The sequence below is a fragment of the Coloeus monedula genome, assembly GCF_965178545.1.
Source record: "Coloeus monedula genome assembly, chromosome: 7".
Taxonomy (NCBI): domain Eukaryota; kingdom Metazoa; phylum Chordata; class Aves; order Passeriformes; family Corvidae; genus Coloeus; species Coloeus monedula.
The window spans coordinates 15,068,799-15,140,887 of record NC_138787.1 but is presented as its reverse complement, the minus strand read 5'-3'; positions in this window follow the sequence as shown (position 1 = coordinate 15,140,887).

Here is a 72,089-nt window from a genome sequence, read left to right as displayed (position 1 = left end):
TTGCAAATCTGATGAGTATTGCAATAAACCTAGATCCTTTGGAGGGCACCAAGGCAGACACCATGACACTACATAAGGGAGTCCAACACCACTTTGTTTTACAAATCTGTGTTGACTGTCAAATAGTGTTGGAAGGCTGGATAATAAATTCAATTAAAACTATTCATTGATGAGGCTGTATTTGCTTTTAACTAATAAATTTATTTTCATTGCTATTTTAATGACTAGAATTTGATCAAAAATTCACATAATTGAAATGACAGAAAAATACTTAGAACAATCAACACTGTTTAAATCACACCTGATCATTAAAGTTTGCAATTGTTCAAATCTTCCCTCGTCTGATTTATGGAAGGGGTTTCTAATACCTTATGGAAGTGTCCTAATTGTCATGCTGTAAGATAACCATAAAGTGGATCTTCAGTCACTCCTTTGCTAACTACTGAAGCAATCACAAAGCTGAGCTTGAAAATAGTTATTTAACCCAGTGGCTGAGACATTAGCATAGGAACCATAAGGTGGAATTTGTTTCTATCCCAGGACACACTTAATTTAAGTGGTAAAATACAAAAATAAGACACCATGAGGCCAAGCCCAAAATACCTTCTGATCCAGTAATTAGGTAATTTTATATCAGGTCAGATCATCTGAACTAAGTCATTTTGTTCAATTGAATAAATGGAATAGATCTAACTTTTTTTTTGGGTAAGCTTTCAAATAAACAGAAAAAGATAAATATACACATGAAGTCTTGCATAAGAATGATGCGGGATGCCAGCCAAAAATGAATCATCTGAATATTGTACTTAAAGGGAGTAAAGTACTGCTTTGGACATATAACAAGGGAAGATTAGGTAGATGTAGATGTACCTCTATGCTGGTCCTGGGGGGATGAACACTGGAACAAGTGTATCCAACATACATAATTCAAGGAAGATTTTGAAAACTGGCTATACAACTGGAGAGAAAAGCCATGAATATAAGGGACTGAATGCCTTAGAGTAAAATTTCTAGAGATATATTTATATGTAGATAAATAGATAGATAGATAGATAGATAGATAGATATAAAATAGAGAAGTCTGCAGTGTCTAAGTAAGGGGCAAAAACTCAAAAGGAGATATATTTCCATCTAGCATAGTTATGGAAGTGGATGAATCAAGCTTAAATCAGAAGAAAGAGTACTAGAGCTGTCTTTTTTAAAAAAATAATTAAGCATTAAAATGATTTACAAAAATTACTGGAGAATCTTTATTGCTGATAATTTTACCCTTTTTTATCCCCTAGAAGATATTATTTGGATTTGAAGTAGAGATTCATTCTGAATAACTATATGTATTCGATTAGCATGAAGTCAAGACAGGTAAATAAAGTTATCCCTTCTGTTTGTAAAACCCATTAATGCATAAATTAAACCAAACTATTTGCTTATAAATAAATTTCTATACAATCATTTAACCGTTCCTCACTGTCATTTGTCTGCTTTGTTCAGTTGTAAATTTCTACATTAAAGAGGATCTGAAGGAATTGATTATTGCTCTTGGAGCCGTGAAAAAGTCTCTAAAGCCGTTTGTCATTTTTTAAAATTACTGCACACTGTGAAATTGTAACATTCAGATTCCTTCTGCAATATATCATCTGATAATGAAGTACTTCACCATGTATATGGCAAATGTACATGTAATGTACATGTAATGTATATGTATATGTATATGTAATGTTAAAACATTAACAATAGTGTACTATTTCTCAATCGGTCTTCACACAGAGCAGCACCAGCCTTGAGAGATATGTAGTGTCTTTCCCAGCAGCTGGGCTAAAGCTTCTGCAGAACTACATGGTAGAGCTTTAAAATTAAACTATTCATATTAAAAAAATGTTATTTTGCAAACTGATTCAACAACTGTTGTATATACCACACTTACTCAGACTTTTGGTTACATGCCCTTAAAGAGAAAAATTTATGCATATGTCCAGATTGCTAACTATCTTGCTTCTAACTTCTTACAAACATGACTTTTTTTATGTAAACACAATCTGATTATCATTCCATGTACTGCAGACATCCTAATGTTCTCCTTTTCATTGGTAGAAGAATCAAAGTAAAAATAAGTCCGTGTTCAATCCAAATCAGTGTTGGATAAAATGTTCATTTACCTTGCATTAACTGATGCTGTGAAACCCTAAGTGTCAAAAATTTTCAACCCTAAGAGACAATGTTTTCTTATGTGCAGTTTCCTCAATTTCATTAGACTTATAATGACCAATGGGCACAGTTATTTGCAGAATCACATCTTTATTTAAGTAAAGAAACACCATCAAAGGATAATCAGGAAAAAATATGACTATAAAGAAATCAAACCCCTTTACCAAACCAGTTTGGAAGTTTCTATAAGAGCTTATTTGGCAATCTCTGAAGGCCACTTCACATAGAAGCTTCAGACATTTGTGCTGCAGCCTACAAAATACCACATTAATGGAACTGTACAGGACCTACACAACATCTTGGGACAGTGATGATAGCAGTCCAGTTAATCTAGTCCCTCTGTATTCTGTGAATATTCACTATACAAAATAAGGAGAGTTTGACATATGAATACCTCCCCTCCTCTTGTTTTAAACCAGCCCTTGCAGAACAGCAGGTGTGCTTGTAGACATCTAAACATGAAGACTTTGCAATATATGTAATCCACACTGTTTCTCTAATAGTTTGTATTTCACTTAATTTCATAAGACACTTCTCTAGAGTGTCTTCAGCATGGTTAATTCATTTTGCTTTCATTTCTGAATTTAATCACAGCTTCTTTACCAGCAGAATAGATACAAATTTGCAATTGGTGTGTTAGCTCATGCTAAGTTTAGCTGGAGTCACATTCCATCTTTAAGTGAGAGGTGGTAACTCCTGGCTTTATTGCCCATGTGAGCAGGTCCTCCAGTGTCAAGTCAAACATTAGTTTCAACCTCCTTTGGCAAGTATTTTAACTAATTTATTTGACTGCACTATAACGAAGGAGAACTTACTGCAACTGAGCTTCCTCTGGGAGATTTTTCCTAACAGCAAAGACACAGCAACCACCATGTGGTCTTCCCAATATTTTGACTAGAAAATTGGTTCTACCTTTTTGCTTTTACTCAGTACTGCAGCCCTGAGCTATTTTCTCCATCTGGTAGGTGAGATTTAATACATACATAATGTGTGATATAAGGTATGGTTAGACATTACTATGGTCTTCAGGTCACAATAATCTGTCATGCAGTAGGAATGTAATGAAGTTGAGAGACAAACTGAAACAGCCTGCTAAATTCACCTATTGATAATAGTCACAGAGGCAGGTCTTTCCACTGCTATTTCAGATGATACATAGGAAACAAATCACAGTGGGTGGAAAGCAAAATGATGCCAACACCACTCTCCTGAAGAGGAGATGCAGACTCCTCTTCAGTCTGCATCTGGTAAGTCTTGGCCCATAAAATGATCTTGACACCGTGGACATCCAACCAGACTGTATTCCTGCCAAAGAAAGCTGGCCAGAACTACCAATCAGTCTAAGAAATGTCTGCCAAGGAAGTCCCTCCACAGTTCAGGAGAGCAGCAGGAGAGCGTGTTTGAGTGTGAAATTTCCCGGAACAATGGACTTCATCAAGATGAATATAAAGCATGGATTGAGGAAATCAGCTAACTAGTGACGGCTGCGGTTATATCAGCAGCCACGTAAAACCAGCCACTGCCTACTCATGTCAGTGTTCTCCCTTCACTGCAAGTCCTCCACCCACCAAGATCTCAAATCTTCTGGTAAGAGGAGTGATTCCTGCTGGTGAGAAAATTCACTCCTCACTCTTCTACAAGGAGGAGTCAGTGCAAGATAGTGGTCAAAATGATCTTCTGCCTGAGGCATGTGATCCGTTCCCACTTGGTGCTGTTCACCCTTGGTCCCTGCTGGCACTGCCAGACACAATCCTCAAGCCATGAAGTAATCAGTAGCACAGCAAGCAGTCTATCTCCTACTAAAGGCCCACAAGAGATAAATAAATATGCAGACAAATGGTGTCAGGCAAAGAGAATGGAAATATATAGAGCCACTACCACAGAGACCAAATAATGAAGCAAATTTACAGAGCATTGCCAAGATGAGGAAGTACAGAAAATGCCAAAAGCACAGAAAGATAATGAGACCAGAGCTCTGAGGGGTTTTTAAAATAAAATAATATGGCAGAGCACATTGTTGGAGACTAGTTTTTTCAAGAAGTAGATATTTACAGTGGGAGAGGGATGATGGGCCACTATTTCGGTTTTATGCACAATAATAAAAGAGTGATAGGAAAGTGCAAACAAACTCTGCTTAAAATTATGAAATCTTGAAGCTTAAAGTTAGAGGAAAAGGAAGGAAAAAGGATGGAGCAGAAGAAATACAGTCTGAATGGGAATTAAACAAGAAAAGCTGAGGCATAAAATGAACAAAACTAACATGGACTCGCATAGGCAAGGCCTGATGAAATTCACTGTTACATAATTAAGGAATTAGCTGAATGTTGCTCTCAGCCATTAGTTAGAGCTTCACAAACTAACAGGGAGAGTGTATTAGAGGACTGAGGAAAGGCACATCTTTGGGGAGGTAGAGAAGTATGTGGGAAATCTATCTGTCCCTTTATCTGTGATCCACTGCAAGAAAAAAATCTCACAGCTAATAAATTCATTTATAAGAGCATACATGTTTAAAATGTAATAAAATACATCCAAAATGAATTTGCCCAAAGCGAATCATATCAAAATGCTTTTATTTTCTTCTTTGCTAGACTAACTGGTCTAATGTGTAAGGAGGAAGTGCTTATGTAATATATTGACTTTAATAAAGTCTTTCCTGCTGTCCTAATGAGACACTCTCATAAAGAAAGAAAGGAAATACAACTTGATGAAATTACCTAGAGATAAGGATATGCCTCTGGTTAAATAAATAATTAATAATGGCTCACTGCCTAAGAAGAAGCTGGGTATCGTAAGACACCAGCTCAGATCCATTGCATATTCTCTCAAATATAGAAATAAAGCTCCGTGGTAAGAGATTGTGGAAGTCACCAGAATGGATAAAGTTGCCAGTACGTAGGAGGTTAGGTAAATGTTTCATTTGGAGTAACGCTCCTCATCACACAACATAACATTTAATATAGACAATTGAAAAATGTTATGGAAAGAAGATGGAGGCAATTGATGAGACAGCAGCAATGCAGAAAACAATGCAGAAAGTATAATGAGAATGATATCATGAGTAAGAATAGATGATAGCACAAAAATGCAAGACTTAGGTGATTTTAGAAAGAGTTGTGTATACAATAAGACATACCATTTTCCCAATATCTATGCCCTAAATAATTTGTTGCTAGAATAATCCATCTATTTGGAGGAATCACAGCTTGAAGAAAGCTGTAGATATACCACAGACTGAAAAGGAAACAAAAAGGAAATTTAAGAAACACCACCTGAAGGACAATATTCATAGAATAGAATCATAGAGTATCCTAAATTGAAAGTACCCATGAGGGTCATTGAGTCCAACTCCTGGCCGCGCACAGGACAACTACAAAAATCACATCATCTGCCTGAGAGCATTGTCCAAATTCTTGTTGAACTCTGTCAGGATTGGTGTTGTGACCGCTTCCCTGGTGAGCCTGTTCCAGGGCCCAAACACCATCTGGGTGAAGAACCTTTTTCTAATACCCAGCCTAAACCTCCCCTGACACAACTTCAGGCCATTCCCTCAAGTCCTGTCACTGGGCATCACAGAGAAGAGATGAGTGTCTGCCTCTCCTCTTCCCCTCACGAGGAAGTTGTGACTGCAATGAGGTCTCCCCTCAGTCTCCTCTTCTCCAGGCTGGACAGACCAAGTGACCTTGGCCACTGCTCATATGGCTTCCCCTCAAGGCCTTTCCCCCTCCTCATGGCCCTCCTTTGGACACTCCCTAACACCTTTATGTCTTTCCTATATCATGGCACCCAAAACTGCCCCCAGGACTCGAGGTGAGGCCGCCCCAGTGCAGAGCAGAGGGGACAATCCCCTCCTTTGCCCGGCCGGTGATGCTGTGCCTGATGCCCCTCAGGACACGCTTGGCCCTCCTGGCTGCCGGGGCACTGCTGGCTCATGTTCACCATTGATCAGGACCCCCAGGTCCCTTTCCATAGTGCTGCTCTCCAGCCTCTCACTTCCCAATCTGTCCCTACACCCAGGGCTGTCCTGTCCCTGGCGCAGACTATTGAAGAACTGGATTATTTTTCTCAAGCATAGAGATGACTGAAAGCAGAGAGGTGCACATGGGAAAAGTTCTTATTAAGAAGTTGATGAGAAACTATTCCTTCATACACTGAGGAAACAAACATTTCAAACTGGGCACGTTTTTAAGCATATCTCACTGTAGTGCACAGACAGTGAGAGATTATGCAGAGAAGCTGAGTCAGGAGGCGGAAGCAGTCTCTAGTAGGATAGAGTTTAGCCTGTGCCAAGACAGACTTCAAGATTCCTAAGGAAACCTTTGTATAGTCTGGTTTTACATCAGGTACTAGAATCATTAAAGCTGTTTTTCACATTCCAAGATGATGGAATGTAAAAAGGGAGACCTGGCAACACAACAGCACATTTTAATTCAGGCCCTGAAGGGGCAATCATTCTGGCTAGATCAGTCTTGTTGAAAATAGTTTAAAATCTATATGCATTTTTATGGGAACTCAGTAATTTTTTTCTGCTCAAAACAACACCAAAATACTGTTAATTATTTGGAAACAACATCCCATTAATTGAGGTATAATATTAGTTTAATTTTAATTTTTAGGAAACAAGTTATAGCACTGGAATCCTTTCTCCACCATTAAGGAAGACACTAATTTGGTTCACAACAACATTGTAAAAATTTCTTGTAATCATCCATTATCAATAGGAAAGATTACTGCAATACATTAGTTGTAGATACAAAAATGCTGCTAGCAAGGATTTTCTTGCTATTTTCTAAGTCCGTGAGAGACTTTTCTCTCTCACAGAAGAGGTAGCAGGGAATGTAAACAACCAAGCCACCTGCAACCTTGAAAAGTCTTGTTTATGGTATAGTAGAAAAATATTTTGACAATGAATGTTTTAGGATTTCAGCCAGTCACCCCAAGAGGTGGCTGATCCTTTGTCCAATTAGACTATGAAGAAAAAAGTCTATAAAAGAGTTTGTAAAATAATTAAATAAATCAATCTTGCTGCACAATTCCTGCCTGCTGGATCTTCTCTCCTCCTCCTCCCTATGGCTGTGGGACACGGTGATATACCCTAGGGCCCAGGCCTGTGGTAATAATTAGTTTTACACCACTGCATTTTACATATTTTACATAAAACAAAAGTTCCAGTCTGTGTCTATGCAAAGCCACAAGAAAACACAACTAGTTTACAAATGAGGTGTTAACAGGACCTGTTCTGGTGGTGAAAGGTAGATTTTCTAAAGTTAGGGGATTAATAATTTTAAAAAGATGAGCTCAGCACAAAATGTTTCTCAGTTGATGCCACAAGGAAATCAAACTAATTTTCTCAAAAAGTACAAACATTTACATATAAAGTCTATACCAATCACCCCGACATGGCACAAGGAACATTCTATAAGGTCTGAACATTGACTGAAAACTTTTGAGCTCCAGCAAGCAGAATGGCAGTACTCAAGAACAGTCTCATTGAATCAAATAATCATTTAGGTTAGAAAAGACCTTTAAGATCATTAAGTCAAATTGTAAACCTAACACTGCCAAGTCCCACTACACCATGTCCCTAAGTGCCACTTAATTTCAGATCCAGGCTTAATTGCTGTGTTGGGCAGTGTTTCAAATACTAGATGAAGGTCTGGATGACAGCCATCTGTCATCATTTCTAGTGATCAAGAAATTGCTTTATCTAATTTTTGCAAACTGAAAAAAAACCACAACCCCACCAGAATCCACTTAATGAATGGATTTTTCAGATCCCTTAAAGTATCTTGAAAATCAGACATTTCTGACAAGGAGAAATATTACAAAGCTCACTCACGCCAATTGAAAAATGACTCAACAACTGATCTTGTAGTGCCTCTTGAATTCATCATTAACTCTAGAAAAGTTTGCTTGGGAATAGTACAAAACAGCACACCAGCAGTGTCCTAAACACACCATCAGGCCAACATTAAATATTCAATATATTTCAACAGTGTTACTATCTGTAGCCTACCTACAGATAACATGGAATGATTGCCACAATTAATGATTTTGTGTATTAAGAGATGAGTAAGAATATAAAACTGCAAATGACCATTTTCTCATTAATTTCATTGTCAGCTCACCACTTGCTTATCTTTACATTTTCACATTACTTATTATATTCTGTTACTCATTCTCTTCTTCTTTTAATTTTCCTTTATTTTTCTCTTTTCCTTTTTTCTCACCTCTTTTTTTTGGCTTCACGTTATTTGTATAAAGTTTCTCATCATTCTCCCTTTCTCAATTCCAAAAACTCCTACTCAACTTCTCAGTGTTACTCTGCCACTAAAGCCACTGATTTTTGCATTGGTTTTTATATTTACATATTCACCACAATCATCATCAAGTTTAATTCTGATGCTGACATCCTATATTTAAAATTTTGACTTTTCATCTGCAGCTCTGGGAGTGTCTACAAGGTCCATCTAGAGTGAAAGGGCCAGACAACAGCAGCTGTCAAAACAGAAGCATGAGTGTAAACAGCATGTGAGGATGGGATACACAAATCTCTCTGGAAGGGTGCTTTCACAAAACTCTTTACATTAAAGAGAAAATAAACATCAGCCACACTAAATATTATGAATTATGTAGAGATTTCTGACTTGAAAAAAAAATATATAGATGAAGTACAGAAATTTGAAGCAGCAGGAAGAGACCTTGGAGTGGAAACAGCAACACTCAAAACCTGTTTTGACACTCACAGAAGTTACCCTGCAGTCATCACAAGCCCAGCGTCGGTGCAAGCTTGTGGGGCACCTCAGTGGTTCCCGAGGCAGCAGTGGGCACGCACAGCACTGAAGAAACCATGTCTCCATTGCAAGGTTTGTGGAGGTAAGGAAATGAGATTTTTTGGACTTAACATCCTTATGTCACACCCCATCTTCTGACTTGTCACCTTTCCTGTATCATTTTCCATGTCCTTTCCCACCCACGATCACCAGCCATTTTTTCAGCCTTTCCAAAAACCAGGTCTCTTCCCCTCCCACTACCAGTATGCAGTAATCACATCCTTTTAAAGCCAGCAAGGCTTGACTGCTCTTCCAATTCTAGCTATGAAATAATCTTCGCCTTCAGCATCAACTACATGCCTGGCTTTTCCTATCCTTAGTCACTGAGCATCCATCCACAGCCATCCCCCCAGTTATCCTCGCCTTCTGATGAAATTACTTATATATTTACCTTTTTCTGAATCTATTATCAAAGTGTTCTAACAGTCTCTGTCAGTACAGGCCTTAGTATAAAAGGGTCTCTATCTGGACTGAGAGACTAAATGATAACATAGTACAAAATCTAGTAATAATCAATGTTGGATTTACTCATTATAGCAAAGCATAATCTTCAAGATTCATAAATTGAGGGTCTGATTTTTCATAACAGTAAAATGATTTATAAATATCCATGCTCAGAATGCACCTATTACAGTAATTTACTGTGGATATAATTTTTACAAATAATGATGAATAAATCATATTTCCATGATTTTCAATTTCTTTGCTTGCTCTTTTTGCAATCATCCAGTATTCTTGACTTACATCTCTAGTATTATAGTCATAATTTCAAAGTTTAAAGATGAAGCAATGGAAGGCAGTTCTTCTTCTACATTTCCTTGCACAGGTCTTGCAAAATAAAAATTTTCTTAAGTCTCCACAAAAGAAAACATTATGCCTTGCAGACACACACAGGGAAGCTGAAAATGAGATAAGCTTGATGCCAGAAGAAAATCTACATTTGTCTGGTTACTTTTACATTGGACAGGCTAATCTTACACTGAGATCACAAGATACAAATGAGAAATAAATACATAAATGAAACACTGGAATTTTATTAAAGTGTAAGTACAAATTGAAGTACACTGGTTAAAACGTTAATTAAGGCTAACATCACTGAACTTCTTGTATTAGTTAAGTATTTATTTCTAAATGATCCAGTATTAATCATTAAGTCTTTTCTATTTTCCCCTTTTTCCTGCTGAATTTCAGGTTTCCGTTCTCTGAATAAAAACAGATTGCCAAAAAAGAATATTAAATCAAGTGGTACTATTTTAAATGCAGTGCTGCAATGGCCAACTAAGTTCTTCTAAGAGAACATAATAATAAATTCATTTTTGCACACTAGTAGCTGAATTCAGAAAATTACAGGTTTATGCCAAGGCAGCCTATGCAGTTGTCTATAAAATTGATCTAAATTCATATTTTTAAAACAACTTTACAACCATTCTTGAGTGAATAACTCAGAAAATTATAACCGAAAAACAGTTTCAAATCTTTTCATAAACTGCTTCTCAGTGTCTAATTTGGTTTTGTTAATTTTCTTCATGATTTGTCATTATTGTCTCATGGGTAGCATAGCCATGTCAAAAATTTAGAAATAATTAAAATATAAAATCTTTTTCATGTCTTACCAAATCCTGTTTTCACCTTCATATTAATTTAAAAAGTAAGTCATACAGTTACCATTGTTAGGTGGGTAGACTGCTTCTGTCATTTTTTCTACTCTCCACCTTTTAATGTACATAAAAGGAGAAATTTTGAAAAATTAAAATGAATGTTTTCAAGTGCAGGCTTTTTTAATGGAAAATTAAGCATTTCAGAAATCAACATTTCCATAATATCCAGTAATAAACAGAATATTGGTTTGGATTGTTCCTTATTGTTCTCTCCTGCTTTGGAAACAATTTTTAATGACATTATCCAATAGGTCCTAAAGGGCAAGCAAAAATATTATAAACACAGAATGCGCTGAAATACTAAGTCTCTGAAAAGAAAAAATAAATAAATCTTTTAAATTTCATGTCTTCCTGACATACCCTGTTTTCATTCTCTTATTTCATGAAGATAATTTCCTAGGAGACTAGTAAAGACTGCTTAATGAGGATCTCAGCACTGTGACCAACTCCAGCACACGTGATTCTACTACGTGGGTGAATCAGGATTTCTTTTGCTTTGAATGCATTTGTGTGCACACGGGCAAACTGGGAACCCAGAAAGTCATCCTAGTCTGGCTTTTAAACCAATGGTTACAAGATCCCTGTGATCTGCCCAGGCCTGCTAGAGAATATTCAGCCTGGTTTGACAAAAGTAGTTTTTTAAAACCTGTATAAAGGAAGTCCACTTCACCTCTTCACTGCTGTGCCTCACTAACTCAGCCTCTCCTCCCTCCTCCACTAATTTCCACCTCAGATACAGAGGCAGGAGTCCTGTCTTCATCCCTGACCCCAGGGAGGTGCTTAGCCTGTGCATCCTTCTCAGCACCACAGAGACAAGTCAAAACCCTGCCTTTCACTTAAACATGCAAGGCAGGACATAGTGCCTTCGCTAACACCTGGACAAACTGCAGTTTTCATTACGGGCTCTCTTCCATGGATGGAAAGCACGCTCCCCTGAAACAAGACAGCTGCCATGTACTCTGGGAACTGCAGGTGCTTTGGGAAAGCAGAACAGGGTACTTTCACCAGGTGATTTAAACCTATGACTTTCCAGAAAAGGATAATGCAAGAGAGGAGTAAAAATTAATCTCACACCAAATTGAAGGCTGTGAAATAGGAGTGGCTCTAACCTTTTGCTACAGCTGCTTTTCCCACCAACTTGAAAATATAAAGCACTGCTACTCTCTGCAGTGCGCCAGTACTTCTCACCATATCCATTTACAGTGTTTCTTCTTCACTCATGGGCCTTGTCCCAAGGAAGTGAAGAACGCAGCATAACAGAGTTATTTTATGGCTTTTAGGTCTGACTAAACAGATTTTTGAGAGAAAAGTACAAAAAAATCGCCTCACCAGGGAAGAAATTTCATTCAGCCTCAGATCTAAATAGAATTACTTTTTTACACCGACCTCTTTCCCACTGGAATTTATAGGTCAGCTCTGCCATTTAAAAAAAAAATATTGACAGTTTAAATCAATACAACTATGTAATATTTTGAGGGATTTACCCATCACTGTAGCCATTAAAGCCACACAGGAAGAAACAGAAGGGAGCACATAGGCAGAAACTACATCACTAACAGGATGGCCATGGCTATGAACTATGTGTATGTTTGCAAAGCTGCAGCAAAGTTTGTCATTAGTGCAAGGGGCAAGGGGCAATCAAGAAACAGACTATGATTTCAGGGTCTACTTGTGGCGCTGCATTTTTATATTCTGGCCTTTCCTTAGACCATGAAGTAAAGGACAACTGTGTCTTCTCTTCTCCACCCACCTTCCTCCTACACCACAGGAATAAGCTGTCATTCATTAAATTAATATGCTACATTAATTTACAATTAAGCTATCAGTAGGAATAATTATATATAAGGTATATGCAACCATAATTGCAGTGCACAACTCAATATAAACCTCTCAAAGTTCCCTGTACATGTTTATTCCCTACACACAGTATAAAGATGATAATAATTTGGAGCCACTTGAAGGCTGCCACAAATAAAGGGAGAAACAGATTTTTTTTTTTTTTTACAAACTTCTAAGCAGCTAAAATCTGCTACTTTCTATGCTGCCCACAGGTACATAATTTTTTACTTGCTTATCAAGTTGCTTCTTTTTCATACGTTATTCTGATTTGGTGTCTTTCTACAGACACAAATTGAAAAGGTGCCAACAGCAGCTATACCCAGGCAAAACAAAAATATGCCTGGTCAGTACACACTATATTGATGCCAGAGCATAAAGAGAGCAAGATAAAACTCACAAATAGGAAAAAAATTGTTACCATAGTATGAGGATGTATCCCTCGTACTTGGTAAAACTCCTGAATATTTCAAGCATTCACGAGAAGAAAAGAATTTTTAAAAGGAAAGAAGGAGAAACCATTACACTGATGGTTATTTTTTGCTAGAAATTACATGTTAGTATATTTTTTCTAGAAGAAAAGAGTCTCTGGCAAAAAGTTAAAATGTCTAGGAGTCACAGAATATTTTATTATTATTTACTCTATCATTAAAACTCAAAAGTTATTGATATGGCTTGTTCTTATTCCACAAATAATAGCAATATAAACATTTTCTGGAAATCAGGTGTCTATAAACAATATTCTGTACAGTATATAATTACCTATGTGCTCTATGGTGGTGTAGAAATAGTGCTGGAATAGTTTCTGCCAGTTGATTACAGTAGGCAACAGCATTTCGTATTTAGAATCAATCTTAGCGTAAAACGAAATAACGAATCAGCTATATATGTTTTGAGGGACTAGACACCAAAGGACTGGACTGGGTCATTTTGTTAGTAAAGGGAATTCAAAGTTACAGAGAGATCCAGTCTAGTTAATTGCAGTTAATATAACATTCATATGTAAATGAACAAGATACTGGAACAACAGCAACAGTACAAGGAGCTCTTCTCATATGCAGGCACCACAGAGAAGGTGACGCCAGAGCTCCCCGAGGAGCAGGAAAACTACTGGTTTTCACCCTTATTCTTTCTCTGGCTTTGAGCCCCTATTTGCCTGTTCCTATTGCTCTAAGGGAAAACCCTTGATCCAAAGTTGCATGAAACCACAGAAAATGTGCAGAACAAAACGGAGGTATTTTGAAACTAATGCATTAATATTTTTTAAACACACTAAGAGCCTTAAATCAAAGCCATTACACAGCAAGGACAAATTCTTTGTTTTTATCCAGCTGTCATTGATCTGGAAATCTCAAAGCCCAAGGGTTTCTTGAACTAATTGCAGGCTTTTGTGGACCCTACCAAGGCAAAGACACCCAAAGAATTACTTGTCTTGTGACACTCTGTTCCTTTTGCTTCCATTTACAGACAAGACCAGGAAGACCAAAGTCATACAACCCAACCCATTCCCTAAAGACTGAAGCAGAGTGCAGAAAAATGTTAGCTTCAGTATAAGGTTTGATTGATGACCATGTAGATTCATATGTTAACAGAATTCATAGAAATCTGAGCACTAGAACACCTATTATGTCATCTAATCTATGCAGTTGACAGAGAAGGATTTGTTCCCTAAAGCATATTTTATATGGCTTTATTCAATCCAATTTTAAAGTAGGAGCCATGAGGCACCCATTGCTTTCTTTAAAAAAACTGAATTGTTTATTGTTTGAATTAACTTCACCATATCCAGTCACAGCAAATATGCTCAAGATGCTGTTCTTAATAAAAATATGGAATGTCCTCAGTAATTCGTGTTAGCATTAAAACAGCAAATAAATATCCAAGCTACACCTTCTATTGAAATATATCTTTGCATACAGCAGACTCTTCCTTTTATATTAATGAATGCAGGAATCTCTAAGTATTTGGCAGTCTTTTCTGGTGCAATTAAAAAATTTTATCCTAATTGATGTTCTTTAGTACTTCAGTAATCAGTTTAATGTGATTCGTAAGCTTGGCTTTTCTTTTACACAGTTATATTTCTGAATTAATTTAGTTATTTCAAAGCACTGCTGGGTAGCAAGTACCAAACATTACACTTAGTTCCCACTGTTTTTATATTTTTATTTCTTCATGAATTCAGAACTTGCAAAAAATTTGCAAATAAGTCAAAAATATCTTCTTGTCATTGCGTTTCCCATCTTGACACATAATACCTATGCCACTTTTACATAGAGTATTGGTAATACCAAAAATATTATTTAGAATAAAAACTTACATTTTTACATTACTGGAAAAGCAACTTAAGTAGAAGTACAGATCCACTGTAAATGCAAGTTTGCTATGTAGGAAGATACTTACAGGTACTTACTGAGTTCTAACATAACTCAGAAAGACATGTATTTTAAGAGTAACTATAATTAGTGTTAGGCTGTCATCAAAACATTGGTAAATATAAATATATATCAAACTTGGGAATTTTTTTTCTTTTTTTTCCAAGGAAAAAAATTAATAGACTGCTGATTCAGTTACCTTAATGTAAGATTTGTACCCAGTAAAACCGTTTCACCTACATGGACAAAAAAATCACAGGATTCAAAGGGCTGAGGCTAAATCTTCACAATTCTTGCATGAGAACATTTTTTCACCAGAGAAATATTTTCCAAAGTCGTAAAGAAAATGAACACACATTTAAAAAGCAGCTCTTTAACATAGGATAGCATCTGTATTTACTGCACATGATACAATCTTTATGACATATGGAGATTGTCTTTCTGTTTGAGCCGCCTAAAATATTATGCTGGTCTCGACCTTGGAAACGTTTCTTAAGCGTTTACTGTAGTATTACAGAGATATTTTGCCAGAAGAGTCACTGCAGAGCCATGGACTCTTTGGGGGCTTTCCATATTAGGGGTTTTCTTGCTCTGGATTAAGCATGCCAACAGTATTTAGTTGCCGTTCTGTATTTAGAACTGATTGGAAGGAATGGATTTTGCTAAGAAATGTTGAAACTTCTTGTATTTCATTGAGTTAAGTTCACTCCCACAAGGCAATTTAGGGAAACATCCGTTAAGAAAGCTGCTGCAAACTATCCAGTACTACACCAGCTACAGCAGATTTCTATAGCTCATTACCAAATGTCAAGAAATATGCATTTATTCACCCGCAATTCTAATGGCCCCAAAAGACTGTGAAGAATGTGCATTTCGAAATTTTTTTTTAATTGCAGCTTATAGGATAATTATCACAGATCCTTGGAAATAGTTACTGATGTTTAAACAAATATATTCAATTAAACTATTATCTTAAATAAAAATATATCACTTGAGGAAGATATCAAATGTCTCTTAATAGTCAGTTAAAATCTTTCTGTGAAAGAACTTTTTAGCTCTTCTTTACTGAAGTGCAAAATGTTTAATTTCATTTACGATATAAATTGCATAGCAAATACACACAGGACATTCAAATTTAAGGTTAACAGTTATGTCATTTCACTTCCATAGTAACCTTTTAGTGTCCAGATTCCCTTTCTGCCCTGCAACTGTAATATTACTGAAAGAGTTCTCCACATCCAAGATTAGTAGGACATAGTCCTGGCATGACTACCTGTCTGAACTTACTCTGGAACTGCAACGTCAACTGTTACTGGATTCCCATAATATATGACATCAGTAGTGGTGATTCAATAAATAACAATCCTGTATTTGCTCTGGGACCATTTATAATCTTGTATTTATTTGTCATATCAACACTGTGGTTTCAGTATCCTACCGACGTCACCCAGTAAGAGTTGGGGTTTTGTAAAATTGTCACCAGCCATAAACAGAAGTGTGAACTATTGCAGGTTTATTTAATCTTACAGCCACTGCATCCTTATTCATAACAGTTTGAGAAATATTATTTCCCACTCAAGGTCATTTGGCCTGAAGCTAGGACTTGACAAAGGGAAAAAAGAAGTCTCCTGTGGTTAAAAGCACAAGTAAACTAGATCTAATCCTGATCTGTAAAGGAATTTTACAATTGACTTTAAAATAGAAAATAATCAGAAAGATGTTTCAGAGATCAAATTAATATATAGAGGATGTTTTGAAGAACCACCTCACTAAAATTCCAACTTATTACTCTTTAAACTTGAGCCCTTACTATCAGAAGTGTCATACAGATCATTTAGACTTTGAGCACTTGTCTGCACATCCCAGCAAGCAGGCTACTTTACTCTGAAAGGTGTAACATTTCAAGTATTAAAACTCTGCCATCCAGACATAAGCAGCTAAACTAGCCAAGAACCATGTTCCACTTTTAAAGTTTTATAATTCCAGAATACACTGAGGGGCTTCAGAGCTGTAGGAAAACAGAACACACAAAAAAAAAGTTTTCAAAAACTGCTCTGCCTCTCTTCCATAATAAAGACAATCCCACACAAAACTTTAGAGAATGCAGAGGACAGAGAGGAGAAGAAAAATAACTTTTATAAAGTCTCAGTATAAGTGGAAAAAAATTATATTCTGACAACCAAAATCACCTAATATGTTACTAGGTTATGCAATATTAAACCCTTTATCTTCAACAATTTTTTGTGCGCTTGCACACAAACTTTAAGTCAACAAATAGGACTAAAGAGTAAAGTTCATAACATTTTCAGTTCAAAGTAATAATAGCATCACTTACCTAAATATTGGTCTTTGGAGATGCTTTTTCTTGATTGTAACACAATCATCCATTTAAAGGGGGGAAAAAGACTTCTTCCAGCAAATAACTCCAAAAAAACCCAGGGAGTAATTGGGAAACTTGTTCTTAGCTACTGTGCTGCAGAGAGCACACAGAATGGTATTTTGGTGCTGGGGGAAGCCTCCCTCCCTCTTTCTGACAGTGGAGCAGAAAAGGGCCATAGAGGCCACATAAGCCAGGCACAGCCGTGCGCTACCAAACCGGGCAGGCTGAGCAAAACCGGAGTCAAGTTGATCGAAGCGCAGAATTGCACTGGATTCCTTTCAACTGTGCAAGAAAAGGGGGGAGCTCTGCCAAGTGCTACCCAGGTAAAAATTTGTTAGATTATACCAGCCATGAGAGCACTTCTTACACATACTGGTCAAAGTCCTAAATGCAGAGTCACTCTCTCTCTCTCTCTCTCTAAAACACACTGTTCCGAGGCTCAACTTTTTTTTTCTTCAAAATAAAAGTTGTGCAGCTGTTTCAGCATTCCCATGTGAGTACCTTCAGAAAATTTGTTCTGGTAAAAAAACTGTATACAAATTAATGAAGACGGATGGATCTGGTCTGTAAGGCTGGCTCTACTTCAAGAGATTGTAATTATTTTACAATCTGGCTTTTATTCACTCTGGATGATGTGTGGATATAACTATGCAAATTAAAGCATTGCTCATAATTTTTAGCATACATAACCTAATAACCTAGAATTGGCTAAAGCAGAAAATGGTGTTTGCAGCTGGTAGGACAACAACTACATGAAACAAATCAAAGCTACATCAGTGAGGAAAACAAAAATGACCAAGTTCAGATAGTGTCAGTAGAAAACTGTTACTGTTTGCAAGATAAGATTTCAACATAGATCCAAACTGAAAATCTTGCTCTGACATCACGCTGACATAAATCAGGAGGAATTCAACCGCAGCGAACACAGGCTGTAAACAAAGCTATAAAGCAGAAGCGGCTGAGCGCGGCTCTCAGCGAACACAAGTCATGAGGGCTTCAGGTGAGACACAATTTCCCGCAGACGTCAGAGGGCCCATAGCAAACCTGGGCTGGCAGAGGTCTTGATGGGAAACATGGAACCCAGCCAGAGGAGCGGCAAACCAGCAGCAAGGCAGCACCATGGGTGCAGCTGCACACCCTGGAACCGTGTGCCCCCTTCCTGTCGAGGGAGGCAAGGTCCTGCCACAGGCTCTTCCCTACGTCCCAGCACTAGAGCTCCCTTGCAGCTTGATTCGTGCCGAGTACTCTGCGTGCACGGGCTGGAGTTCCTGATATGGGACAAGTAGGATCAGGATGGTTGGGATTCTCCTGCAATTGCATTAGTGGTTGGAGAGAGAGGAGAAGAGGGGCAGATTTGCACAGTTACGTGCACAACCCTGGCGTTATCAAAGTTTGAGGCAAGATAAGGAAGGTATGCCTTAGGCTGTATATGACCATGAAAGTTTACATTACATTATGCACAAATTATTATTCTGTTAACAATATTTTCATGGAATAACTCTATATAACAGCGAGATAACATATATTAATGTGTATTTTCACAAAGGAAAACCTAGGAGTTAAGTGGATTTTGAAACAAATAAAGTCTCTTCCTAGATGTAAATATATTGCTTTTACAACAGAGTGATGGTGTCAAGTTTTGTTAGCCTGAAAGGACCCAGGAAGTGATCCCCACACTGTATCAAACTATTTTCTTGACACAGCTCTTATACTTTTATACTCTTGATAGGAGTATCTAAAGAAAAAAATATCAGACTGTCATCACCAGTTATTTTGTGTAGTTCAGTTTCAATTTCCCCACTATTTCTATTCCCCTGAGAAGTAGAGAGAAATACACCTTCACCAGGAAAACAATTACCTGTATCAGATTGCAAGATCTGGAGGGATCTGAAGATCTTTCTTCAATAATATGTGGTGTTCAGAGTGTTGTCATATTTTTAAAGATCTTCTTCATCTAGTCATCATCTTATTCGTTCTTGTCTGCCAAGATTTACTATTTCCTTCATATAGTTTTCATGCTCTGGATTTCAGCATTTCAAAATAATTTGCTGCTTTTTGAAGTGTGCTCACTCACAGATAATATGCAAAGCTAAAACTTGCAATGAAACCTCCCTTTTCTTTCTGTTTCACATTATGTGCATATATTGCTATACTTCTGTTATTTAGAGGGATTTTCTGTAGCTCAGGGTAAAAATCTAAAAAGTTACAAGAAAGGAAAAAAAATCTCCAAATTCTCAATGAAAGCTATACCAAATATGTTTCTGCTGAACCCTCAAACCTTTTATCTAGCAGCTTTATTGGTCCTGAAAGTAGCAAACATCTTAAAAGTAAATTTTTCTGGGTCTACTCCAATGTAAGTTTTTGTTCATGGTACTTCCATTCAAGCATGGCTTGAAGAAGAAGTACTGTTTGGGGGAGCTGAAATTCCCACAGTGTATTTACTTTGACTACAAAGAATTCTGGAGGAAAGAAAATATTAATAATATTAATAGGAAATGTAACACAACTTCATGTTCATTGCATTGATTTTCATCTTCCAAAAAGCCTTTTTTGACCATTTTTTTCATTCAACACAGCAACTACCTACTGACTTCTTTATAATATTCAGAAATCATGTCTACGTGTTAAATAAGTATTTGCATAAATCCCTTGACAGAAGGCATTACAGAAAGATATGATAGATCAGCTAGACTCAGGTCTAAAGCCTGAGTCCCACTGGAAAAATAACGTGTATGAAGTTCACCAACATGGAACTCTTTGCAGATCACAGAATTGGAGCATGTTGAAGTAACATTACTCCAATATGTAGGCTATATGTACTCCAAATTGTATGCTATACTGGACCTGATACATGGAATGCACTGAAGAGGTGCACTTTAATTATAATGAGGAAGTGTAATTCCAATGAGCTTTTCCTTGAAAGCATTATTGTAATTTTAAAATGTCCGTTATAGACAAGCTTCATTGTATTTCTTACTTCAAGCTAATCTTTTTAGGATTAATTAGAATGGTAAAAAGATATTTAAATGATGCTCTAGAGATATCTTATTTAATTTTCCAACACTAGATGAAACTCAAGTAGAAAATATCTAAATTATTTTTTCTCCATTTGTTTTCCAATAATTGCTGTTATTGTTTGCCCATCACAACCAGTGACCACTGCTCTATATGATGCTAGTTATTTTAATTCATCTCTCATGCATATGTTAATGTGAACAAAGACTTTTTGAACCAAAACCTTGTAATACTTTACCACTCACAGAACCTGAGTTTTCCAAACTTCAATATCTATAACAACAGTTAAGTAATTTGATACTTAATACTATATCTCAGGGCAAAAGACTGCATATGAGGTAGAACCCAAAACATTCTATTCTGCTTGTTTTAATGCCACATATTTCTTATTGATCTGTAGCTCTTTGCCAGAAGTCTAGAAATGTAATTATTTCTCCTACTTTGATTTCAAAGCTGTGGGCAATTAAGATGGTAAATTTAAGAACCCATAATCTGTATGTGTCAGACACTTGATGCTTTCTACTTTCTAGCTAAAATACCTTCTGGCTGTGAAGATATGTGTAAGCATTGCTGGCTGGGGTTTTCTACTTCTGTAGAAAGACACATAAGTGGGAAGATCAACAGAAAGGGGAGACAAAGAAATTACAAAGGCGTCATCAACCACATACGTGAAAAAGAAATTACCTTTATAAAAAAGGTGGAATATCAGTGAGAAAAATAACTGGCAAACTGTATTGTAAGAGTGGTAATTCTGTTGAAGTAGAAAGATAATTTATCTAAGCAGCTTGCTGTCTCAAGGCCAGCACTACTCAATATTTTCTTCAATGGTTTGGATGGAGAAAGGAGAGATATTCTTATTCTAAAACAATATTAAGACAGTAATCTTTTCTGAATGTCCTTGGCAAACTCCAGAAATGCTCAGAAAAAAAAAATTTAAAAAGAGGATATAAAAAATACCAAGCTCTACATACACATGGGAATAATCTGCAGGACAAGGGGCCACTGGCTAGGCAGCATTTCTTCAGAAAATGCATGGGAAGCAGCAGTGAATCATACACTAAACAATCACAGTCTTAGGCAAAACAAGCGTAATTCTGGAAGGTAATAAAAGGAGTATTGTCCAGAAGAGCAACCTCCCACTCTCTGTGTTCCTAAGGCTCACCTGAAGCATTGATTTTTGCTTTGAGGCAACACTATTCAGCAGACACATACAGGACTAAACCTTGACAAAACAGAAATTTAGAAAACAACTCATGAGTAAAGACAGAAGGTCACACAATGTAGCCTAAGGAAAAGCAAACCTAATTAAAAATATTCCAGAACACAAATATAACTGTGTAATTTATGGAAACAGACTATTTTCCTTACCCCTGTGGTCAAGAAATAACAAACTGCAAAATAGCTCATAGGGTTGTAAGCTATGGTAATAAAGATTGAATGGTGAAAAAAATACTTTTTAAAGGAAAGTAATAAGGATATTAATTGCTGAGGGAATCTGTTCTTAGAAACACAGTGAGTAGCTTTCTAAGCATAGATTTTTAAAAGGCTATATAAGCAGGTTTCAGAAATCATTAGTCTTGCCTTGGATGAGAATATAGATTAAATAATCTCTAAATACATCATCAAACCTCATATTTCTAAAATTCTTTGGTAACCAACTGCTATTTTCAGCTTCTAACTGAACCTGCTGTTTAGTTTCAGATTTTAGTGTGCATTAAACCATTTACCAATCAGCTGTGGCACTTGGGCTTTTCAATCTTTCACCTATTTACCACTTAACCCAAATTTTGAGCTTTGGTCCTTCATTCAGGCAACAAAGTGTGACACTTAAAGCTTTAATCCCTAAAAACACCATAATTTCTGTTTTGCTTCCATAAGTAAGTATGGGGTCAGGGGCTTTCCTGAATTTTCCACAAGCAACAAGGAATAAGTGGAGAGCTAAGTTTTTTGCATCCATTTTCTGCACTAATGTAGTTCCAAAAAAAGACAGCATATTTCTACATGCTTCTCTTCTTACAGGTTTGAAACATAAAAATCTAAAGCAGAACTTATGAAAAGAATTCTTATTCTTCAGTACAATACTTTGCACCACTTTACTGTTTAGGAAACTTGTAACTAAATCCCTAAGTAAAGTATGAAGAGAAAACTTTTTTTAGTAGAAAGTACAACTAATCCCTAACAAGATTTTTATTCAGTTATTTCTAAGATTGTTGGAATAAATTCACTTGATAAAGGCTGTTCACAGACTAAGGATTCACACTTGGTGCATTAGAAACCAGAGTGGATTATGTGAAATCTATCTATACCATCAGTGTCACTTCAGCAAGGTCTTCCAAGGCTCTCTACAAGACTCTCTACTCTACAGAACAGCTTCCAGAGTCTTCCCTTCCCTCGTAATAAGAGGGCCAAACCTCACTGCACACCTTTTACCAGCTTCCAATCTCCATGCAGGGTCTCCGAATCTGTCTATACCAAGCTAATAAAATTGTCCAGATGTCTGATGTCCCCAGAAACAGGTTAAATGCTAAAGGAGATGCTGTGATTGCCTGCCATGCAAAGGGTAATTTTATCACAAGCATGTCATGCTTGATATAGAATACTACCTACCAGGACTGTGTTTGTGTAATGGTTTAAGAGCTCAGTTATAGTTACCCACATTCTTCATATTCTTTGGCACAATTCCTCCTGTTAAGGATCAGGCTGAGTGGTGTTTCACCCAACTGTTATACCAGGTTTGCATTAAGCTTACTGCACTCTGAGCAGTGTAGGACACTCACAACTGGTTTCTTCTTGTTGACGTCAACAAAACCCACTCTAAAACTTCACCTGATGACTTCTCCAAGCTTGAAAAACCAGACAGAACTGAAGAGAATTGTGACTCATTCAGACTGCAGATAGAAGAGTTGTCAAATGTCACTGGATCTATTGTAGTACATGTGCTAAAGCTCTATGAAAAGACTTGTGCAGGCCTTTAAGTTCTGCCTTCCCTTTTTACCTTTTCTAAGTAAAATAAATTCTAAATGAAATTCTAAAATAAAATTGTTTTACTCTCTCTTACTTTCCCTGTTTACATGCACACACAAACTGAGCAGAAGCTTACGTCAATGCCGTCATGCGGGAGATTAATTTCCCTGCTAAGATTTTCCTGCTCAGACTGGAACACAGGAACTTGGCTTAAGAAGCTTCCCAGTGCTTTGCTTGTGCTTTTATATTTTTCTATATCGTAAAAGTCCTAGTGAAACTCAAGCAAATAAGTAGAAATAACAAAAAAATTCAAATACCAATGTCTTAGGAGAACATTAATTTTCCTGATTAATAAAACTCTTCTCAAGAATGTGACCAGTGTCACAGCTGTATTTTATTGGATTCTACCTGGTACTATTAGGATTTTATACTCTGCATCTTCAGTGAAGGGAGAGAGGGGGATGAGAAGGAAAGCAAGGGAGGGGAAATGAGAAGAAAGAAATTCCTTTGGGATATATGATGCTAAACTAGCACTGAGATACACAAGTCAAAACATGGCATTCTTTGGTTCTGAGCCAGTGCAATATTATTATTGGCCACAGTTGATGGAATTTCAGTCTGTATCGGAAAACACAGTAATTGATGTGCCATGTGTTTTCTAAATGTATACACATAATGGCAACTGTACACTGACAACAGAGCAACTACTGACTAAGCATACTGTTGCTCTTTAGGGTGAAAGGGTAATAAAATCCCCAGAACTTAGTACAGATGGTCTGCATAAAATCAAGAAAAAGATAATTGCTAAACATTTTCAAGGGAATGGTTAAAATACATGCCAGTATCTGTTTGCTACAATACTTAAATATAAAAAAAAAAGTTTAGAAATTCAGAATTGTCCAGCAAAGAAAACATGACTAACTGTGCCCTATGTTAAGCATGGCTATTGGACAATGTCAAAATCATGACCAAAAGAATTTTTCTGCTAAATTGCAGTTCTGCATGGAAAATATATGAGCACTTAATAGGACAGAGGCTATGCTACAAGGAATTAGAAGATATATGGTAGACTGCATCAATTTTCTCTATATCCAGTAGTTCTCATCTGAATGTCTGGAACAAAGAGGCAAGAATCTATCATTAGCTACCTCTTCAACTACAGTTTTTTCTTTGTAAGTCACATTCAAATCTGTGTAGGTGGCAGAGTCTGAAAACTTAATTTTTTGATTTCTTTTTTCATTTTAGATTTTGAAAATATTTTGCACTGTCTTTCATCATGGTCTCCAAGATCACGTATTTCCTAGTTTTTTGATACTTACTTCATTATAATTGATTAAAATACCCTGGTCTATGCACAGTTATTGAGAGTTTCTGGTTTTCATCACTAGATTTCTGGCATCCAGTTTGACTGACACAGAAGCTATCTGGAAGTATAAACCCATACTCTTCCCTAGGGGATTAGCAGAATCTGGGACTTGTTGCAGTGTCTTTTCAATCAGCTACTTGTTCTTTGGTCACATGGCCATTGTGAAAAAAAAAAAAAAAAAGATGACACAGCAAAAACTCTACAGGTGATTATAAATCATCTTACAAAACTGTTTCATTGAAATAGCAACACTAATAACAGATCTTTGCTTTCTGATTGTGAAAAATTGCTTTTAAATTACAGTTTCCCCACAGATGTCTTGAAATCTGACATCCATCATTTTTAAGCCTTACAAATAGTGATAAATGAAATTCTGAGTTCAGCTCTATCCTCAGATATGTAACATGGCCATAGACAAAATATGTCTTGTGCGTGACTCAAAAGTTGATTCTTGTAAGACAATAACATTTGGATCATTCTTATCTTTCTATTATAAAGATATTCACAAAATGTAATGCATACAGTAATGATCCAAATTTTTTTTCTTCCTATCTGGATTCTATTACAGCCTTTGCAATACATAGTACTGTCTTTCTAAGATAAAAAGATTCACAAAAGCTTTTATTCTCCTTGTACTATATTACCTACATTATTTTTCTCCTTCTACCAGCTCACTATCTTCCCAGCACCCCACAGACTTCTTCTGAAGTCTATTTATTGTGAGGACATTCTTCTTAATGTGCCAAGTATATGTGTACTCATGACAGAAGACTAGCAGGAAGTTTATCTTTTCCAGCAAAACTTTACAGAGATTCAGAAGAAAACTTGTCCTGTTATTTGGCAACAGCACTTCCAGAGAGGAAAAACAGCAACCAAAGGAGAAATGTGGAATTTTATATATCAAATAGTTTTCTCTCTCCCCACCTGGTAAAGTTAATTCTTAAGATGACCAAATTATGTAAAACAAGGCCCTCCTGCTAATCTAGTAGTCTAGGCATGAGAAAACTCTGAAACTATTTCAAATGCACTGGTAATGATCCTCAAGAAGGGCTCACTAGTGTGTTCATGTACAGGACTCCTTGGGATAAATTTTGACTGTCAGTTAATCTACAGTGAATTTGTCAGTATATCACTTATTTAGTCAACAAATTTTAAAAATAGAAATGGTGCTTAAAAGTAGTTCAGTGCTCACACTTTTTATCAAGGGTCAAAAGTTTGTCAGAAATATAAAGCAAAAAGAACCTGACTAGAGAATGTGAAACACACCAAGTATTACAGTTTATAAACAATGACTCATGATTTCCTACAAAGAGTCTGCCTAGATTTTTTTCACTTTCCCCTCTTCATGGAAACACATCCTTTTTATTCATACATTTAAAATCCCATTTGAGAAAAATTAATTTCAAAACTTTACTAGAGCCACAAGCTAAAACAAAAATTCAATATGCATTCATTTTATACCATAATCTCTCTGAACTCAAGGCTGAGGCAGACTAATTTTGCTAGTTAAATTCTCCAAGATGTTTGAATGTGGGTACACTGTAGTTGGCTTCATTCTCCATGCAATTATCAATATGAATTTAGCATACATGTAACTGGCTATGCTCCCAGCCCCAGAGAATGAGCTGTTTTGATTATCTACTAAAACCAAAAAGTACTCATCAGGGCATTGCTCAACTCCTTATATATGGTCTGCGTCTACCTAGACCAAAGAATGAGTTACTATTTTTCATACTAAATCTTAAAATTGAACTAAAAGCAACAAAGAACAGAATTTTAGACATAATCTGTGCACTGATGTCCTTCATAGAACTTTCAAACTTCTTGTGAGTTACTCCTGAATGGTAGGTTAAACCCCAATATTCAGTAAGAAAAAGGTTTTCCAGTGTCTAAAAACATCTTGACAACAGCTGGAAAATAATTTTAATAAGATGTATATCAAAACTGATATACAAAACCGCTGTATAATATTGTATGTTATCTGAAGACTGGGTGTATTTCTCTCCTTTCAAATGGTGTCAATTTTCTAGCTCTTAGAATTTTATCATTCAGTTACACTCACCCCCTAGTGAAAGATGAAGTGATTTTCTTCACACTCTGTCTCAGCTTTTTCTCCTAAACCTATCAAAAAACATGCTAAGTTGTGTTATTTGTTCTGATTCTGAACTATGTTACATGGGTACCTTCTGACTGCAATCATATACCATCAACTGAGCATTTGAACCAAACCACTGAAACACAATTCAGATGAAAATCGTTAATGTTAAGATGCAAGATTCCTCTGCTGTGTCCCAGGAGCTTCAAGGTTCCCCTTAGTCAGCACACTGAAATATTGTGCATTTCCATGATTTTCTTTTTACAAATTCTCATGACAAAATAAAAAGTTGCCGTTGCACTGTGCAATACAGTGGTCATTTCAGCATTAATTTCTTCTTTAGCAAGTACATTTCACACCAGTATTTGTTTTCTTTCTTCTACCTATTAAATTTTGATATTAGTAATTAATTTTTATGAGTAATAAAATCAGATCTCCCCTAATATTTAACACTCTCCTGTTAATATAAAATACATATTCTCAACAGCTTTTGAATACCACTGCCATGAGCACAGTAAGTCTCCTTTGTTATACAGGTTATTGTCAAGCAGTAAAGTATAATGAGACTAAACTTGAAATTAATTATATAAATAGCCAAGCAGCAGATTTTTAATTAACTTGTTGCAGAATTGATAAATAAGCAGGGAGGTCCATATATTGATTAAAGTTATCTGCTACTATCCTGACAAGACAAGCTAGAACTGGAATTATTTTGCCCAAGATAACAACTTCCCATCCAGTCAAACAGTGTGAAACAGATACTACCACGTGTATCACAAACTGACGTTTTCGCTGAAGCCCAGTAGCTGTGCCATAGAGAATGTCAAGCACTCAGTGGCTCTGCTATTATCAGAATATTTTTTCCACTGCTCTTTTGAATCTTCAGACCAGACCACTTGGTACAAGAAGTAAACGTATGCATATAGAAAAAAACAATATAAGACATACTGGTGATGTAAGCAGGCCCAAGCAGTCGTGATGGCTGCAACTGAGCACACGTAACACCATCAATTCATGGAATAATCATGGAACTGTTGAGGTGGGAAAAGATCTTTAAATCATTGAGTCAACCTGTAAACTTAACACTTCCAGGTCCACTATTAAACAATGTCCATAAACACTACATCTTCATGTCGTTTAAGTTCCTCCAGGGATGGTGATTCCACCACTTCTCTGGGCAGCCTATTCAAAAGCTTGATAACCTTAAAAACTTTCAGTGAAGAAAGTTTTCCTAATATTCAATCTAAACCACCCCTCACACAACTTGAGGCCATTTCATCTCATCAAGTATTAGGCATGTTACTTGGGAGGAGAGACCAAAACCCACCTCACCACAACCTCCTTACAGGCAATTGTGAGAGTGATAAAGTCTCTCCTGAGCCTCCTTTTCTCCAGGCTAAACACCCCCATCTCCCTCAGCTTTTTGTCATCAGACTCATTTGCCAGACCCTTCACCAAGCTCCATTGCCCTTCTCTGGATTCGTTCCCACACCTCAATGTCTTCCTTGTAGTGAGGAGCCCTAAACTGAACTCAGTACTTGAGGTGCAACCGCACCCATGCTGGGTACAGGGGAACAATCACTGCCCTGGTCCTGCTGGCCACATTATTCCTGATGTGGGCAAGGATGCTACTGGCCTTCTCAGCCACCTGGGCACACACAAGCTCATGTTCATCTGCTGCCAACAAGCACCCCCAGGTCCTTTTCCACTGGGCAGCTTTCCAGCCACTCTACTCCCAGTCTGTAGCACTGCCTGGAGCTGTAATTGTAATTCATTAAGATTCATCACAGTTAAACAAAATTTGATTAATTCAGTGTTTCCCACCATGAGTTGCAGAAGTCCAATCTTGGACATCTTGAAAAACAGACCACCTTTCATTCACATTGGAGAGAAGTTATTATAACATCGGTCCCACTGATGGCAGTAGCATTCACTATGACTAACTCACTGTCAGTGTGATCCTCAAAGAGCAGAGGGAGCAATATTCATTCCATTTGTTTACCATGTGGTAAATCGTGCTCCCAACAAACAGACCTATCAAGTCATGATAGGTCTTGACCAATCAGGACATCAGCAGTAAAAAATAAAATGTGCAATTTGAGATAGACTTAGGAAGAAACTGTTTCTATTTCTTTAAAGAAACAGGTTTTGGGGGTCTTGAAGTAAAGCTATGGGAAGACACACTTTCCACTGAATTTAAACCTTTTCACGCCCAAGAGCCCTGAATTTGGGTATTAACTGTCAGATACACTTCCAGATATATTATCAAAGCTTACTGCAATTTTCCAAGGGAGGAATTACACTCTTTTAAGTAACAGCAATATCTGCCATGATGATAGTAAACATCTCTCCATACAGCCTGATGGCAGCACTAGTACAGCTCAGAAACCCAAATGTTAGAGAAGAGGCCTGAGCAGGGCACTTAGCACAGTATCTTCTCCAAGCCTTAGACTGAGATAACCAGGCATGGGTCAAACTAACCCTTTGGTGGCCAATGCTCCCCTGCCAGTGACCTGTGCCTCACTGCAAATGGTGCAGACTGAGCTTGCACCCTTTTTCCTGATACTACTCTTCAACTTCTTGAGGCCCATTGCTTGAACTTCTTGTGTTCAGTTAATTCTTGTGTTCAGATTGAGACAGGTGCTCCTATTCCACAGTTTTATTTGAAGTAACCCACAATATTTATTGCGAGGCCACTATAGCACATTAAATCTTTAAATTCAATGACACAATGATTCCGGTTTGATTCAGTGAAGTGACTTTACCCTAAAGAGACATATATATAAACAATAAAGGATTTAACAATGGTGTGCACTTAAGTAGCACGTAAAATGAAATGAGCTTTTTATAATTAATGACTGTATGACAGGCGCTAAAATATAATTGTTCATTTAGCAGCCTTCCTTAAAGAGTGAGGCACTTGTGAATCCAGCTTTTACCCTGATTCTATACAGCCAAGCATCTGTGCCCACATCACATTTGTCAGTAAATTCAGTCACAAATACAAATTTTTTTCACTTGAAGCAATACAATTTAATTATATCTTTATCCAGATTAGTTATTTGAATTCTTCCATTATACTCTTCGACCTTTAGGAAATTATTCTTTTAGTGATATGTTACAGACCAGCTCATATGCCACAGTAAAAAAAACATTTCACAAAAACATATAGCCTAAGGAAAATGTCATGGGCTACTCAGGTCAATTCTGCTAAGGCTGTTTGGTGCGATCATTTTTAGAAAAGAAAATACAGGGAAGACCAAGGAAATGCCAGGAACAGGTCTATATAAAACCATGTTGTTTTCTATTTCTGATAATATCTGTCTTTCATATCCCTGTGGAAATTATTGTTTTTGTGATTTGGATTTTTCTGGTTTAGGGAACCATATCTTCAGGGGGTGGTTCATGGGGCATTCAGTTACTGTGCTGTGCAGAAGCTCATGTTACATATCCATGGAGGAATAGTGATCTGGGATAATGATGAACTAGGCTTCCAAGTGGCTCAGGGTATCAAAAGCAAGAAACGTGACTGCAAGAAGGGAGCCACTGATAACTCACAGACCTGCAGCTTTTTGGAAACACCAGGAATTATTGCAGATTTAAATAATGCTTCATTGGTCTCTTCCAGCAACGGCTGCCAGCCATGAGGAAATAAGACAGAAAGTAGATTTAATTCTTAGAATAACTGGTTCTGAGGCACTTTACATCTCAGCATTTTTCTGTTAGATCAAGTAATGACACTAACTATGAAACTGTATTTGCAGATGCTGAAGAAAATTGCATTCCATCTAAAACTGAAAATTCTAAAACTGCAAACACATATTCTTGAAAAGAATAAGATGGGGAAGACCCAAACACTCATTAACACAAACATGCAGTCCGGCTCCCTGAAAACAAAAATAAAACCAAACAAAACACGATGATGATCTGGGACAAGTGTCCCAGAACAATATGACTGAAAGACTGTATTTGCTCTTCACAAATTTTATTTCCAAAAAAAGAACATTTTGTGTTTCAGTTTGGCATTGTAAACACTAAAAAGGGTACAAAACCTTTCAAGAACAGCACTGTGATAGACATGCAAAGCTCAAAATGGGATACAAAAACAGTGCTTTGCAACCAAGAGAAATAATGCAAGCCAAGACAATGATCAGCATTTGGAAAGAGACGCATGAACTGCAGAAGTCAGATCACTATGTCAGTTTTCACAAGTGCTAGCAGAGATCATATCTCCCAGCACGATATTTTATTAGTTTTCATAACAGCAGGACACTTCACTATTGTTCAAGTTTGTGATCACCTCCCAGATCCTTTTCTGTGGTATTGCAATGTCGCAAGTTTAACCCCATCATATGTTTGCACAGCTGATTACTATCGTATGAATGGGATAAAGGATTGGCAATTTTACTGCATTTTAGGACAAGTAAGTATCACTTTGAATTCTAACTTGTCTCTCCCTGTATTTGCAGGTTTTGCTATAAGTTAATATTATTCCAAATTAAAGAACAAAAATACAGCCATGTCAGAGGTCTTCAGAGCTGTGGAAACACCCTTGCATTTGTATTCTGACAAAAAACCTTTGATAATTCTCTGCAAAATATAATTTACAGCCAGTGTATGATTCTTAGAAAGTTGATCTGAGCCCTAAAAGCAATTATATGGATATGTTTCTCAAGAATCAGAGAAAAAAGGTGTGATGAAGCAAGCCACTGTATTCATTCAGTGACCACAGCTGGGGAAAAACTATGTCTGAAAGGAAAAGCCACCACACAGCAAAAAAATCACACTTACAATCTAGTTTCAACCAACTAGTATCAAAAGCATACCTTCAAATTTGCAAGAAAATATTCTTCTACTGGCAACTATTTTAAGGAATGATCCTTCCTTAGACTCTATCTAAATTGATGTTTACAACTATATTTTAAATATACATTGGATATTTCCCCAACTAAAAAGCTACCTTGGTAACTACACACATCATGAGTAGTGAGTACACTATCCTCACGGTTTTTGTTACAGAAATCTGAAGCTATGACATTGAAGTGACATCTGAATGCATACTAGGCAGCTTCAATTTTTACTTACAGAAATTTAGCTTGTTACTGCTAATACTGTGCAAAGCCTTGCACACTTATGCCATATTGATGGTGGAAGCTGATCACTTCATAGAACATCCTTTGTTAAGTGAAGTGAGTGGCATTTAAAGTAGATTAATGGCAAAAATAACCTGGTTATTTTTCCTTTTTATACAAGTGTAAACAGCGTGGACTCACAGGTAAGGCTCTGGGTTGTGACCCAAGAGTCCTGAGCTTTTTGTGAGTCCATTGACTGATATTGGACAGGTCACTTTCAACTGAGACTGCCTCAGTTCATCACTGAGAGCTGGTGAAATTTTTTCCCTTCAAAAGCTGTTTCACTTTATGGACTAAAAGTCCTTGCAAGCGCTAAGTATTCTTTCTACCTTTGTTTCTTTTCCTGTATCAAGCAAACTTTCATTTCAGTGACTTGGTAAAAACAACGGTTTCTTTTAAAACCCCTTTCCTATGCAGTCATATCTAGTAGTATCTTTTTTTGTCCCTGTTATATAGCAGGTGCCCTAGTTTCAAACAGATTTTGTTAATTTGTGGATATGTAATTTGCTACTTCTTACTAGCATTTGCCACACATTCAGTATGGTACAAGCTTTAAGGAACTGCTTTAAAGTGACAAAAAGTAAATATGTACTGGTTCTCAAGATTTCTGCCCTGTTACAAAACCATACTTACTATTTGAAATACTGCAGTGATTTCCTGCTGGTACTTTGCTCCAAGAATATCATGAGCTGTGCAGGTGGTTTCTGTCACACTGTCATTCATATTTTTGACAGATTTTGAGTCTGCATAATATTCCCTGATAAACTTCTTAATGTTATCTGTGCCAAGAAAGGAAAACTTACGTTCTGCCAGCTTGCTGACAAACCCTATTGATGATATCAGACACTTGCTCAGTCAGTAATGCAAATAAACCTTCAAATCACAGTGAGAAATACTAAAGAACCTTGAAAAATGCCAGTATACTTGACCAGTCTGACTCATTAAACCATAGGGATACATGTAATTTGTTGCATATACATAATCTTAATTTTAACTAAAAAACTTCTTTAGTCCAATCTGGAATTCAGCAAACCTACTTACCCATTTTCATCAACACAATGCAATCTTTCAAGTTAAGCAACATTATAATGCTAGAACAGCATCCCCTTAAGTTGCAGACACAAAACTAAAGCAGGTTGTCCTGTTTCTGCTTCTTAAAGGATTCTTCACTGGCATCTTTTACTGAGGGAAGAGTAAGGAGAAAGAGTACTGGTATTTCCCAAGTCAGCTTCATACAGGTTTCCTGAGGGAGTCAAAGATAACGGTTCTGTATTCTAAAGATTATGTTGTTCTGATTCTGAACTATGTTACATGGGTACCTTCTGACTGCAATCATATACCATCAACTGAGCATTTGAACCAAACCACTGAAACACAATTCAGATGAAAATCGTTAATGTTAAGATGCAAGATTCCTCTGTTGTGTCCCAGGAGCTTCAAGGTTCCCCTTAGTCAGCACACTGAAATATTGTGCATTTCCATGATTTACTTTTTACAAATTCTCATGGCAAAAATAAAAGGTTGCCATTACACTGTGCAATACAGTGGTCATTTTGACATTAATTTCTTTGACAAGTACGTCTCACAGCAGTATTTGGTGATGATATAAGTTGTTGGCACTCTTCCCACCTACCTAATTACTCTAATGTAAATCTAAAAGGAAATCTACATCCATATCCAGCCCTTTTTGATACCATTAAATTTTAAAAGGTAAACCCAAGATTCTAAATTGAATATCACAATACACAAATAAATATCCATTTATTTTCCTGATGTAAAAGTACTGAAATGTCTACACTTTTACACAGTTCTCTTAGACAATATATTCACTCATTCTAAAGCTGAAAGCTACTTTGAAATGCTGTTTTGTCCTAACGTAGCTAATCAGCAACTGGGCAGAGTGATAGGAGGAATGTAGATAATGTCAGCTGTGGCCATTCTACAGTTATTACTTCTGGAGATTTTTAGGTCTTTTCCCTCCCTTACTACTTCCACTGAAGTAATTTCCTCCTCCCTTTCCACCATTCTTAATATTTTTTTTGTTACACACCATTGGATTCCTCCATTTTTAGTAGCATTCCAGGATGAGTTATGTTTTGGGAAGGCTTTGATCCTAACACACAACAACACAAGGTTACTGGAGAGACCTTCAGCTAGAGTTGAATGCCAGAGGACTAGGGGAATAAAGGCAGCTCTTTGCACCAACTCCCCTGGTTACGAACAGAGCTTAGGCTGCATGCAAAAATAAATGCTGAAATACTTATTAATAGCATTTATTTGTTAGGTAAAGACTTTTCACTAACACAGCAATCATTCGTAACAATTTGGAAAAAATTTTCTGTACCGTAAAATTTTTAAACCATGTATTTTAAACATTTGTTTGCTGTGATACTACCCAAATTTCCCAGTGATAGATAAAGACATCAGTGTGTAGTTGCTATACAAACAGAACAAAAAAGCTCATTGCTACCCCAAAGATCTCACAACATATGTTAAGTGAGAAATGAGTACACTGATGTTACCAAGACTGATTTTTGTTTTAGACTTTCAGCAGTGACTGGGAAGAATGCATCCCACAGTGGTTTACTTATAGGCAGAATCAATTATGCTTTGAGTCATTTTCATAAGGTTCAAAATACAGAGAAATTACAACTATACCTTGTCAAAATAAGATCTTTGGTTACAGATAATTACCAGGGAGCATCTATAGGAGTGAAGCTACAAGTGATTTGCTTAAACTGTATTAAAAAAGTACATGCCCCAGTCTAGACAATGAATAAATGCCCAGATAAGAGGTGGAACTGGTTTCGAATTTGAGCAGTCAGCTTCCAACACCGATGAACAATAGCTAAAACAGTTAAAATACTTTCCTTTGTATAGCCAGCACCGTAAACCCAACATATTCCATCTTTACACAGTTGTGACACGTTTCTTGCAGGCCAAGCTAAAGGAAGGCAGCTCTGAGAGTCCTGGAGATCAGCATAATTTCCTGTTTAAAGCACACACCTGTGATGCTCCAATTTTTTTTTTAGTTGATTCAGTTGAAACAATAACTTTTGGAACTTACAGTAACATTTAGCACATCTTTAAAGGGTGCAAGTAGATAGAGATTGGTGACTGCAGTGATAATTACACTTGCCAGGAAGTGATGAATCATTTCATATACTTTTGCTGGTCTTATTTTAAAACTAAGAACTTGGCACTTTTCCTTTTTTCATTTTGGCATATGCCCAAAAAGCTGCAGCATTTTTTTCCAGACCAAGGGTTAAAACAGACACACAGAAAAATGAGACTCTGCTTAAACTGCCAGACTGTTAAACTCTCCACACTGGTATGGGGAGAAAACTGGGGAAAAAGCACTAGAAAAAAACTGCAGAACAAGAACTGTGAGGAGTTTTAAGCTATGAGATATGACGAAAGATCTGCAGAAACCCAGGTACATGTAAATGGACCTAAGAGGAGTAGAATGGGTAAGAAGACAACGAGTTGCATTTATTTCTTGTGACAAATGGATGCTTCAGTAAAATAATTAGTGTTATGTCCATTATCCAAGAAGACTCCTGTAATGGTGGAATTTATTGGCATCACATATTGAGGCAAGACTATCAAAAGTCTCTATAAAGTCCTCTGCTTAGTTTCCATCAAAGGTTCAGGTCTAGGCACTTAAACACCCTAATTACTTCCTAGAAATTCAAACTTCATTTCTCTATTTTTCCTGAGATTTCATTAACAACCATCAGTCACTCCTGAGCATAGTTTCTTATGTCCTGCACACAACTGTGCTCTTCACTGAGGTAGACCAAGAGAAGAATGTTTAGAAACTTTGACTTAGAACAGTTAAATGGAAGCAAAGGACCATTTTCTATTACATTCAATAAGTGCATTAATGGATACATAAAATCAGCACTATCTTTTAGAAAGGCATAAGATATAAGAAATACTTCCATCTCCATGCTTTTTTTGAAAGCCTTTGGGCACTGAGGATCACATGAACACTGAGAGATGCCATGGGAAAATTTGGTTTAAAAATTTTCACACTCATGTTCTGCAATTGCCACTGAAAAGAAGATCTCTAAGGGCTTAAAATAGCAGGCAGCATTGATTCATATTTTCATGCACTGGTCTAAGAGGAGATCAGAAATTTTAAGCATCTGCTCCTGACCCTGACACAAACACAACCCCCACTCCCCCCCTCCAAAATTATAATAAAAAATTTCCTTTAAAAGAGTCTGTTTGGAGTAGCAGCAAATGCTAAATAAAATGAGTACTGGCAGCCCATACATTCACATATGAATTCCCCAAACATCTTGCCTTTAAGTTCTGGTTTGGTTTTCTTTTCTGATTATCAGTATTCTGCATTTCATCACATATATCAGGCTTTGACTCCCAGGAAGAAGCACCATTTTCAGTGCAGCCTATCAGCTACACCAGCAGTCAGGAACATAAACAGCCCAGAGGATACCGCCCAGGAAACTCTTAAAATCTTTTTACATGCTGTATTGTAAATAATAATAACATGTGCTTTTACAAGAGCTTACTGATCATGCTGGTTTTGGTTTGTTTGGGGGGGGGTTTTGCTACATAATATCTTTCTGTGCTATTCTGCATTAACAATACCTATCTTAACTGTGGAAATGTTGAAGGGCATCAACAGTTTTGTCTAAAGTATCAATTTCATGCCGTAATTTTGTATTATTTTCCTGCTATTTATTATAGTTCTAACACTATTTCAATTTGTAAAACTCACAGAAAGAAAAGATCAAAACAAATCTAAATACTATGTTTAAATTTATTATAACTTTCCAAAGGTGTGGATGAGTCCAGCCCCACAGATACATTTTTAGCAGTGGTATGCAGTGATGCTACTGCTAAAGATGGTTCTTACATTTTTTTAAGTAAAAGGAAGTATTCAATTAATTTCTTTCTCCATTTTTTCTGAAGGCAAATTGGTGTTGGTGACTTGAATTGATATTGGTGTATATAACCCTTGCATACCAAAATTCTTGAAAGCATTCAAGTTCATCTAAGTAAGAATATGGGAAAGAGTATCAGTCAGATTTGACAAGTATTTGGAAGGAAAAATATCACTATCAGTAAGAGGAATTTTCACAAAGATAGAGATATATATATATGTTTAACACAGTTGACTATGAAAAATAATAAGTATTTATTCTACTTTATCAGCCAAAAGTATAGTTACATAAGAATCAGCAAAAAGGAGGTAATAACTTTCTGTGATACATGAAGGCAGTATGCTTATCATGACATTTACGCCTACTCAGATGTTCATCTGGGAAAGTCATATTGACAGCTTAGTACTTGAAGCCATCATTGTTCACAGACACATACAATTAATAGCTAGACAGTAATGAGATGTAAGTCTACATGAGTATGCAGAGGGTGGAAGGTTGTGGTGCACCCACGTATAACCACTACAAAAACTCCCTATTGCAAAGACTGTCTTTATAAGCAGATCAGGAAATATCAGACTAAAATACTATTTTTGTGAACCCTATAGTCTTATTTTCCAAGTCTGGCCACTATCCAGAACCTTTTGTTTGGAAGATGGAATGAAGAGCATGAGGAGAGGTTTCAGAACCTGATCCCCCTGCATATCATCATCTTTAACAAGACAGCACTCCCACGCAGGATGGACTTGGGCAGATCCCATTAGAATAAATCACCTGAACTAATCAATAATCATTTGTCTTACTGACTTCCCAGATGAACTGATTGCATAACATATAAGAAAAGTAAAAGATTAACGAACTTTCCAGCCTTGAAACTGTTTACAATCTGGTAAGAAATATACATAACATTTCTTACGGGATGGAGATTTTAGCATTTAATCAGTTCTGCCAGTGACTCTGGATTTCAGAGGCCTCAGAAGTTAGTCCATAGAAATGGATTGTCATGCAGGTCCATATCAGGGGAAACACTGAGTAATCAAAAAGTGCAGAGATGAGCAGGAATAGAGATGAAGAAAATTCAGTATAACAGGGAGGAGCCTTTTGAAATTCAGCAAAGGCAAATGCAGGGTCCCACACCTGGGGAGGAACAATCCCACGCACCAGCACAGGCTGGGGATTGCCTGCTGGAGCAGCTCTGCAGAGAAAGACCAGGGGCTCCTGGTGGATAACAACTGCCCATGAGTCAGCAGTGCCCCTGTGGCCAAGGAAGGCCAATGGGATTCTGGGGTGCAGCAGGAAGAGCACTGCCAGCAGGTCGAGGGAGGTGATCCTGCCCCTCTGCTCAGCCCTGGTGAGGCACATCTGGGGTGCTGTGTCCAGCTCTGGGCTCCTCAGCACAAGAGAGACACAGAGCTCCTGAAGCAAGTCCAGAGGACAGCAACAAAGATGATTAATGAACAGGAGCATCTCTCTTACAAGGAAAAGCTGAGCTGGTCCTGTTCAGCCTTGAGAAGAGGCAACCTAAAGGACACCTCATCAATGTCTGTCCATATCTGAAGAGAGAGTGCCAAGAGGATGGAGCCAGGTTCTTAGTGGTGCTGAGTAATAGGAGAAGAGGCAATGGGCAGAAACTAGTGCACAGGAAGTTCATGAACATGAGGAAGAATTTCTTTACTGTGCGGGTGACCAAGCACTGGAACAGATTATCCAGAGGTTGGGGAGGCTCCCTCACCGGAGATATTCAAGAACTGTCTGGATGCAATCCAGTGCCATGTGTTCTAGGGGCCCTGCTAGAGCAAGGAGGTCGGACCAGATGGTCCGTTCCAATCTCACCTATTCCATAATTTTCTGATAATGAACCACAGCAGAGAGGAAACATAACATTAACAAGAATGTGGAACAATGACCTAATTTTACCAAGTAACTGCAACTAAATATGAGTTCATGAATTTGCAACCTAATCACCTGTAACAAGTAGGACAAAAAATCCTTCTCAGAGTTTTTAAGTTTATTTTTTAGAAGCTGATAAAAATAATGAAGTAAAAAGCTAGCTTTTGGGTGTAGCTTGAGTGAGAAGCACTTTAACCATCAAGAGAAATCTTGCACATGACAATACTCCTTAACAGTAATGAATGAATGATGAGAGAAAATTTACAGGTATCATTTGGCCTGTTTTGCTAGAAACTCATTTGGTAAGGAGCCACGAGAAGTTGCAATCATGTCAGGATATCACATTGCATTGAAGTGACTAAACACAGAATGTAGCATCCATCTTTCAGCAAAAATGGAGGGGATGACAACCTGCTTCATCAACACTGGCATCATCTAACTTTAAGACTAATTTTTCAAACATTAATAGGAAAATATTCAAAGTAACACATTTAGAAACAAAAACAAGTGCATAACCTTGCAAGGAATTGAGTGGTTTTGTAAAAGGAAAAAACCACTGTCTTTCTCTGCTGCTTTCTCTTTGTGACTCATACTCTGGGAGTGGAACCAGAACGGCTTGTTGTCCTATTTCTATGGAAAAAATCCTTGAGCAAGTTCATTCTTGATTAAGTTAGCATGGTGCCAAGCAAATATAAAACACTGCGTCTTTGATTCTGTGTTTTCTATTGTTCCGACTGCGCTGGGGGAGGGAAGCAATCTCATGGTTTTGTTAACAGTGCTTCAGCACTGGCTTTGCTGTGAACAGTACTGGCATAACATTTCCTTGTGGTTTTCAGCTTCACTGAGGGAAAACCTTTCTGATACAATTTAGGGATTGAATTTCTCAATACACAAGTTATGGCTGTGAATTAATACTTGCATCCCAGCTCTGACAGTTCAATCCTATTCCATGCCACATTCATTATCCATTTAACTGTGCCAATAAGGCAGATCCTTAAAATTATATGGATTCCTACAGTCTGGAATTAAAGGTGACTCTTCTTTCCAAAAAAGACTGAGGAAGTTAAATGGGGAAAAAATAGCTTGACTACTGAAGCAAGCATGTGTCACTGAATTCAAAGCTGTGAACTGAAGCTGCCACAGATAACTTGGATAATTTCTGGTGTTAATAATTTTTCCCACAGTATAAATGTGACCTTTTTAAGATTACTTAATCTTTTAGGAAAGTGTTAATGTGAACAGAAAAAAAGCTACCTTCCATTGAAGTACAAAGGCCTGAATAGAAGTGTTATGATTGTATAATCACTTCACTATAATTGGTAATATATTGTTTCCCAGATAACACCTTTCCTCATTTTCACTTTCATAATCCATTTACAAAGATAGGGCAATCTGGGTAGTTGCAATTACCTATGCAAGGCATTGATGTCTTGTGGATAATGAAATTTAAATTCAAATTTAAAACAGTAGCCTACATTTGCTTATTACTTTTGTTAATGTGATAGTTTACTGAGTAAAACATCTCTTTTCCACATGTAACTGCTGAGCTTAAATCTTTGTACATGAAGAAAAGGCAGCTTGTAGACTCACAATGTTAGGCTTTCAGTGTTAATTATGAAGGGAAGCACGGGGAAACGGAAATATTTGTGATAGGAATAGACATCTCGTAACAGGATAATAAAAAGAAAAGAGCTCTTTCAATAGGGGAGGCTGTATTTAAACATGAAGTGAAGCAACAAAGGCTTTTGTGTTTCTGACACTTTCCTCTGAGGCAACTCAACAGAGAAAAAACAAAACTTCTAACTTTCATTAAATACTTTCAGAAGGGCTGAGTGTATACTGAGAAGCCTTCAGCTACCTGTAAAAATGCAAGTACAACATTTTAGACTTCATCACTTAATGTGGTAGATACTTCTACTATTATACCAAATACTGTCCAAACTTGTGCCTGCCATGCTAACTGAATGCTGCACTAGAAAGAATTCAATGTAATTATTTGGTTTGAGTGGGGGTGTTATCTAATAAAATTGTCCCCTCCCTTCCTTTTCCTCTGTTCCCATTCCCCAAATTACTACAGAAAAACAGCCAAAATAAAATTTTAGATGACACTCTGCAACCGTTTTTTCTTTCAAGGTCTAGCTCCCCTCATCTACACTCTCAAAGCTTCACAGTTGCATTAAACATGGTGAGATCTACTTGTGATAATCATAATACAAATTACAATCTGCTGATTTTATTGTTAAAAATAAATGTAATGACAAACTGGAATACGATTGAATGCATGTGAGCTGAGGAGCCCATCCTTAATTTGTCTATCTGCAAAAACATAGCTCATTAGTGAGTGTGGCAAAAATCCAAAATCAGAGCAATAAATAGCAAATTCAGTGCAATCTGTTTCTGCGTTACTACTATAGCTGCAGCCAAGTGGTAGACAAAGGGAGGTAAACATGTTTCTTTCCCTTGGGAGAAGGGGAAAAAAAAAAAAAAAGAGGAGAAGATTCAGGGAATCATTCTTGTTCTATCAGGTGATTTGTTCATTTAGCAATTAAGAAAATGAGAATCATACCCAGTAAGAATTAACTCTGAAAATTATAACATGCTTGACATAGCCCAGTGTTCATAAAAAGGAATTACCAATAAACCTTAGCCAAATTCCACTGCATCCATGAAATACTGTGCTCTTTTGTCACAATAAAGTAATTCTGGTTTGAGGTCTCATTTATTGTGTTGTAATCCAATAGTGTCCAATTATACTGGTTTAAGTGAGACCAGAACTAGGCTAATTTTATTTGATTATTGACTGGATTGAGAAATCACAGGCTCAAGTTCTATGGTCTATACTCCATAGGCACAACTGTATTATCTTTGTAATGCCTCAAAAACTAACACATATCTTTTATATTCTTCATTCAAAAACCCCAAACCTCTTTCATGCTGTTCACTTCAGAAAAATTTGTAGTAAAAACCACATTGTACTTGAAAGAAAAAAAATTGATTGTTGGATCTTGGTATTTTCTTACATCTCTGAAGTGCAGTCACCACAAAGCCCCAGTACAGCCAGGAACTGGAGTGCATTTAAATATTATTAGATCATAATGAACTGAATAAAAGCAGATGACTGAGCAAATAGAGCCCGTAACTGGGCCATGAAGTACTTCTTGCTGAGATTCAAAATTACATTATGCAGCAGCCCTTTTGTGAGAATCATCAACTAATTTTCAGAAGTGAAGCATCATATGGAGATTTTTGTAATCATGCCCATATAGGAAGCTGGAATTGATCCCATGCATATGGTACTCTGCCAACTTCAGTAAGGCATGGGTGCCAGCTAAAGACAGATTTAATATAGCTTGTACAATGTAGAAAAATTTCAGTTCCATGCCAGAAGTATCATCATAATGAGAATCATTGTCAAATGATAAGAATGCATTTTAGTGTGAGAAATCACATCTCTTGTCACTTTACATTGCTGTTATAGAGCTTTACACAGTACTTTTTGAGTCTATTTCAATTCGGGCACCATATGTAAAGCTGCATTACCGTTTGTCATTACTGAGAATGAAAATAATACAGTTAATCTCGAAAACTATGAATTCTACCTTTTCCTTGAGATTCTTCCCCTCAAAATCTTCCTCTGCTAAAGCTAATGTATAAATTGAAGCATAAAGTTCCATTCTATTCCCTTGATCATTCACACAAAAGGTGCATCTGAGATTGCATTTGATATATAAAAGTTGAAAAGTATTTAAAAATCAAATTCTGCTAATAACCATGCTTCCCCAAATAGTAACATGAGTCAAGAATCCCGCAACTTCTGAGTCCTCTCTTAAACCAACAAGATGATTTTAGCATTGACCTGATGATGAAAATATTCTGAACTTTAAAAGTAAAAAGTCTTAGGTAAAACTCATAGGAAATTATATATTTTCATTAACTCATTCTCAACTCTACATTTTGCTGTGATTTTCTACATGAACATAAGGATATTTTTATATTACAAACGTGACATTTCGGATGCAGCTCTGTCTTTCAGAGAAGAAGATGAGCACAATACTAGAAGGCTAAATATGACCTCATACTGAGACAAGGTTGACTGTCTCCTATATTCAGAATTTATCTGGTCAAAGCTGATTGAAAGTCAAGACAGAAAAATAGATGACAGAGCTGGCTCCATATGGTTTATGTCCACCTGAGCCAACTATTTTTTTCAGGAATAGATAATATTAAAATCTTAGGGCATGTTTGTTCCTGTTAAAGAATTAAATCAAAGTAAGATTTTTCTCTAAGAATTCTAATATCATACTTATTTTTTCTTTTTATATTATATCAGTAGACATACTGACAAAGTTGTATTAAATCAATCATGATTTAGTCTTCTAAAAAGCTCTACATGCTTAAACACATACTTTGGTTTGGGCTCTAAGAGTGATACAAGCAAGTCAACGTTTGGATTGAGCTATAAACTCTCACAAATCCCTCATAATCTTTTGGGATGCTCATATCCTGTGTTTACCTCATATCCAGCCTAAAAACAGACTTGCAGTTGTTGTACAATCACATTCAAACCATTTTGTCCCTATCTGCTATGAAGGCAAACCATTTTTCTTCTTGCTAGTGTTCGCTTTCATACAGCATACGAACCACATTCAATACATCAATGGTAAAGGAAAAGGGAAATGTTTGATATATTAAACTAGAATTAAGGATCATAAGGCCTAGGCCCTAAGTGTTCATGAGTTGTCCATTTGGCATTCTTAGAAATGCAATTTCTCTTTCATGGAAATATATTACCAATTTTTTATTTCTTTCTAAAAAGTCGCTAAGTATGCATCAAGCTTTTTTTAACTACAAAGCCAGGAATACAATTACCCATATAAGTTTATTGAAACAAAATGTTTTAACACTTTCATGCCTTGTTACTTCTAAACATTACATATTTAAACTTTTCTGGACCAGCAGGGATTTTCTAGCAACCAAGTGGAGAGGGAACCCCTTTTCAATGTGTAGCTCACACAAAGTAGAAAATGGCTAGCTGAACTACCCAAGAAAACAACTAAAAATAGAATTAAATATTTCTCTCTTGGAGGCAAAGCTTTCTCACAATGATCACTGAACTATTTACATGTGTATGGTATTACCATTCTTCATTTTGATGTGTCTTTGACAATTATTTTTTAATATTTTAGAGAAACAAACAGTATTAAATCAATCTGCTTAGAAAGGAACTTCAAAATCAAAAGGTCAAGATAAGCCAAATATTCTATTTACCACATTTTAGGTTAAGAACAAAATTTACACCAATCAGATCCAGTAGAGATAAACTTATTTTGAAGAGTATATTTTTTTCACTCCTTTTACATATACACTCACCACTCTAATGCTGTCTATCATTCAATGGTTGCAGTTTTCCTTCCAGAGGTAAGTGTACTATTTCACTCCATGAATCAAGACAGTTAGGCAGTTTTGAGGAGTCTTCAGGACAGAAATATCAAGGAAGAACTCAACACTTTCCAGCAGAATATAATAATGTGCCATATATATAATGTGTTACAGGCACAAAATACATGCATTAAATTAAGAAATGGAGACAAATTTCAAATACAGGTAATTTGAAGTCTCATATTTGTTCCAATTATTTAGAATGAAGACCCATCATGCCTGTTCAAGGAAGATATAATACTAAAATAGGGATTCCTTGTCACAGCAGAATATGGCAGGGAAAAGGCTATCTCTGTCTTATTGCCATTGGCTGTTACAGGATTATCCCATAAACCTGGTCTGTAAACTTGAACTGGATTACGGCTCCTGAGGGCATCTTGGTAGCTATTGAAACATAAAACATTCTCTGATACTTCAGCAGTTTTCTGTGAAAGAGAAATATCCTATTTTCAATTACCTATAAAATCCAAGGTCTTTCTAGTTAAGTTGAAAATACCTAAATCAGAGTTTGCCAGCAATTTTCTAATTGAACTTCTTCAATGGAAAGTTTCAGATTTCATGGGCATCTTACTTTGCTGATAAAACTGTATCTATCTCAGAGATTTCCTGACTATAGGTAACTATTCCTCTGGGTTGCTCAGAGCTGTGTTCCCAGGTCATCTTTGGCAGCAGAGGGACTAGGACAAGCATCTTTCAAATAATCAGGTAGCTGCCACTTCAGTTTAAGGGTTTGGAAGTAGAAAACTCAGAAAGATATACTTATTCAAATTTTTTAAAAGGCAGTTCAGAACACTCATTCTTCTGAGTTTTTAATCTTGGTGGCCTTTTTCAAGGTTTTTTTACATATACTCTTCTGAGCAGGAATTCTGCATTCCAACCCACCCTAATGGAAATTAATGCCAAAAATGTAATACTTTTTGCAGTGCAGTTGCCTGTGCATCAGAAAATCACACACTGAAGATAAAAAGGAACCATCAAAAGGGACAACAATTTGCAGCTCCAGCTGAGCCTGGTATGTTTGGCATTTCTGCCAAACAGGTATCTGAGTTATTTTAAGCGAATGTATTTGAGGTTAGGAAACCCAGTGATATCAAAAAAAATCTACAGTTTAGAAGAAAAAACCTCAAAACTTTATCAAGCCTTTAGTAAAATGGCAAAAGAAAGCTAAAGAATTAAACTAAGTGGTATCCAAGGTATTGCAAAATAAAAACGAAACCAAAAAAAAACCCTAAACTATTCAAAACCAAATAAATAAATAAACTATTCAAAACACAATAAATAAAAATACAAAACATATAACAGCAGGTAAGCATGGTGTAAGATGTTAATTCTTCAATAAATTCTGCAGACAACACAGAAGGAAAAAAAAAAAACTTACTTAATTTCAAATTTCCCAGGCAGAACAGTTCTGTATTGTAGAAGAACAGAAGAAAGAAATAAATTCTACCCAGCAGTTTGTTCTTTACTCTCTTTCTGGCATAAATTACACTAACATTCAAATATAACTGCCTCCAAACACTATTTATCAGAGAAATTCACAACAATTAAACATCTCCATAATATTTATGGCGGCTACTTGTTTTCCTGGGGCGCCAAAAGTCTGGAGAATGGTTGGGTCAAACAAACTGTAGCCAATGTCAAACAACAGATAATGGAGCATAAGCACTTGTACAGACAAACATCTTCCTTGAGATCGCTTCCTGTTAAATAACACTACTTCAAATAATATCTGCATTATGCTTGGAAGGTTAAACGGCTGGAATTCAACAGTCTCTTACTCTGGAAAACTTATTAAATACAAGCAACAAAATCATGCAAAAATGCTAAATGACAGTGATTACAAACATGAGATCAGTAAAGAAGACAAGAAAAAGCACTTCTTTTTTTTTAACATTGGAGTGATATTTCTAGAACTACTAATTCTGGGAAAAGCAAAACTTTAATATACATGTTATTTTAATGTTCTCCAGTAGATGATACCTCAAGGTATACTGGCTTTTCTGGAACATCTAAAATCAGATGTATTTGCCTAAATTGTCAGAGACAAGCAACTTAGGAATACTTTTTGTCATTTCACGACACTGACTCAAATGAACATACTTCTCTTACTCATTCAAAATAAGCCATTCTAAATCTCATTACAGTCCAGCTTCATGTAGAGACCGTAAACAGTACAATTGCAGCTAATGAGTACTCATTCTCAGGGCATTCACTTCAAGAAGAATAAAAATTTTAATAAAGCACTCTTCAGCTGTTTTTTTGATTTGCAGATTCATGCAATATCGCCAGTGGTGGCAAAGAGCTTTATAGAGCCAAGGCAAACAATAGGCTCAGGGGGGCTTAGAAAACAGTTCTGTAACTGCTAGTTATGGATTACGGGGCAGCACTTCACTGATTCAGCTGAGGTGCAAATAAATGATTACAATTGTCCTGAATTAGCCCGAGTACCCAACACGGATGTTTATACTGGCCTTCTTTCAGGCCAGCTATTTGTAGGCTGCAAAAGCACAGATGTTATCTGTGCATCATAACTCTGGAGTGATGTGGGCCATACTGGATCCTCATAAAACCTGCTAGTTTAAAGTTAGCCTTTCAAAAATACCAGAACAAAATTAACCTGCAGAAGAAGCTCATATTGGATCAACATTTTCTCTCATGTTTTGGTACAATACTGAGCACCCTAGTACTGGATTTACAATACCACAGAATCAAGGACTTAAAACGTGACAGATTCAAGACCAGAATTGTTTTCTTAGCAAGCTGCTCAAGTAGGACCACCTCCTTTAACTTTAGGTATTTGTGCCCTCAGACAACTTTATCCATTGTAAGGATGCAACTAGGATGAAAACACAGAGGGAATCCAACCTAGGAACCGATAAAGTTTAAGTTTATAGTAAGGGTTTAGAAAAAAAAAAAAATTATTACTATTTTTACTACAGAAGAAAGAAGAAATCCCTGGGTGGTGTCAAAACCAGTCACACTAGAACAGGTAAAATAAAAGCATGGAGGCAGAAATGAGAATTGGGAAGCAAGAATGTATAGTGGGAGACAACTTAATCCACAGTACCTGCAGAAAAAGGTCACCTTTTAGGGATAATGCATCTGAAAAACTCACTCCACTCACCGAAAACCACTTTGGAAACCACGTTTCTAGCAGAATCCACAGGAATAAATACAATATCATGTTAACAGTATTTGACTTCACAAATGAAATTACATATGCTGGCCAACAGTCAGAATCACACAAGCTTTTAGGAGCAAGTCACACACGCCTTTAAAATCACTATTCCTTGCATATATGTATTCAGGAAATGTGTCTATACAGTGAGCAGCTGCAGCCTTTAACAGAAACTGAATGTAGCAGTTCTTTACAAGTCTAAGCAGTTTTGTAAAAGAAAAGAGAGGTCGGGGAGAATGCTGGCTTCTTCAGTCTGCAGCACTGCCTGACTAATTGCAAAGCTTTATGGACTGTGAAAACTGAGTCACTTCATTGTCAGCTGTAACTTTATAAGTGATGTACTCAATTTCTGTTTGGCTTCCCTCAACCACAGCAGAGTGCAATTTTCTCTCCTTTTAGTCACAACTGCTCAGTTTTCCCCATCTCCCTAGCAAAATGAAAGGATTTACTTTGTATTAAGTTCTGACTACCTCTGTAGATCCTCTTTATGAGGTCTTGTTTCAAAAGTTCCACAAATTGCATTGGTGACCTCAAGTATGTCATGAAATTGTATGGGAAGGCAGTAAAGGAAAAACAAAAATCCAAATACCTGCTGTTGCCAGAGGAAGAACTCTGTCACTGTGCAGTTTGCGAGCCAAGCTCAGCCCATTTGGTCCTTAGTCGGTTGATTAGTTGTTTATTTTCTTTCCCTTTGGAAGGCTTTGAATGTCTGGAGGGGGTTTTTGACAAAAATAAACCTTTCATGTTAGATACAATACAGTAGTGCTGGATGACTCGCTGCCATAGTAGATCTTACACCTTTTTTGCAGTCTAAGTCATCACATAGTCTCCAGTAAATGGCAGCAGAAATAATGGCAGCAGAAATAATTGCAACTGTTTTGTTCTAGCCCTCCTCCAGAGATGATACCAGGAGTAGGCCAGATCAGATGGCAAACACAAACAAAATGGTACAGTACTAAATGGGTTCACTCCTAAGTGATTATTTTGACATCTTACAGGAAAAATTCTGTCAGGCAAAATTTTGATAAACCTGAGGTTATGTTTCTCTTTCAGATGTATGAAGTGAATGCCTATTTTTATTATAACTTCCACTAGTAACTATGTAATTTCAGTATTTAGGCATTTGCATTTTTCTAGCTCCATATAATTAGCAATACAAAAGGCCTTTTCTCTCCTATCCAGATATTTTGACTTCGCTCTGTTGTGGAGGTGGAGCAGAACCTGAGAGTAACGTGTGGGAGGGCCATATGAACTCTGAGGCTTTGACCCACAGCTCTGAGAAACTGTGGCAGGCTTCAATGTGCAACAGCTAAATTGGAGAATGAAGGTTTTGAAGAAACATTTGTAACAATTGCTCAGCGTGCACGGCAGTCAAGGACCCCTGCACAAGGAGCTGGCAGGAGTTCAAAATGAGGAAAGTAATTATTTGTGTAGTCAATTATATAAAATCTCTTTCTAAGCAGAGAACTGAATAGAACACTTATAAGGTAAATAGCTATAAAAAGTACCTTTTAGGAAAACTTAGAATGTTGCGTGTAGCATAACTAGAGTCAGACATCTAAGCTAAACAAAAATACAGACTATAGAAACTCAAGGCTTCATTTAATTGCAGTTTAGTAGTCAGCTTCAAAAAATGTTATCTTTAATCTCATTTCCATTGTCTTTAGATATGATATTTAATTTTAATTGGACAGATATGTGAGGGGTGTATGAACATATTGTTTTAAAGCTCTAATAGGGAATCTCAGTATTCTATTGTATTATTTGGGGACTGTGACACATGTAAACACATGGCTGCTGTTCTTACTGGTATCACAGACAAATTATGGTTTGTGCACCACTCCTTCAATTTGCAATCATTTCTAGCACAGCTTTCTATAAGCACAGCAATTCACCTACCCACAGTAAATTTGAGGACTAGCATTTATTCTAATCCATCAACAGCATAGGTACATGCCAGAAATTGCAGAAAAAAATTAGTATAAACCTTAAAATTAATTCTATGCCTATTATCTATATGATAATAATGGAAATATCTTTCTAACAGTAAAATAATATGACTGGATAAAAGAGTTCTCTAAATTGCTAGTGCTAAATAGCTAAAAATCTAGACTTATTGAAAATCTGAAATTTATCATATTATACATTTAATTAGATACATATTTATAAGCTACAAAGTTATAATTATAATTGTTTACCTGACTACTCAGGTGACAGACTTCAATTTCAAAAGCAAAAAAAGCTGTTCACAATTTATAATGAAACTATTCTTACTGTAATTATAGCATTAATGAGATGCATATCAATCAACAGGTACACCATCATATACCTTCCATTTTCTGTTCAGAGCATTTCTGAAAGCAACTTCAATTTTACTTAAAGTCCCCTTAGAAATACCTGTCATTTTGATTACTTTTAAGAGCTTATGACTTTATAGGAAAGCTTTCACATTACAAGAAAGTAAAAATAGGCAACATTACAAGTAAAAACTACTTGAACTCTATACCTGTTTGTTCCTGATGTAGTTAGCACTAAGTGACAAACTGTCTTGCTACTTTTTACCATAGGTATCCACCTGTAATTCTACCTCTCCTCCTCTTTTTGTTTGTTCAGTACTCACAAAATTTATAAATCTTTACATCACAATATGTTACGTTTTGGTAATCTCTTCAGTTAAGCTTTACTGAACTACCAAAATGAGGCAAATAGAGCATAGAAATAAGGGCAATAAGCAAAGAGGAAATACAGTATAAAATAAAACGTAAACAAGCAACTCGGAAAAAGAAAGGAAAGACCTCTTTGTCATATCTGGTTCTGGAAACTGTTCTATCACTCTTCCACCAGTATCCATGTACCCAAAGAACAAGTGACTTTTCCCTAAATAAAATTACCCATTCTGGTCGAGTTTAGACCTAATTTGGCTGCTAATATGGATTCTATTCAATGCCTTTAAAAGAATTCTATCTTCTGATAATTCAGCAGGTATACAGGAAGCCATTTTTCTACTTTCTTTGACATCAAGCCGAATTTCCCCAAATCAGTGACTAAGGCCCCTTTTTGTCTCTACAAAATGTGTATGCATGCAATTTATCACTGCAGCATTGCAGGATCAACAAACTGGGTCTACATGTTTTAGTGCCTAAAACACTTCAGGCCCTCCTTCCCGCAGAAATCGGAGTCTCTTATGTTGAATGGAGGGGGGGAGAAGAAAGCGAAGAAGGTAAGGAAAGAGGCTTATGACTGTTTTTCCAATCCTTTTTGCCATACAAGTTAACACAAATTCGTTTTAACCAGTGATAGCAGTAGCCCATTCTCATTTTAAAGCAGTAACAATTTCATAAAGTAGTCTATAATAACCACATGTGAATTTCAAGTCCCCAAATTCTTGGAACCTTAGACTTTAAGTTTTTCCACTCAGAGATTTTTTTGGCCAATTAAGAGACAGTTCTAGCAAATATGTGTATCTATGAACATCAAGTTATTTACTCACTGATGAACTCAAAGGAAATTCAAAGAAAGAAAACCTACCCTAATACTATGTTCAGCAGTGATGAGTATAGTAGAAGCTACTTGCAAAGAAGATGTCTAAGATGCCTACTTGCAAAATAAAATAAGATGGTGAGGGGGAGATGTCTGACTGTTCTGCATTGACACTGAGTGAAGTGGCAAACAGACAAAATAGACCATAAACAGACAGCACACAATTTCACACAGTGAGGAACAACACGGAGTTAAGTCATGTCTACATGCAGATTAAGGAGAATACCAAACACTGCAAGGCTGGTAAGCATAAAGACCTCTGCTTTAAACCTGGTTCTCTGCATTCCAAATCAAAATGCTTTTAAAATGCTGCTTTTCTTTCTGAGCTCCCTACGATGCTCTATCAGCACCTGAAGACAAACTCTCCTGGGCAACAAATCATCTGGATTTATTGACACCGTAATACATTTAAGCTGGAAACTTATTCACTGTCTAAAGTAAGATTCCATCCAATAGAGAATGAAAGGTTGAGGAAGAAAAGGTGTAATCAGTGCCATTAAGCAGCCTGAGAAGGAGCCCCTTGGCTGGGCTGTGACAAGATGTTTTTTGAAGTGGAAGGTATACAACACTCCCCTTCAGTCAGGCAGCTGGAATTCCTGCAGTGGCTTGAATGGCTTTTGTTTTTATTCTTCTGCATAACAGGGAATTATAAAAGCCACACTATTATATGAGTTATTTAGCTGTCCCTTGTTGTTTTTGCTTTCTCCACGAACTACAAAACATCAGAAGCTTGCAGTCTGCATACTGAAAACACCTTAATTCAAAAACGAGAAGATACAGTCAAGACAGAAATTTACACGACTAATTTTCACAGGCCTTGTTTCACTGAGCTTGTGTTTTATACATTCAGGCATCAATAAAATCAGCGCCAATGTTAAGGATCAAGTTATGTAATTCAAATTAATATCTTCTCTGCCAGATAATGTCCTTGGTTGCAGCACTGCTGCAATTCCAGTGTAAGGAAAACAGAGTGGGATTTTTACTAGCCATACAGAAGGACTTGGTTGTAAAGCACCATGAACCAAATAAAAGTTATAAATCATTTTAATTTTATTCAAAACATCCCAGCCTCTATTGCAACACTAGGTTAGCAAGATCTATTAAAGCCTATAGAATAGAAAACCTGTAAAAAGGCCTTTTCTTTCCAGCTTCCACTGTAGACAGCTTTTCTTATTGGGCATTCAAATAAGGATTTTCATTTAGCTTTAAGCACATACAACTCACCTATCTTCTAGAATAGTCTCTATTTCACAAAAATGAATGATAGAAACAACGAGCCAACAACAAAAATACCCCAAGACATATGAGGTTAATTGGAATTCTGCTGCCAAATTCATAATTAAAACTCTATTGTGAAAAAAATCTGAAATGCTAACAGAAAATTGAAGCTAATTTTAAGGGTCTATTGTACAGCTTTTGAACACTATCCAGATAGCTATCTAAATGAAATATGATGTTCTTTCAGAAATAATGACCTGCTTGCCAGAAGATAATCAGCACTCCCAACTGGCAAAATACAGTAAAACTGTGTTGAAATCACATGAAAATTAGGTATGTCTGTGGACTCTATCAGCAAGAACAGATAATTCATAATTCAAACCATGAAGTCTTGACTTCAGTGTAAATACACCACTGCACACTACTTTAAAAACTCCATAATTTGGCATCATACGTAGTTGCATTAACAGTTCCCACCCCTAAGATGAAACAATTCCCCTGACTGACAGTTTATAAAAGAATTCTTCCAAAGTCAGATTATCTGGCATCCCACTTATCTGTCCCTCTCCCCTACCACATACAAACATGCTTCTACTTTGATATCTCTTCATCAACAAAATGAATCCTTTTTCTTAATGATTGATGCTTATACTATAAAGTGAGCCTGGACATCTACTCTGAAATTTTCAACTCTTTGAAATTTCCCCATACAATATTCATAATATTGACTAGTCAGTGATTTCCAATTAACTTGTGAATAATTAAAATGAAACCATTAGTAAGTCTGAAAAACAGTCAGCTAAGCACATGTCTAATAATATAACCTGGCTTTTATAAATACAAGTATTTTAGCATCATCTTGTCATAACAGTCATGAGGTTGACACCAACCTGTAAAAAGTGCATGGTTTCCAAACACTTCAGCTCCATTTGATACTGATACACCACAAACTCCAAATATCATTTTAACTACTCCTGGAGAACCATAAACCCTGTTTCCTGGAGCTCTTGTACTGAGTGTCACCAATGCTTAGTTATTTATGTTAGTTTGTTTAATGGTACCATTCCAGAGGCAGTTGAAAGGAAGTGTTTCAACCCAAGAGCCTAGTGGTAACAGAGAACTTACGGAACAAACAAAAACAGCAGCTAAGACCCTACACAAATGGAAATCTGCACAAACTGGTGGAGGTCTCTGGTAGCAGAAACTCAGAGGTAAAATGTGTGACATCATCAAATAATCAAATTTCCTCTGCTGCATACACTCTGGAGTTTTTATGGGAACATTTTTCCCAAAGCGAATTATCTGAAACAGAGCGATGATAGGATGCAGAGCAAATATTCAAAAATATACCACAGAGAAGTTAAGATAAATCCCTGGCCACACCTGAAAAGTGACTTACAATCAAGCAAAGCAATTTCTCTTAAAAGAAAGCAGATGGTGGAAAGTCCCTTCCCCACAGCCAGTTTGAGTCTCTACCCAAGGCACAGAGGAAACAGGCAGTGCCATAGCCGATGCATCTAATCCTCCACGCTTTAAATAACCTGTTTATCTTCAACAGCTGAGGCACTATATAGCATCTGTGGAATACCTTTAGAAACCCAGGATTACAAATCTTTCCAGCAAAAATACCACTGCGATTTCCTTGCTTCAACACATTCTGACATCAGCTTTCAGAGCAAAAACCTGGCAGTTACTTAAAAGAAGATGTTGAAGTTTGAAGGGTTTAGGACACACTGGAGTTTCTCTCTGACAGGTTGCAGATGTTTATTTACTGATCATTTGCACCAAAAGTCTACATGAAAATTGCATTTGAGAGGAGTGAATTAGACACAGCATGTACATAGTGGTCCCCTCAAATACTCCTTCAATCAGTTTCTAGCATTATTGAACACCAAAATAATTGACAAAAAACAGACGCAGCAACTTCCTAATAGCTAAGCACCTTTTAATATAGACTTCTTTACCTTCAGTCTTAAAGGCAAAGTATTAGTACTTCCTATAGAATTGCAATAATATACTTACCCATATATACTGACAGCAGTGATGAAACAGCTCAAGAAATGCTGATTCTGAAGATAACATTTACAAAATCATACCAGAGATATGGAAGTGCCAACTTGGAAGGACTTACCTGCATTTCAATTTGGATAATAACTCTCACTCATTATACATCTTTTAAATGAGATGAATGAACCTAACAGAGAGTCTGACATTAATCTAAGTACCCTCGTAAACGAGACCGATGTACTGTATTGTGAGAGCAAATACTATTCACAGCTTAAAGATAACTCTCCCGTTTGCTAATTAGACATCTTAACAAACAGAAGAAAATTATCTTTCCCAAGGAACAGAACAAAAGCCAAGGAGACAAGCTACTCACATTCCTTTGAGTCGTTGCCACATTTTCTCTGCATGTCCTCCTATTTGGTACTGTACAGAGGCGCTTTCCAGTTCCCGAGTTGTTTCTGTCGCTCGAGCCCCCATCGTTATTGTCCTACAGCGATACAGTTACAGTCAGGCTCAGCAGCAAGTAAAAGCAGTCCTTAGTCCGCTACACATTTCAGAAGATCCACGCATGTTAGACAGTAGCTGCTGTCATATCAAAACACATCAGAATTACAACAGCTGAGGGACGATCCTGCCTGAATTGCTATTCACTTTGACAGACAAATCCACTCTTCCCCCCCAAGCACAGAGCAAGTACACACAGCTCCTCTGACCTCACGAGTCTAATCCATATGGGAGAGCCAGCTACTTATACTACTGACTGCTCAAGCTCCTTTCTCATGCACTTTTTCTGCTGTAGGAATACACACAGAAGCACAAAAGATTCCTTAAAATGGACTATAATTCATTGCCATGCAGAATAAATGTGAATGGCGTTAACAATCCAGAAGGAAAGAAAGGCTGGTTTCTGCTTTGCAGGTTGGAGAAACAGTCTGCAATAGGAAAGCAGATGGTAGATGCCAGTATCAGTCACATCACCCTACAAAGAGTGTATGTTCAAATGCCAGAGCTTTCCTCTCTTTAGTTGATCCTGAATTGTTTCTTATTGAATAAATATCTACCAGCCTCTCAATAAAAATATGACTGTACAAATGCTAAGTCAGTAGCAAAGACATGTCTAAATACCTGCAGAAGAGAAATCAGTGAGCGCTACAGGTTGTTATTGAAGGAATATGCTGTAATGATGACTGTTCACCTTCTCCTAGCAACTCCACACAGTAGGTAACTGTCAATTTAAGTGGTGGAAAATGCAGCAGCTGCAAGACAGCCCGCTCTGCGGATCCTCCGGGACAGCAGCATGTGTGTGTCAAAATCTGATGCTGAACTGTGTGTGTCTGCCAGCAAAAAACAATTAAGTGCATACAAACAGCAAAAGGGTTGAGGACTAATCAGTATATGAGCCATGCAGCAGATTGCCTGCTCTGCCTTCCAAGTGCAAACCTGAGAACCTATCTGTACCGCCAAAGTCGGGGCTTGGAGAGGGCAAAGGAGAGGATTTCCTTACTGCTTGCTCAGTCACAGACTTGGGTTTGCAGAGTGCTTCTCCACTCTGAAAATAGCACCTGTCTTGTTGGCTGAGTAAAAATCTTCATTTCTGAAGCAGCAGCAAAACAATCAAATAGACCCCAGACTTGCCTCAGTGATCATGTTTGTTTCAATAAGATTAAGAGCTGTGCAAGAAGCCAGGCAAGAGGAGCGTGGCAGGAGGGAGTACATGTGTCAGTTTTGTCAGCTACTGGTGCCACTGCCAGTTGGGGAAAGGAGCTTTGGGTCCACATTGGAAAAGTGAGGATGAGCGTCCTCAGATGGTGACTGGAAGGAACTTAAGGGTAAGGGAGGCATATTTCAGTATGGCTTTAAGTAAACAGCTTTATCGGTGTTCAATTTTACAGTGAAGTGAAATGATGAGAGCTCCCATCTGATGCAATTGGCAGAAATGGATAATACTACTAAATACTCAAGCTCTTACAGAAAAATAAAGAAGGGGCTCACAGCATTGAAATAATCCTAACACTTCAGAATTTCCTAATCAATTTTCTTTCTCTACGGCACCTTTTATGCACATTATAGAGACAAATTACACCCTATGGGAGTTATAAACCAGTTTGAGTTGCATCTTTTGCACACTGATTTCAGGTGGATAATTAAACAGTACATTTCATTTGCTTCCAAGGACTTAAGACATGCACAATTTTAAACTGCTATTAACTCACAGAGTTTCACCGACTTCTTCTTGGCTCAGCTATATAAGAGTCAGTACCATAAAATTCACTAACAATTTCTGAAAAACTGGATGAGTGAAATCACTTAAAATTTTCAAACAGCATCATAAGACAACAATGAAGAAATACAAACTGTGTTTTCAAAAACTGTAAGGCATTTATTTGGTAAAAGGCAGCAGTAGTACTTTTGAACCACCTAAAAGCTTCCAAACTTTCCACTCCTGTTTTGCATGGAGTCCAACCAAAGTTTGTAAGAGAGAGTATAAATATCCTTCCATGGAATAATTAATAAGAACATCTCACATTAATCTGGGCTCTTCCCTGCCTTTTAACTGCCAAATATCTGAAGCAAAGCAAAGAAATTTAGTATTTATAGAAACCACAGAAACCTCCAGGGACAGAGGGGAATTTTAAGGGCCTCTTTTTTTCTCATAAAATATTTCCAGCTCTTGTTGTCCAATTCTACAATGAAAAAAAGTGGTGTTTGCAAGCTGTTCTCTCTCCCTCAGAAGGAATTCAGTAACTGAAGATATATTGCTTTGATTTACTGGAGAAAATTATAATGAGAAGGCAATATCCTTCAGGAAGGAAGGAAGGTGCAAACTGCCCAAACAGTATCCCTGTAAACAGACATACACCTGCTAACGTCACCAGAATTCCACAAAGGAAAACTGTAAAAACTCTGCTCCCTAAAGGACCCTGCCACTGCAACAATGGAAATTCCTACAGCAAAAGCACCCAGCATGGCTTAAGCAAAAGACAAACAGAGCAGCCTTTGTTCCAAAGGTTTATCCTGAGAATCCATACAGCAAACCACCAGAGAAGAAAGACTCTGATGACAAAATTGTATCTCTGAAAATGAAAGAAAGAGCAGGAAACAAAAAAACACAGATAGATGAGGCATTTGAAAATCAAGAAATCTGCCAGAGCATGTCCTGTAGTTCCCTAAGGGGACAGAAACAAACCAGCTAAAACAAAAGACCAACTTTTAAGTTATCTTGAAAACACGAGCAAAAAGCCCTTATGGAAACACTGGGAAAGGAGAGACCTTTCCTCCCTTTAGCTTCTGTGAATAATGCTCAGAGAATGAAGCAGCCGAGCCTACATCCTTCCTCTAGCTCAGTGGAGGGAGGCACAAGGCTGAGAATGACAGAGCTAAGGCAGTGCCTACACAGCTCTTGCTGCAAGAGGTGATCCAGGGCCAAAGGACAGGAGGGTGCTGCTGGAACACAGCACAGACACACATTACAGCCTGTACAGAGCAGTGAGGGGATCAGGAATTGCAGACAACCTGACCTGCTCAGAGACACAGACCTCTGTCCCTGCAGTACAAGCAGGTCAAAAGAAGATCCAGAATACTAAACTATGAGCAGCTACTTTGGAAAGCAAGGCCAATCAAGAGGGCTAGCACCTGAAATGATAAATTATCCTTCAAAGTTTTCATCTTTCCACTTCCTGTTCTTGAACCAGTTTTCTGTTCTTGCCCTACCTAACCCATCATTTGTGCTACAGTGCCAGCATGTTGTTGTTACAGTCCCATCTTTGTCCTAAAAAACATCTTTTTGCCCTTTGCCCACAGTTTTTCTATTTTTTTTTAGATTTTATCTTAAAATTTCCATACTAAAGTCAACACACACTTCTATTAGCAAATATGGAAATACATTAAAACAGGAAAAATTAACTTCTTCACCTTTAATTATGGCAATAATAAAACTCTCCCAGTGCCACTTAATCCTCAGCTAAGAATCTACACTTAATGAAAACTTACACTAAGCTTCTTTTATCTAGAAGTAAGTCACTCCAGTAGTAATATCAATGCAAAGAAATAATTTTGAAATACATGTAGCAGTAAAGAAAACAGGCTGCCTTTTCAATATTGAATACTGACAGACCTTTACAGTTATGCTAAAATCACACAGTTGCAATGAAAACAACTTACCTTGAAATTGGGAAAATCCTGCAGCTAGACCAGTTAATTAGCTATAAGAACAGGAAAGGGATCATGCAGGCTTGATGAGGAGAATGAGAGCTCTATTTTAAAGACATTTAAATTCCTCTGCTCCTGAAGGGAAACTAAATATGCTGTTTTGTTTGAAATTAATCTTCAAAACACCTAATTCATGACACATGGAAAATAAGGAAGTATCAAGAGACCTGCAGGGTGACTTGTCAAACTAATACCCATCCCTCCAAACGTGACAACACAAACTTCCCTGCAGTGGAACTGCAGGAGAGCCATGAACCAATTAAGAAATCTGAAAACATAAGGAAAAAAAACCAAAACAAAACAAATCCTCAAAAAGATAAGATAAATTTATTGTAATTAGTGACAGCAAGTATTAGAGATTTGCATGCTGTATATCCTGGCCCTGATCTACCAAGCACAGATGCACATTTAATTTTAAGCAGGTAAAGCATTGCATTTATTTGCTGGGTAAGACAGAGTTCAACAGCATTGTAAGTAACAGAGTTAAACCACTGAAGAACTGTCTGCCAGTGGACTCGACTGCTACATGATGCTTTGTGAACAGAACCTCAGATAGCACAGAGATCATATCACTCGAATTCTGCCCTTGCAGAAAAGGAATGGTTTAGACAGTGTCCTCCATGCCTCCTTTTGCTCTCCCCATTGTCTATTTTATTCACATTTGTGATGTGCAATCCTCTTTTGCACGAGCAGAGTTTCCAGCTTGCTTGCAACGTCCAAATATCTGAATTATTAGTCAATAGGAAGCACAGCACAGGAAGAAGAAATATTTGGTCTTATTAAAGTTCATGGACTTTATTTAAATACATAGGTTTCCAGCAATTCAGCAATGGCAAAATATTGATGTTACAGTAATCTTGGATTTTCAGATTCTCCACAGAATATATTAACAAAATTAGTACAGTTACATAATTGAGGAATAACAACTCTAAAAAGTTATGCATATGGTCTACACAGTGCATTGGCATTGACTCAATTAAGTAGGCAAAAGAGCTGGGATTGATATATTAACAGCGCTTAAATGACCTACATAAGGAGACCAAACAGGGAACATTTTCCCTTTTTTTTCTACTTCAGTATTTTTTGCTTCATCTGATTTACTGTATTTGAGGCTTGTTTATATAATCACTAAAGTATGTATATTCATTTATGTGTCCTTCAAGTACCAACTTTAAGTTTAGCAAGGAAAAGAAGACTCCTGTTTTTGTTTGCTGTGTGCATGGCCTATCATATTGGTAATGAACATGGTGCCAGATTTATCAAAGTTTTCAGGCAATTAAAAATGAAAACAAATACCCACAAAAGCTTGCAAGCAAAGTAGATGAAAACCTCAGGGCACAAACAGATACGTATTTGCAAACCTACCTATGACACATAGGTAGGTTTGCAAAGACTTTATCACATTTGATTGTTCAATAATGCCCTTTACTGGAAGTCACCAGCACCAGAGGTCTGTCACGGCTGTGTGTGAGTGTTCACAGACCAATTCAGTGCCAAGTAAAGTTCGGTTGACTAAGGCAGATGTCTTAAATCTGCACTTGTGTTGGACTTCACTGCAGTCCACAGAACCAGACATCCAGGTGCCCTGTTAAGCACATCTATTTTTAAGTTTACTTTGAATATAACACTCAATTTAGAATGATAGAACCATTCACTTAATTCAGTGAACCAAACAATCTGAAAAATTCTAGGAGATGGAGAGAGAGCAAAAAATGAATAATTGTCAAGATATGTAATACATAAGAGATGTGTTATAGATAATCTGAACAAAAAGAACTGCACAGGAAAACTTGCTACTGCATCATAAGTAGAAAAACAGAGGAAGATAAAGACAGTGTTTCTTGAGCAGATGGACCTGGAAAGAGGCTTTAGAACCAAAGTTCGAAAAATCTTCAGTAGAAAGTGCCTTGCACATTAGTGAATAAAATGAAGCAAGAGAGTGGTTCAAGGCAGGGTGATTAAAAGAACATCTTGACCTGCCTCGTAAGACAGATGCTCAGTTGGCATCTACATCTTTCTTCAGGTATGTATAAATTGGTCAGAAGAAATTCATTGGTAATTTAAGCTAAAAGATAACTGTTTCACACAGGGAACAAAACAGATGTAGAATGAGCAAAGAATGGGAGGTACAAAATACTTTTGAGATTTTCTTCAGTATTATTTCCCTTTAAAAGTGATTCCTTTATAACTTTTTAGTATTTAATTGTAGTACTTCAGGAAAAAAATTACTATAGAGAACCATGACAATTGGACTAAATTTTCTGAAAACAGCAATTGCACGTAGCTCATACAGCGTCACAGGGCAATCAGCACAGCCAAAGGCAATAGAGATTACAGATTTTGAAGGTTTGGTGACTTTTAACTTCTTTATTTAGAACAAATTGGTAAACTGGTATTGAAAAGCATCAAATGAAATTGAGGAGTAACATTCATGAAACAAACAGTAGCTTTTAGGAACTCCTTAGGAAACAATTTGTCTACAAAACTAATATGCTAATTCTTGCTAAGTGAGGAAACCTTTCTAGAACAGGCAGCAGCATTGAAATAAGAGGGATTGAAATTGCCACAGTGAATCACAAGGATGATTATGTACTTCATAACAACATGAGACTGATAATTAATGATGTCAAAAAGGCAAGACTGCCCCCATAGTGAAGAACAAACTGTTGTAGAATAAATACAGATGTTCCAGACTAGTTCACTTTTATCAGAGCCCATTGCCTGTTTTATCACATTTTGGATGTATTCAATTCAATCTTTAGGAGATATCATACTTTTGATAATCATGTACAGAAGAGGTAGTGGTAAGGTGAAAAGTCATTTGAACACAGAAGCTGTGGTTAACTGTGAAAGCCTGTAACAGCCAAGTTATTGGTATTTACATATAACTAGAGAAAGAAAGACTACAAAATACAAAACAATAGGAAACAGGAAATCTAGATTTGACAAAGCATTTACCAGTTTATCCCACTGAACTACATCAGCTGTAAAGAAAATAACTATTCCATGGTGGAAAGATGTGTAGATATGGACAACATGGAGTAAAGCAATTTCAGCTAATTATTGTCTAAAAGGGGTTTTTTGAGCAATCATTTTGAGCTACTCCACAAAGAAAAAAAGAAAATCATTCCCTTTTGCTAAACATTACTTACACAAGGACCACAGCAACAAGAAAATGTTCCTTGATATTTATAAAGTATTATAACAGAGCAGATGCTAGCAGAGAAAAAAAGTCTCTTCATCTCAAACTAAAGAGATAAACTTGGGAATCTACCCTGACTGTAGCTATTTTTACTGTACAGAAGCTTTCCACTAGTAGCTGTCCCAAAGAGGTGGAATCAAATCATCCCACCCTACATAGGATTCCTTCCAAACCCGAATTGCAGATCTGAGCTTTCAGGAGAGAATGGCAAACACACCCTCCCTGAGACAAAACTGCATCATAACCCCAAGTATCACCTGTACTTTTGGTGCAGTTCTGTATGTGTAAGAATATGCACAATAATAGCTAATTCAGAATAAGTCTGTTCAAACCTCTACACTTCAGGGAATTGCTACAGAATTTGAAATCTAAGGGCAGCTGAAAAGGTCCTTTCTTAACATATTCTGCATTTTAACCTTAATTTCAGCAACATGTTTTCCAGGCTTTGGCTTTTAAATACCTTAAAAGTTGAGTGGAGTATTAAACTGACAGGGAAAACTGGCAGCATGAGGATTTTTTTTCATTTTGCATACCAAAAACCTTCCCAGTACCTGAATTACACGTTTTATCTGGTCCTCAAATTTGGAAAACATTGATGGGTCCCTGTGGCCTGTCTTAAACTGAAATCTGCTTATTATTGCAGTATTAGAAGATAGGTCTATTCCTGAACTCTGATCAGCCATTATAGAGTTTAAAATCTGTCTGAATCATCGATGCATTATTCATTGAATTTTAGAAATTATGCTTTTCTATAGTTATACAACTAAGTTTTCAGTTAAAGACTGCATTTCATAGAGAGATTTATTAGAAATTTATTTTGCAAATACATTAGATACATTCAAAAAGTTTGAATTGTATTCTGTGAAGACAGAAGTGCACTAGTGAATGTAACCGAAGCTAAACAATGCAGTTTCACGAAAAAAAATACCGACTTAGGAGAGTTTTAGGAGGAAGCCTAAACCTCTCAAATTACAAAGTGTTCCTTTTCTGCCAACAGCACTGGTACTTTGAAATTACATCGTTCAGGAGTGAGTCTGTCACTGGGACAGTTGCAAGCAGTTTACGAGTGCTCATGACATTTCAAAAGACAGGTGTGTGACACACCTTTGTTTGGGGACACAGGACCCTGAGCAACAATGCTTTCCAGCACCTCCCAGTTGGGTAAAGTATTATTTCTTCTCCCCTTCGTCTGACAAATAAAGTGCTTTCCACTTAGAGAAGAGCATGCAGTCAGAGGCAAGAAGGTTACACTGCCAACTCACTCTCAGGAAAAACAAGACCACTTCTGGGGTCAAAATGTGAGCTGCAGCAGAGAACAAAATTAAGTAGGGGAAAAAACATCCCCTGTGCTGATGTCCAATGCTAAAATCTTGCTCAAGTGTTGTGCAAATGGTGTCATCAGAGTAAAATTTCCTCACCGTGAACTTTGCTGTGCTATGTCATCTTTCCAAACCAGCTAAAACTTGACCATGTGACTAATGAGTTCTGAAGAAAAAAGAGCTTTTGGGACTGATTGCTCAAGAGAGTTGCTAAAATTAGCAGAGGTTTACACAATTTTTATGTACAGAGGAACATTTTCTTAATATAGCTTTCCCTGTCTCTTGGAAGCCTTGATAAAGAAAACCAGAGAAATTAAGCAGTAGTGGACAACATAATTTCTAAGACAGTTTTAATATGTACTCACCTTGTATAAAAAAGCAGCTGGAAGTTGTCTGAGAACTTTGTACCTGATGTTCTGAATTTCATAACTAACTTGTGTTAGTGTGGGAAGTTATATTAAACCATGAGGCAAACAGAAGGAAAATAGATAAACAAGAAGAAATATAGGTTATCCAAGTGCTATAACAAGTACACAAGACAAAAATGTAGCAGTGCGAGTATAAGAACAGAACAAGACAAAGATTTCATCTCTTACTTGTCCTCAGATATCAAACCAACATTGTTTCTGCTTTTCTAAGAGTGAAACAATATTCATGTACCGCTCCTGAGATCAAAGAGATTAATTACATTGGGAAACCTTACAAACATTTTTCTAGCATCAGCAACATACTGCTTGATATTTTTCACACCTGAAAGTACCATTATGTCTAAATTTTTTTTACAAAATAATAGGTCAGATCACATAAAGACCTTTGCATAATGGAAAGTCTGGAGAGAGAGGGATGCAACAGTAGGATAAAGGCTACCTTTGTACCTCCTTATTTCAGCATTATACACCAGTGAATCCTCACATGTCACATCCCACAGAAACGAGACTAAAGCTGCATAGGTGCAACCTAGCCAACCTGGTTTTCTGCAAGAATGGCAAACCTATTCCCCCTGCCTTATCTGACTGGTCTCAGCCAAGAAATTCTCACAGTACTGGGATAGTTACTAGAACTGGTAAAAGAAAAGTGCACACATAGGTGAAGATATGATCTGGAAAAGAGGAAAAGAAGGGATGGTAAAGATTCCCAAGTATCTTCATTGGAAGGAATTTAAAAATAATGGAAAAGAGCATTTTATTTTTCCATGGAATGGCTTGTCCTGAGGGTTTCCACGTCCCTAAGCCTCCTAGCACACACTGTGGGGGTGAAGCAGTACTTGCTGTAGAGAGATAAAGGGAAGGAATCACTTAACTAATTTGGACATAAGCAAATCCATGAGACTGGAGGCATCCAAAGGTGCTGAAGGAGCCAGACAAGGTCCTTGCAAGGCTGCTCTCTATCATCTATGAAATAGTAAGGGAACTGGGGAGCCCATAGTAGACAAGGCTCAGGGGAGTCCTTATTGCTCCCCAGCTACAGCTACAATCACCTAGTCAAAGGATAGAGAGGAGATGAAGCAGATACTTCCCAAAGGTGCACATTTATAACACAAGAGGCAATAGGCAAGTAGAAACATGTGAAATTCCAGCATTTGGGGGAAGAATTACCACTAGAAAATCCAATATTTTGAAAAGAATTTTCATTGTGAGTAGTTAAGTACTGGAGGAGGTTGCACAGAAGGACTGTGGAATTGCCATCTTAAGAATGTTCAAGGCTCAGCTGGACACATCCCCAAGTACCTTCATCATGTCTGACTACAAGACCTCGAGAGCTCCCTTCCACGTAAAACTGGGGCTCTAGGATTCTAACACACAGCAAAGTATTGCCACTTACTCCAGTAAATTAGGACTTTTCATTTCCAATTACTTGAATGTTCCTTTAAAGTACTTGAAATTTGAACACTTCACATTGCTTTCAGCAGCAGGATACAGACAGTACAATTTACCTGCAGAATTCATTGCTGCAGGATGCAATTGATTTAATTATGTTATTAAGATTTTTAGCAGATTAAGGATAAAGATAATTACAACCATTATTAATGTGACATAAGATACAAATAAAAAGGCTAACATCTCTCACGCTGTCGTCAGACCATAAGAATATCACCAGATAGAAGAAAAGCAAAACTATCTTGTTACTATAATACAAAATACTGGCCAGGTATATCTAATACACAATATTATCAGAGACAGAAAATTGAATTATTTAACTAACGCCCTACATGTTATATACTGGTTTTAATATTAAAGGAATTCAAGAACTATTTAATGTATTTGATTTTTCAGGATAAGTAACAGATAATACAGCACATCAGTAATAATTTATCTGCCTTTCCCTTTACTCATTCCTCCAAAATATAAAACAACAACTATGACAGTATGCAAAAGACTGGTAAAATATTGAACATTTTACTACTTACAAATTATTGTTGAAACGTGTCTACTAAATCGATGTTTCTGCATGCAGAGGTACTGCAAAATAGATTTTAAATTTAATATTTGATAACCTGAAATACTCAGCCCAAACAAAGGCTAAAAACATAAAAGACAAAAGCCTGGAAGAATTATCTGCTTTGTTTTAAAAACACAATTAAAATGAAGAGACATTAGCAAATTTAATCTGCTATAGCTGACATCATTCCTGGGCACTGATTCAAACTCCAAATTTAATTTCAATGAAGCTTTAGTAAAAGTAATGCCTTCTGCAGATTCAGACCCATCTGACTGAACTTATCTACTGACAACAATAAAAAGTTACTTAACCACAAATACGGTTTCTGTAACCAGTTTTAAGGATAGACAAAATATATGTTAAATTGGCTTGGGACAACATTCGATTGGATGTTGCTTACTATTAGCACGGTTTGTGCCCTTCCAAGTAAGTATCAACATAGACTTCAAAGTTCTTTTGAAGGCTTTTTTTCTTTTTTTTTAGATAGACACTTGCTTTGTGGCACAATTTGATGACTTCTGATATATTGGTGAGGTGAAAATGTACTTACTACTGAAGAGAGATGTAGGACATGGTAAGCAAGGCAGAGAAATAGAGAAAGAAAATCCAAGCTGAGGAAATTCTCTGCCAAGGCGTACCTCCATGACATTTAGCAACATTTTACATTTGTGACAACTGTAAAAGGAAGATTCATCACTTTGATCACACCAATATTATAGCTTCTTACCCAAAAAACTGTCTCCAAAATAAGTATTATTATATAAAAAGTATTCTACTGCTTTTTATGATAGATATCAAAGTGCACTTAGTTCATCCCTGTTACCGACTTTGCAAAATTGGCAGGAAATTGCATGAGTTGCAGTGTTCTTGGGAAATCTTAGGTTCCAAATTCACTCAGAAAAATTATCTGAAAGTACACTTGGCAGAGGCTTCTATAATCTCACAAAAGACCACACTGGAATTTGCTGGGGATTGACACAGCTCCAATCACATATATTTGCATATGCAAAAATCATTATTTGCATGAAAAAAATTGCATTTTCTTCCTACAGACTGATATTTAGCCAAATTAATTAAATACTAACTTATATAACAGCTCATTAATCCTCATTAGTGTGCATTTGTATAGTTCCTATGATATCTACTTGTAAGTATCCAAAAGGGTAAATACTTTTCATTTGTAATGAAACATCCACATGCTCTATTATTTTCTTTTTTTTTAATTACAACATTTGAAAACATGCCATAAAAGTGCCAAGCCCATAATATTAAAATCGTTCTCCTTCTCCATTCCCTTCTCAATTCCTCAACTCCTTCCTTCACAGGAATAAGTGCTAAACAAATAAGTATACCCCAAAATAAAACTTTAAAGGTAAAATCCATTTCCAGGAACTTTTTTGGAAATTCTTTCCTACTCCTTAGACTAGAAGCTTGGAGACCATGCCAAAAAACCCCCGAACTTTGCTAACTCACTCTGAGCATCAGATTCTTCAACACACCCATGGCCTTCAAGGTGATCACTGAGAAAAGAAAATGCTCACCAATGAAAAACCTACTTACATATGTTTCCTTAATTTTATATCATTAATCGATAAATACCTTCAAATCAAATTTCTGTGTCTAAGAATACCACAGCTGACTGTATACTACAATATGGTGTTTTAGAAGAAAACATCTGAAAGATACAAAAATAGACACATTCAATCCCTTTGTGGGCTATGAATATGCCCTGTGTTCACAAAGTCATTGAACACAGTTTAACTGAGTACAGAGAAGGCAAACACAGTTCTTTCTTGTTCTTTCTTAACAGAATCAATGTAATCTTTCAGCATTGCCCTATGCAATTACTACCAGATAAAAGCAATTCTTCCCACGTTACAGCAAATTCCTAAATAATTTGGAGGTTCTGTCTTGATACATTTTTATTCCATATTACCTTACCAAAAGCAGTAATAATGTGAGCAGTATTTGTTTTTTCCTGGTTTTCTGTGGGTTTGCTGGCCATGTTTTAGTTGAGGTGTTTTCTTTGGTTATTTGGATTTTCATTTTTTGCGGTGGGGGTGGAGTTTCTTAAAAGAAGGAGAATAAAAAGAAGATAAAATGCACACAGTTTTAGATTTCCTGAGGAAATCATGAAAGTTAGGAAGATGATAATTGAGACTGAGTGGCAAAAACAAGCCTGATTTGCTTGGTCAGAACTGTTTTATAAAGCAGGTTATAATCTTCGCTGAATGCAAATGAACCCCAGAAAGTCATCTTCCAAATTACTTTTTCAGACATCAAAGCTCAACCATGTCAGATGTGAAACAATTGATCTCCTTTAAAAGTGGTGGATTTAGAGTTGGAAGGAGTTTAAATAAGGATAGCACCCACCTTTTAAGGGTTTTCCAGATGGGGGTTCCTTGGCAGCGTTTGCTGACATAAGGAAAGGCGGGGCAGTGCCCAGGGGACACTGGTCCTCCCCTCCCATCATAAAGGGAGAAATTAAGAAAGGCCCTCAGGGATAACCTCACCGTTTTTGTAAGTTACTGCTTGTTTGTACATCTGGTAAGACACAGATCAGGACAGGGAGGTAGTATAAAACATCCTTTTAAAACCTTTTCTGACACTTTTTCGTATCACCCAGTGTAGGTGAAAGTTTTTTATTCTAACCTGAATCTTTATGAATGGGAAATACTTGGTGTTACATAGTCTACATCAAGCTCAGGAAAAACTAATAGATTACAGCATGTGATAAAAGAGCAGTGGTTCTGACACAAAATTATGCAGAAGAGAAGAAATGAAAACCAGCTTTCATTCTATGCCCTATACAGTAACTTAGCACCAGGCTGGGGCACCAAAGGCTGTACCAACAAAATTATGCTTGGCACTGCTCTAAGCTTCAAACAAAATGGCCTTTTATAAAAAAACAAAGATTTTGTTCTGTGGAATTCCTTTAGTCCAGAATTTCTGATTCTCCCTATTCTCTCCATGTTTGTAATAGCAAATATCTGGGGGATTAAAAAGAGTATTTTTGCTAAAAAATTTAAAAGCATGTTTCTCATAATCTCTATCTATTTCCCAAAGCAGCTTTTCATTTCATTTTGTGTACAAGGTTTCTGCCACTTGGATGAAGACAGCAGCTTAGAAAGATCTTTTGTAACGCACTAAAAATCATAGGGAAAAAAAACCCTGTAAGGTTTATGTTCAAAATTCTTGCTACAAATTCAGCATAAGTAAAAGTAGACATAATCCAAAAATCATTGTAAGCCAATGGCATCACAAAGGATGCTGCAAAAAATTTACAGAGATGCTGGAAAGCTCCAATTGAAAAGAAACAAAGCAAAAATAAACTGACAAAGAAAACAGGAGACAAACCAAAACATTCATCGCTCTGATCACACTAACACAGATACTGTTTTACCCAAAAAAACTGTCTTCAAAAACGACCTGTTTTCAAAATCCAAAAAAACTCATGGAGTTTAAGCCTAAAAAGAACTTTCCAATGAAGAATTTGTACTCTCTTAATCATGAGTTTTGAATCAGACTGAGCATTTTTTTTAAAAGCAAGAACATCAAGAATAATAAAGAACTTACAAACCGAAACTTCAAAGAAATTGGATCTTTGCATTTTATCCTCCTACTCATTTGATTTTTGTCCTTCTTATATAAATGCATTTAGGATTTAATTATATAAAAACCAGTTATTTGGTCCCAAGCCAAGAATCCATTTGCTGAACAAAAAGTGTAAACAGGAGAATAAATTTGAGAAAATATCTTTCAAATTCTTCATCAACTGATAAAACATGTTGGAAATTCGCATGAATTACAAACTGAAGTTTAGAAAAGCAAATAATGAAAAGCATAAAGGTGGTCCCAGGTCAATTTAAGGCAGAAACCTCTGAGTCCCTTCATACTGCTGCTTTCTTACTTGAATTGAAATAAGGTCAGTACACACTAATGACAAATCAGTTTATATGAACTTTTATAGATGATGTATTTATCAGTTCAGGCTGGCAAAGGGTCTGGGGCACAAGTTTTGAGAAGAATGGCTGAGGGAACAGGGGTGGTTTAGTCTAGAGAAAAGGAGGCTGAGGGGAAGACCTTATTGTTCTCTACAGGTACCCAAAAGGAGGTTGTACATGGGCAGGGGTTGATCTCTCCTCCCAAGTTACAGGACAAGAGAAAATGGCCTCAAGTTGCACCAGTGAAGGTTTAGATTGGATATTAGGAAATATTTCTTCCCTGAAAAGGGTTGTCATCACTGGAACAGATGACCCAGGGAAGTGGCTGTGCTACCATCTCTAGAGATATTTTAAAAATGTGTAGATGTGACATAGGAAGATCAGAGTGCTGGATAAACTGTTGGAGAGTGATGATCTTCAGGGTGTTTTCCAACCCAAACAATTCTGTGATTCTGTGAAATCCATTACTCTCCATTTGAAGATGCCAGTATGGACAAGTGTCTGCTGCTTGTTGGAACTGCAGATTCCAGCGGGTGTTTCAGGAGATTCAGAGTGTTTGTTAATGGAGCTACCAGACCCTGCTGTGGGCAGCAATGGCCATTGGCTGCCCCTGCATGGATGTGCACATGAACCACGACAGGGGCTGGGACACATGGTGCTGATGCCACGTGCTGGAGGCAACCAGGGTTCTGCTGGCTTTTCTCAAGCTATGAGGTATCTTTGTGCTCTGCCTCAACCTACAATGCAATCAGAGCCACTTGTCAGGGGGAAGCTCCTTACCCCTACAGAACAAAAAAATTGAAATAAGAAATAGGACTTTTTAGTTCTGCAGTTCTTAGGTGGGGATTTTAGTGATTGTTCATTGTAACAATATTACTGGTATTATTACTGATTATCTAACTATGTTGTAAAATTAGAAAGTAGGCATTCTTTAGAGTTGCTGATATGGCTTCACACTTGTCTTTAAATCTGAAGGAGCTATATTTTTGCAGTGGGACAAGTCAGGTTCTTCATGTACCACTTTATGAACCTGTTTCTCCTTGATCATTAAGCGCTCAAAGGCAGCTGCCAGAATTTCAGAGAAATACAGGCATGAGTGCCTATATAGTGCTGGGTGCTCTGTGACAGACATTGTACAAGGGAGTGAACCTGAAGCTGACTTAGGAGTTTCTCCAGCTAGCATAGGACAAAAAATATTTTTAAAAATTTTGTTACACAGAAAATGCGGCATCTATATTCTGCTTCCTAAAATTCCAACAGAAAAAAGAAAATCAACATTTTATGTTAGCGCAAGTCATAGCAATCTGGCTCCTTAGCTAAGGATTGTAGGAATTACTAATAAAATCACACTGATTTTAGGTATCACTGAACATGCTTTATGCTTCTGAGAGCCATTAAAATTAGACCCTATACTTCCGCTTTTGTGTTTTTCTACATATAAATGAGTAGATAGATCATCTTTTTGTCACACAGAATTTAAAAGTGGGAAGCAACACAGATATGAGATGAATTCTTGAAACAAAATTACAGTAAAGCATGGAATATACTCAATGTACCTTTATCTTAAAGGCAGCCTTTGAGATTTAAAGCTATTGAATGAAATGCATTCTAGCATAGCAACAGGACACTGATATTCAAGTTTATTTTACTCCAGAGTTGTCAGTCTTTCCTTATCCGCAGTCTCATTTACATGATTCAATACAGTCTCCATGTTTTCAAGTACTAATGGTGCAATACAAAGGTTCCATAAACTTGGCCTTTTCAACAGCAAATGCATCATATTCATAATGTTCTTAGATGTGAGTCCTCTCTTAGTCTTCAGTGAAGACCACAGATGGGAATAACATTTGCTCACACTTTATTGCAGAGCAGACTATTTAATAATCAACGTGTTGGCACACTGTTCATTTTGTCTTAAAATAAGTAGCTTTTAAAATAAGTAAGTTCCAGCTGATAAAATTCAAAGAGAAAAATTCTTTTTCGTTTAAAGACAGCATGGAAGTTCAATGAATATGCAGACCAAAATCCTAAAAAACTTTACAGTAGTTGCAATTAAGAAGATACAGGAACTCATCAGTACAAGCACACTAAGCTGTAATGTTCTTCTGACCAGTTAAGACAAATAACACTGTTGATGTTTAATGAGAGGAGACATTTAATACTCAAATGACAATTTAAAAGTGAAAAAAATACTGGTGCTAAGTGATCACTAAGTGATAATACAATTCTGTAAGAAATGACAGTCAGGGACACAAAATCACCCATGTGCTATTTTCTTTGTACATAGTACATGGAAATGTAACTTGAACTCACACCCCCTCCCTGCTATAACAATATAACCACAAAGCAAAGCTAAGACGAACCTCTCTTCCAAACAAACCATTAGATATTTTGTTTACAAGCAAAAGTAATTTGGCAACATTTTTGTATTGTACAAGAAAGGCAATCTGACAAAGGAAATAAAGTCTAAAATTATAAACAGCTGCAGAGAGTCAAACTTGACTTAAGCAAGGTAGCACAAATAATAAAATATGTCCTAGATTAAGGTCATTTGTGTAGCCCATATTCTCTCTCATCTAGCTGCAGAACACTCCCTGTATTACAAACACCAAAATGTAGCATTTTAAACAACACAGACATAATGGGGCACTTGTATTTTAAGGTTTGATTCTGCATTGTTTTCTGTGTGATCGCCTATTTATTTAAATTGGTGCAATTGGTGATTTAGCCTTAGAATCCTATGAGTTCCTGAGCTGGAAGGGGCCCACAAGGATCATCAAGTCCAACTCCTAGCTTCTGTAACTACAAACTCCAGCCCCTGTTACAAATTGCTTGCACCCAATCATATCAACACTAATTGTAATCTGCAAAAATATCATTTTTCTGGTTTTTATTAAATTGTACACAAAGGTATGTTCTGCCCAAGTCCATAATTTTTAAG